Below are 72,089 nucleotides of genomic sequence, written 5' to 3'. Positions count from 1 at the left end.
GTTTACGCATTTATTTAAACTGGGTTTTATTATTGAGCAAAACACTATACGTGAAGCTCCTTCACTACCGCTTACGCTAAATCTAAAAGATTTAACAAATTCACCAGTTTTTTTTTTTTACTCTCTCTCTCTCTCTCTCTCTCTCACCCGCATTATCTCTTTTATTCTCTCTCATCTTAATCTTTCATTGTTACTTGTAAAACTATTGAGTTTAATTTGTTGGATTGAGATGGTATGCAACTGCACCGTACAATTATTCATCTCTTTTCTCACAAAATTCATTTATCACACTTTATTTTTAATTTTAACTCTATTAATTAATTTCTACTAATTTTATTCCATGATTGAGATTGTGGGTTGGATTTTCCCACTTTTAATCTCTATCATTCATTGCTATTTCACCTGATTTCAATCTTAATTTGTTACACTTTGTAGTAGTGTTACATATACTACTAGTCTTATCAATCGACATATCACAACTTAGAAAGAGAATTCACAACTTAGAAAGAGAATTCAAAATTCAACTTATGAGATGATCGAAACCTATTAATTACATTAATTAATGAACAAAGTTTCTCTTCAAATTAGTTTGGAGAGAAACTCTTCAAACTTCTCATATATCTCATTTTTTTTTGTTTGAATTTTAAAAATCTAATAATTGAATTTCATGTTCCTTATATTCTTAACATACATATAAAACTTATTTCACATTGAATATTATTTACTATCTGATGAATAAGCTTATTTTTTATATACAATTTTAGATCACAAAAATTTGAAACTTTAACATTTGTTTGATGAGATAGCAATTGATTTTTGATTTTTTTGAAATTTTATATGCATGAAGAATATAATAAGAATATGCAATTTAACTGTTAGATTTTCAAAATTCATACTTAGGATCTGTTTGGATAGAACTTATTTTGCTGAAACTGAAAACTGAAAATACTGTTGCAAAATAATTTTTAAATGTGTGAATAGTGCTGTGGGATCCATTTTTAATGAAAAAGTTGATAAAAAGTGGAGTTTGTGGGTCCGTGAACAGTGCACAAGTGCATTGTTCACAGTTGAAAAGTCAACAAAACCGACTTTGAAAAAAAAAAAAAAATCTGAAAACGCGCAAAGTTGAAAACGTGAACGTGGACGTGCTATCCAAACTGCACCTTAATATAGAAATATATGAGAAGTTTATAGAGTTTCTTTCCAAATTAGTTTGGAAGAAACTTTGTTCTTAATTAATTACTATATCAGATTGTACGTAAACCAAATGATCAGTTTGACTGATTATTAAAAAAAAAATGATCATTTTGATTGGAATTAGACATGGCAATATGGGTCAGAATTTTTTGACCCGACCCAAAAATACCTGATTTGAACCCGATTTTTTTGACCCGAAACAAAAACGGGTCGACGCGTAACCCGACCTGATCTAAATAACCCGTAACCCGACCTGTTAAAAAAAATTCACTAAAAAATAAAGCACAAAATATCAAAATTAATAATCAATATATCATTGCTGTCAAGTGTCAAGAGAGACAGACTCACAACTCAAAACAACCATTAAAAAAAAAAAAAAAAAAAATCTCATTCGATAGTATAATAGGCCTAGCTGTAGTCCATTGTCCAAAGGGACAAAAGCCAAAGGCACGTAACACAATGCACAAATGAATGACAAACCTGAAGGCTGAAAGTTGAAACGTGACCAAACCACCCCAAAGTCCAAGCTTCCTCAGTTCAATTCATTACATCTCTATCTCTGTCTGTCCCCTTTTATTTTATTTTATTTGGTTCCCCTTCTCAGTTCAGTTCATTTCCTCTACGTTGTGTAGTGTGTACTAAAATTATTTACTTGAGAATGTAAAAGTTATGTTGTATACTAAAAAGTTGGGTAGTCTTTTACTTGAGAATATAAAAGTTATGTTGTATACTAAAAGTTGGTTATATGAATTTGAAAGTAATTTAATTTTTTATAGTTATAGTTATACAATTTTAATTTTTTATTGATTTGCTTTCATGGTACATTAAATTATATTAAAATATTGTATTGTAAATGAAGATGCTGACGAAATTGGCCAACTTGAATTACAATTTGCAAGTATGAATATTTGCAGTGCTGATCTACTATTAACATTGAGTAGATTGAGATTGAGGTGTAATTCTTATAAAATATTTACTTATTCTTCTTTACTTAATATGTTATATTTATTTTTAAATCTTTTTTTGTTTAGTTTATCTTTTTAAATAATCTACCTTTACTATTATTTTAAATACAACAGGAACATGTGCACTTAAGAAGACCGACAACTTGTTACTTTGCTTACTTACTTGTTTTGTTTGTTTTAAGATCTATCACTTTCTGAAGATGTAAACTTTTAATTATATGCATTTTGACAGTGAACTATTAACATTGAAGATTTTTTCCATCATAAATTTATGACTATAAATAATTTTTGTCATGCTTAAAACTATCAGAATTTGAAAGATATTAACAAGTGGCATTAAGTGCAATTCACTTGCTTAATTGATTTTATTCATTCTCTCTAAATAGGTTGTCATTGATTTATTTTTGTAATTAAAAAAAAAAAAAAACTTGTTTTAAAAATACTGGCCAACCCGACCCGACTGACCCGTTTAAAAATGACCCCTTTTGACCTATGACTTGTTTGACCCACAAACCCGATTGACCTGACCGGATCCGCCTGTTTTGCCACGTCTAATTGGAATGTAATTAAGCTAATTATGACACATGGAGACTTTTAGTGTGTGGGTGGACTATTAGGTAATGGTTATGTGGTCCTTCGAATAAATTTTCCCATCTTGGTGTTGTATTTGTGTCCTTGTAAAAGCTTATCAATTAGCACGAGTTTTGTCTTTGTATGATGTGACGCACTTGTTTGGGCTGCTTGATGCTCACAAAGGATTGTAATAAGGAAAAGTACAAATGATACATTGCTAGCTGAAGGGAAGTTGCGTAAGACACTTTAATTCCTAAGGGATATAAGAACTTCGAAATGAGAACCTCTGCAAGCGTAAGAACTTTGGAATGAGAACCTCTGCAAGCAGTTTATTGAGTAGAGTGAATTGGTTTCTTAATTAAAAAAAAAAAATTTGACTTTTGTTTTATAGCAATTCACAAGGAGTAAAGCGCGAAATAAAAGCTCGGAAAATTAATTCTCTTTTTAAATTTTTTTAATAAATTATAATATACATTGTGTTAAAGTATAAGGGACTGTTTGCGCTGGTTGAAGCTCACAAAGGATTGTAACAAGGAAAAGTACAAATGATGCATTGCCAGTTGAAGGGAAATTGCGTAAGACACTTTAATTCCTAAGGGACATAAGAACTTCGAAATGAAAACCTTTGCAAGTGTAAGAGCAATTACATAAGCTGGTGGATAGTTTTGCAAAATAAAAAAATTTAGTCTTTTTACACATTTTGGCCCAAAAAATACTCACATTAGTGGGTGTAAAATTGTACATTTATGCACAATTGCTACAGTAACCATGCATATATGCACTGTTACTGTAGCGCTTCCATTTATTTTTTTATTAGTTTTTTCTCTCTCCTCTCTGTGTCTCTGGTTGCTCTCGCTCTCACTCTTACCTCAGTCTCACTGCCCTCGATCAACAGAGAACGCCACACATTCATCAACAGAGAACACCACATCAAAAAATTTATTCCAAAATCAAGTATTACAAGAAATTAGCATTACACAGGATTTGTTTGGCTGCCAAGAAAAACACAGAGAAAACAAGAAATAAAGAAAATTAACCAAACACAGAGAAAATCAACAGATCTTTGGTTGCTGATCGTCTTTCCTTCTATTTCTACTCTTTTCCACCACTTTCTCATCAACCAAACAAGAAACAAAGAAAATTAACAACAAAAAAGGCTGGGTCTGGGTCAACGAACCAAACAAGAAGATCGATCCAAGAAGCGAGCCATTTCGATCATCGGACTGTTGGAACCGAACGCCGACAACAACAATGGAGTTTGCATGCCAACGAAAACTGCTACTTTTCTTTGTGTGTTGGGTTTGGGTCTGTGAGAGAATGTTGCCGATCGTCTTTCCTTCTATTTCTACTATTTTCCACCACTTTCTTACCAACCAAAAAAGAAATAAAGAAAATTAACAACAAAAAAGACCGGGTCTGGGTCGATGAACCAAACAAGAAGACCGATCTTTGCGTGTTGGGTCTAGGTTTGTGAGAGAGTGTTAGGTTTGGGTCTGTGAGGGAGTGTTGGTTTGTGAGAGAGAGGGGCAGTGAGGGAGAGTAATAAAAAATTGTAAAAAAATGAATATTTTATTGAATAAATGTGTAGAATAGATAAACTGATGTGGGTGTTTTGTAAAAATGAGTGTGTAAAAATAGAAAAAGTAGGTTTTAAGTGTAAAATAGACGGAATATTATGCACAAGTTGATGTTATTGCTCTAAGAACTTTGAAATGAGAACTTCTGCAAGCAGTTTATTGAATAGAGTGAATTGGTTTCTTAGTAAAAAAAATTTTTTTTTGACTTTTGTTTTATAGCAATTCACAAGGAGTAAAGCGCGAAATAAAAGCTTCGAAAATTAATTCTCTTTTAAAAAAATTTGAATAAATTATTATACGGCACCGAGATCCCAAGACCCATATGGGCCTTGGGCCCAGGCCCAATGTAACGGCCCCATTGCTCTAAGCCCTTCTTGAAACTGCCTTCATGTAAAAACAAGTTTTGGGTCTCGAATCCTGAGAAGTGTTCGGCACAAACTTTCCCGAACAAACGTATGAACCCTGTCCGGGAAAATCATGAAATGCTCGGGGAACAGCATTACCGAGCACAATCGATTGAGCTGGAACCAAGTTCCAAGGCCATAGTTGCTGCATCCCACTCTTACCTAAACACCCACTTAAAACAGATAATATTGGACCTTCAATAGCACTAGCGGTGGCTGTAATCATAATCTCCCCACTAACCTTAGCTATAAATAGCAGAAGTTTGGGAAGAGGAGGGGGTTCAGAAAAAAGGAGAAAAAATAGTCGTTGAGGAAGAGAGGAGGAATATTACTTTGAGTCTCTGTGCCGAGAACGACTCAAAGTAGGAAATCTCGAAGCCCACTCTACAAATAAATTCTGAGCCCAAGTGAGTTCAAGCCCAACAGTCTCAATTCTGGTTCCCACAATTGGCGCCCACCGTGGGGCTCTCCTACGAAGCTGTGGTTCGACTGATACTCAAATAAGGGAAATGTCCGAGGTGCGTTCGGGAGGGCGTGCACTGAGTGGTTCCATAGGATCTTCTCGGGGATCGACGTGGAGGGAGAGAAGGCAGAAACGGCGTGAGGATAGGGAGCACCCCAGAGGAGAGGAAAGGTTTGGATTGGGAGAGGGGTCGGACCAGACCCACCGAACGGTTTCGGGTGTCTCGGCGCATAGGCAGTATGATGATAGAGACCGAGAACTGGAGCGGTTACGCAGACTGGTAATGGATCTAGAACTAGAAGCAAGGGGTCGACGCCAAGAAAGGGATCGCAACCTCCGGCAAAGGAGAAATTGGGGCGAGGAGGGCTCCAGCCAATCTGGTATGCAACGATTCCAAAACCGATCACACTCTCAAGAATCACGCCGGCACTCCCGAGAGACACGTCATCACCGGGACCGTTCACGGTCACATGGATACAATGACCGAGGGTTGGAATTGCCAGAAGAACGGCAGCCCCACAATGCTGCCATGGACGCCATGAGCCGAGCCCTACGAATGGCTGCCCGGTCACCGTTCTCCGACGAGATTGAACGGGCCCCTATGCCGAGTAGATTTACACGACCGCCATTCAATTCCTACGATGGGAAGACAGACCCTGTGGAGCATGTCAGTCATTACATCCACATGATGTCCTTGCATGCACACAATGATGCGTTGATGTATAAGGTATTCCCCTCCAGTTTCGGCTCAACGGCCCTGAGATGGTTCAATGGGTTACGAAAAGGCTCCATCTGTAGCTTCACCGAGCTGATTCAATAGTTCAGCAGTAGATTCGTGACATGCAACCGAGTGCCATAGCCGGTGGACGCGTTACTTTCCATAAAGATGAGGGTCGGAGAAACCCTTCGGAGTTATGCTAGCCGGTACTGGGAACTCTACAACGAGATTGGTGGTGGAAATGAGAAGATTGCGATAAGCACCTTCAGGATGCGGCTCCCCGAAGACTCTGAATTACGGGAGTCATTGACAAAAAGACCTCCCGAGGATATGAGGCAACTTATGAGACGCATAGAGGAGTACAATCACCTAGAGGATGATCGGTTGCAGAACAGGGGGAAAGCTCCGTTAGTCGGGAGATCTCGGCAAGGCGTTGTGTCGGCAAGACCAAAAAAAGACTTCAGGATGCAGGAACCAGATGTGCAAATTGAAGGAGTTAATGTGGCGTTCAAAGAGCCCGTGCACAAAATTTTAGATCGGATCAAGAACGAATCATTCTTCCGGTGGCCAAACAAGATGGGGGGTGACCCATCTCGGAGGAACCAAAACCTGTACTGCACATACCATAGAGACAAAGGGCACACCACCGAGCAGTGTCGGGTACTAAAAGATCATCTCGGGCAGCTAGTAAAGGCAGGGTACCTGAAAGAGTTTGTAGTAGGCTCCACTGATCGAGAAGCCGGCCAGGGTGTTCAACAGAAAAAGAACCCCGTCCCGCCACCACTGGGGGTGATCGAAGTCATCCACGCGGCACCAAGAGGTACGGCAGCAGCTAAAAGGGTATTGACAGTGGCTTGCATGGAAAGAGATTCAGCTAAGAAGAAAAAGAAAGTTGAACGGCTGACCATCTCATTCGGAGAAGAAGATTTGGAAGGGACGGTCCAGCCTCATGATAATGCGTTGGTAGTAACAGCTCGGATAAGAGGGTTCCTGGTGAAGAGGGTGATGATAGACCAAGGAAGCGGGGCTGACGTCATGTACCCAGACCTGTTCAAAGGGCTTGGATTGAAGAGTCAGGATTTGGCGAAATATGACACGTCGCTGGTCTCATTTGACGGGAGAGTCGTAATTCCAGAGGGACAAATCTCTCTCTCGGTAGACATGGAAGGCAAGGGAGTTATAGTGACCTTCATAGTAGTCCGATCATTCTCACCGTATACTGCAATCCTAGGGAGGCTGTGGATCCACGTAATGAAGGCTGTTCCGTCCACCCTCCACGTGAAAGTAAAATTTCCCACTGAGTATGGAGTCGTCGAGGTGAGAGGGAACTAACAAGTGGCGAGGCAGTGTCTTGTCGCCGCGGTCAGATGGAAAAGTGAACAGCTCAGACAAACGGAGCAGACTGAGAGAGAAACTTTATAGCAATTACAGAAGCCCTAAGGGGAAACGGGGGCAGACGTTGCTGAGGAGGTATTGAAGAACGTAGACGTCTTTGCCTGGAGCCCATATGAAGTGCCCGGCGTAGATCCCGAGTTCATTGTCCACAAACTTAACGTGGACCCATCATTTCCCCCGAAAAAGCAAAAACCGAGAAGAGCATCAAAGGAACATGTTGACGCAGTAAACTTGGAGGTCCAGCGGCTGAAGGAAGTCGGAGTGATAAGAGAAATATTCTTCCCAAGATGGCTAGCGAATACAGTGGTAGTGAAGAAAAAGAACGGTAAATGGAGAGTTTGTGTGAACTTCACAGACTTGAACAGGGCGTGTCCCAAGGATCCGTTCCCAATGCCCAAGATTGACCAACTAGTAGACGCCACGTACGGGCACCCGAGGATGAGCTTCTTGGATGCTTTCCAGGGTTACTACCAGATTGCCTTGGCGCCCGAGGATCGAGAGAAGACAGCATTTATCTCCCCGAGTGCAAACTATCACTACGAGGTCATGCCGTTTGGATTGAAGAACGCTGCAGCCACGTACCAGCAGATGATGATGAGAATGTTCCGAGAAAAAATTGGATGCACGGTTGAGGTATACATTGACGACATGGTGGTAAAAAACAGAAAAGAGTCACAACATACGGAAGACCTCCGGGGAGTATTTGAGATACTCTGGCAGCATAAATTGCGCCTGAACGCCGAGAAGTGCACTTTCGGTGTGGGGGCTAGCAAGTTCCTAGGTTATTTGATCTCTACTTGGGGGATAGAGGTTAACCCCGACCAAATAGAGGCCGTGAACCATCTCAGACCACTAAGCAATCCCAAAGAAGTGCAAGTGCTTACTGGGATGTTAGTCGCCCTGAACCGATTCATCTCCAAGTTCGCCGATCGCTGCCGGCCATTTTATCAACTTCTGAAGAAGTGGAAGGGGTTTCATTGGGACAAGGGATGTAATGAGGTTTTTCGAGAGCTGAATGAATACTTGGAAAAGGCGCCCAGGTTGATAGCCCCGGAGCTCGGGGAGGATTTGTTCATGTACCTCTCAGTCACCGACCATGCCGTAAGTGCTGTGTTACTAAGGGACCAAGGAGTACAGATGCTAGTGTATTACATAAGCAAAACCTTGGTAGATGCCGAGACGAGGTACCTGCCCTTGGAGAAGTTGGTTTTAGCCCTGGTACACGCCACTAGGAAGTTGCCACATTACTTCCAGGCTTATACGGTGTTCGTCCTCACCGAGTATCCATTGCAGTCGTTGTTAAAGAGATCAGACTTCACGGGCCGAATTGCCAAATGGGGGACTCGGTTGGGATCGTTTGACATAAGGTATCGACCGAGAAGCTCGGTAAAGGGACAGGTTCTTGCAGATTTCATCGCAAAATTCACACCTAAGAATGACGGGAAGGTAATTTGTAATGCAGAAATTCGTCCGTGGAAGGTATTTGTAGACAGTACTTCTAATGCTATGGGGGCCGGGGCTGGTATTGTCATAATCACCCTGGAGGGCATACGATTGGAACACTCCTTCAGATTGGGATTTAAATCCTCAAATAGCGAAGCCGAGTATGAGGCCCTACTGGCCGGTTTGAGGGCCGTATTGCATCTAGGCGCAAAAGATGTTGAGATTTATTCAGACTCTCGGCTGGTTGTTTATCAAATCATAGGAAGCTTTGAAGCTCGGGACTCTCGAATGAAAGCCTATCTAAGTGCAGCCAAGCAGATTATCGGTCAATTCGGAACGGTAAAGGTGTCCCAGGTAGGTCGGTCATAAAACAAACACGCCGACTCACTAGCCACGTTAGCTTCATTGACTACCGAGGATACGCCACGGCTAGTCAAAATAGAGCTTATAAGGGAGCCAAGCATTAGTGTGAAGAGTATTCACGACCAAGCCAGAGTGGAGGTTGCCAAGGTAGCGGTGGCCAATCCGTGCTGGATGAACCCGATCATAGATTTCCTTGCCGAGGATAAAGTTCCGGATGATGAAGACGAGGCCAAAAAGATTCGTCGAGTAGCTCCCCGGTACTGGCTGTCTTCGGATCACAAACTGTACCAAAGGTCTTTCGCAGGCCCTTACCTTTTATGCTTACATCCCAAGAAAGTAAGCGAGCTTCTGACTGAGCTACATGAGGGAGTGTGTGGCGGCCATGTTGGGGGACGATCTTTAGCTCATAGAGCGATGACCCAGGGGTTTTGGTGGCCACAGATGCAGAAGGATGCCGCCGAATATGTCCGGAGGTGCGAACAATGTCAAAAGCACGCCCCTTTGATCCATCAGCTAGCAGGTCGTTTGAACCCCGTCAGCAGCCCGTGGCCGTTCGCGCAATGGGGACTTGACATCCTCGGCCCATTCCCCCGAGCAACAGGTAACCGTCGTTTTGTATTGGTGGCTGTAGATTACTTCACAAAATGGGCGGAAGCCGAGGCCTTAGCAAACATCCGGGATACTGACGTGAAAAAGTTTGTATGAAAAAACATAGTCACAAGGTTTGGGGTACCAAATTCACTAGTAACAGACAATGGGCTACAGTTCGATAGCAAAGCTTTTTGGGCCTTCTGCAGTGATCTCGGCATTAGGAACAAGTATTCAACCCCGGCTTATCCACAAAGCAATGACCAAGCTGAGGCAGTGAACAAGACGATTTTGAACAGGCTCAAGAGGAGGCTGGACGGGGCAAAAGGGAGATGGGCTGAAGAGCTACCTAATGTATTATGGGCTTACCGTACGACCCCCAGAAGATCCACGGGCGAGACCCCTTTCTCTTTGACATACGGGGCGGAGGCTGTGATACCAACCGAGGTGAGCTTATGTAGTGCACGGGTCACGGGGTTTGACCCCCCCCCCCCCCCCCCCCCCCAGAACACCGACCTGATGACGGAGCGTTTGGACTGGCTAGAAGAATGCAGGGAGGCCGTAATCATACGGCTCGCCGAGTATCAGCAGAAACTAGCCCAAAGATACAACCGAGATGTAAAAGGGAGGGAATTCAGTGCCGGAGAATTGGTGCTAAGAAAGGTCGTGGGAAACATGTGAGACGTAGCTGCAGGGAAGCTTGCTCAAACCTGGGAAGGGCCGTACAGAGTTACCGCCATCGCCGGCGTAGGGGCCTACTACTTGGAAGACCTTGATGAGAGGCCACTTCCCCGGCCATGGAATGCCAACAACTTAAAGAAGTTTTACGCGTGACCATCCGTGTAAGCCAAAACTTGTATTTTGCTAAAATCAAGATTATGATGGAGTTGCTTGTATATGCTGTTTTTGATTCCATAATTGCGCACCAAGAGAATTGCAAATAAAAAAAATTCTAAGGACAAAAACCTGGCCCTCGGCTCGATTAAAATCACCGAGCAGGTGGAAACCTTATCAATAAAAACTCTAAGGACAGAAACCTGGCCCTCAACTCGATTAAAATCGCCGAGCAGGTGGAAACCTTATCACTAAAAACTCTAAGGACAGAAACCTGGCCCTCGGCTCGATTAAAATCGTCGAGCAGGTGGAAACCTTATCGTCACAAAGGAATAAAAGGATAAAGGACAAAAACATCATCCTCGGCAGAATCAAAATCGCCGAACATGTGGGAACCCTAACCCTTTGCAAACATTAAATCCATTGTCACTCTCGGATTATCCAAAGCACCGCGCAATAGGTTTTGGGGTATCATTCCATTTACGGCCAAAACACTGGCATAGTCCAAGCGAAACACACAAATAGATAGAAATTCATTCAACGAATTAAAACCAAAGTTAAAAAAAAAAAAAAAAAGCTGTTTACCGATCAATCCCACGAAATAGAGGAAATTGTTCGTTCACCACATCTCGGTGACATAGGCAAATAAACCATTAAGAAAATAAGTTGAAAATGCGATAAAAATAAGTGAAAGCATAAAAAAAGAGGCTGCAGTTAATCAGCTGGAAGGCCGGTTCGGATCTGTCACTTCTTGCTGGTCGGTCAGGGGGTAACCTGAGGATTCACCGAGAAGGTCCTGTACAGTTGGGATGCTGGTGGCTTCCATGTCATCTGACTCGGCATGAGCGTCAATCTGTTTAACCAGCTCCTTCATGCTTGCCGTTTCTTCCTCCTCAGCAGCAACCGGGGGATTTTGCACGGCAGTAACGGGGCTCGGGAAGGGAATTTGGCCGGGGTCTCTCAGGTGGGAATCCTCGGGAACTCCTAGTGCTTGAAGAGCGGCGAACCACCCGGCCTTAAAACCCAGCTTCCGAGCCTGGGCCACCACCGGTTCTGCAGATTGCTCGGCATCAGCAAACCCTTCGTTGTACCACTTCTGCTTACAGGCTTCCAGGGCTGCCCTAAGGTCGGCTAGCTCCTCGGCTTGAGAGGTGTTTAGGCTGACGGCTTCACCTAGCTTCACTTCCGTTTCGTTCTGTTTAGCCAAAAGCTTTGCACACCTCTTTTCCGCCAGCGCCCTATTTTTCTCCGCGGCAGCAGCCTTCTTCTCGGCGGACTCAGCTGCCTTTAGTTTTTCCTTTGCTGTTTTGTCCACTGACTCCCGCGCCCCCTTTTTACGCTCGACTTCCTCGGCAAGTTCCCGTGCCCGGCCAGCCATTATGTGAGCCAGTTGAGCAGCCTGACAATCACAAAAGTTAGTAAGGAAGTAGAAGTGAATGTATGGAAAGAAACAGATAACTAAAGAATTACCGCGATGGCGTGCCACTCTAACCGGCACCCCACAGACTCCTCAGATCCATCCTCAAAGGCATGCACGTCATCGGGAAGGAGAAGACCCTCGACCAGGGACTGGGCAATACGGCCACCCTCGCCTTTCTCCCACATCCGCATGCAGGCAGTTGAAGGCAAAGGCTTGTTGTCCAGCAAAAACTTTGGTTTCCACGCAGGAGCAGTTTGGGAGGAGGACGCAACCCCCGGACCGACTTGGGTCTGTTGATCGCGGATTACAATACCCCCTGTTGGCCGGGGAGGAGTCTGAACGGCGGCATCTCCCGGACCTGAAGGTGGTTGATCGGCGACCCTTTGCTTCTTACGAGCTCGCTCAGCTTGAGAAGAGGGTGGAGGGTGAGGCACCTGGCTCCGACCCTGAGAAGGTGGGGGCTGCGTGGGTTGCCGTGCGTCGGGCACAAAGCGGTCAATGGTCATAACCCTCCGTGACACCATGCTTTCGCCGGGTTGGTTATCCTCTGCTTCAGTTGCTGGTTTCTCGGGCTCAGCGGGCAGATTCTCGGGCTGCGCCTGCTCTTGAACGGGGTCCTCTTGTTGGATAGCCTCGTGGGCTAACTCTCTAAGGCGTTGAGACACGCGTTCCGCGGACTCGTCTCGCAAAGGGGCTAGCTTGTCCGAGCAGGTGAAGCGCCGTCCAAACTCCCTCGCCTCCCCGGTTGTAAGTTTCGACGGCAAGAAACTTGCGTACCAAACATCGATGTATAACAGCAGAGGGCTATCAACTAGAAGCGCCTGCTTAAAGTTCTGCCAAGTGGAGTAAACTGGCTCTACTCCGAGGATCAGGTGCGAGGCTCGGAGCTGTCTGTCCCAATGCACGAATATCTCGAAATGAAGGATGAAGTTCAAATCTTTGACGTGGACGGTTCTGATGTCCGGAACAAATACTTTGCCATCTGCAAAAGAACAAGTGACATATCAGTACCTGATAATAAAGATTTACTTCAATAAAAAGAAAAGGAAAAGGGGTGGAAAACAATTAGATCAAAGGATTGGTACAAACCCACTTCATGCCGTGAAAGAGGGCAAGGGACGTCCCCGGCAAACCAATTGCCGCGAACCCGAACGAACTCCCCGGCGGAGTTCCTGTTCGAATTAGGTAGGCATGATATCAGCCATACCCGATTATCTCTTGTCTTTAGGTAATAGTTGGTAGCTTTGTTCCCACAGAAGCTATACATATGGTTAATGTCATGATAATTTAACTGTAAATCAAAGGTATGGTTCAACCTACTGACGCAGCTAACTACCCGGTAAAAGTTGGGGAGAAGCTGGTCGGGACACAGTCCGTAGTACCTAAGTGTATCTGTCAAAAGGGGATCCACAGGGAACCTAACCCCACCTTCTAAGATTGACATCAGAGGAAAGAATGCTGTGCCTTGTCCTCGGTGGAGAGCAATATCACTCTCATGGCAGTAAGCCACTTCCACGTCATCGGGAATACTACACTTGCTCCTAAAGGTGGCCAAGGCAGCCGGGGACTCTAGAAGATAAGAGTAACCCATCTATGACGCTTAATGCTATGAAAGGGAACTTCAAGAAATAAGCTGAAGGAATAGGAAGGGGAAGAAAACTTACTTTGGGTTCTAAGGAGGAAAGGAACTCTGGGCAGGTGAGTAAGTGCACAGAGAGTTGGTCGGCAGAGAGTAAGCTCGTAAAATCAGAGGTGGAGAAAAAATGAAAGAATGTTATGAGGGAAACTATTTATAGGGTCAAAAAGGGGGCAAAGAGACGTTAAATCAAGCAATAAATGGGCACGATTTACGAACGGCCCTGCGAATACCAAAGGTAACCGATACGCGCGCCACTTCAGTTCACGAACCGTCAGGCAATAATGACAACTGTATCTGATGCCGCGAAACGGCGCGTCTTTTGAGATGAGTATTAATGAGAAACCATACCACGAGTCCCAGGCCATAAGACCTTTGAGATCAAAAGGCTCGGCCAGCTCCTTGATTCTTCCTGGCAACTGGGTATGAATCAAAGGGGGGCTAATATACGGTACCGAGATCCCAAGACCCATATGGGCCCTGGGCCCAGGCCCAATGTAACGGCCCCATTGCCCTAAACCCTTCTTGAAACTGCCTTCATGTAAAAACAAGTTTTGGGTCTCGAATCCTGAGAAGTGTTCGGCACAAACTTTCCCGAACAAACGTATGAACCCTGTCTGGAAAAATCATGAAATGCTCGGGGAACAGCATTACCGAGCACAATCGATTGAGCTGGAACCAAGTTCCAAGGCCATAGTTGCTGCATCCCACTCTCACCTAAACACCCACTTAAAACAGATAATATTGAACCTTCAATAGCACTAGCGGTGGCTGTAATCATAATCTCCCCACTAACCTTAGCTATAAATAGCAGAAGTTTGGGAAGAGGAGGGGGTTCAGAAAAAAGGAGAAAAAACAGTCGTTGAGGAAGAGAGGAGGAATATTACTTTGAGTCTCTGTGCCGAGAACGACCCAAAGTAGGAAATCTCGAAGCCCACTCTACAAATAAATTGTGAGCCCAAGTGAGTTCAAGCCCAACAGTCTCAATTCTGGTTCCCACAATTATAATATACATTGTGTTAAAGTATAAGGGATTGTTTGGGTTGGTTGATGCTCACAAAGGATTGTAACAAGGAAAAGTACAAATGATGCATTGCTAGTTGAAGGGAAGTTGCGTAAGACACTTTAATTCCTAAGGGATATAAGAACTTCGAAATGAGAACCTCTGCAAGTGTAAGAACTTTGAAATGAGAACCTCTGCAAGCAGTTTATTGAATAGAGTGAATTGGTTTCTTAATAATTTTTAAATTTTTTTTAATAAATTATAATATACATCTATATCTATATATATCTAAAAGCTGAAGCGTAGCATTTATTGTTGTTACACTCTAGTTAAGCCACATCAGCACCATATCATCATTTATTTTCCTATTTTATTTTTTATTTTTAGATTTACCAATTGACATTTATTGAGCATCTCCTTAAATTCAGGTATTACTTTATCTCCAATTCTATCATGTGTCTCTCCGTTAATTCAAACCCTTCAAATATTGTTATTATATGGAATTCTAACAGTCAACAATACATTACAACCTCCTCTATCTGTTGTAACTTCTTCCATTTAGTAGGTATGATATGACAAATAATGCCATGTGGCAAACAATTATGGATATTGGATACATGTCAATCTTTTAAGCTGCCAATATTTTTCTTTGCCGTTTTCATTCAACATTTATTCATACTTCCTATTGCGTTGCCATGATAAACTCCATTTATATTATGGTCTGATGTTATACAACCTTTCATATGTTGATATATGATTGTTACCAAAAAAATTAATAGATCTTCTACATCCTGTCGGGGGCGGAAACGTTTTCCTTCCGACAAATGAGATTTATGTTGGATTGGGGGTCTAAACTAAAACTCGACGATGGGCTTGAAGCACAGCCCAAAGGCTATTAGTGAAGTTTTTGAAGAGTTTGCCTTTTTTTATACCTTGGGCTTAGGATGGGATTGACAAGGGTTATGAGATGGTCCAAAAACACTTCCTATAGCAGACACATCGGCACAATAAAAAGCATACTGCAATAAAAATAGCCCAACAGTAAAATATTATAGCAATAAAGTATTCCAGCAGTAAAATGAAGCAAAGCAGAATAAATTCCAGCTGTTAGCTGTTTTCACAAATTAAGGAAAATATTTGCATCTTCAAAGTCATCATCCGTTGATTATGAGGGAGGGTCCTCTAATACAATAACATGAGGAAAGAATTCTATAGTAATAATTACATCATAACCTTCAATAGTAAATGAGTAAACAAATACCATGGGTTCCATTATAACAAATAACTAATCATAGACCCACGCGTTGCGCGTGATACTTTTTTAGATAAAATACTATTTTAGTCTCTAGACTTTATAAAGAGTTTAAAAAAAAAAAAAAAAAAGTTTTATCATATTTTTTATAATCTTGTCTATAACATTTTTTTCCATTATCATGTGTATTTATTGGTTGATGATTTGCATAACATAGACATTAAATAAGAGGTAAAACTATTCATTAAATTTTTTTTAAGTCATGGTGTATGAAGATTATGATTATATATATATATATATATATATAATTTCCTTAGTTAGAGTTTGATTAGTTTTAAGTTTTAATTTTTTTATCATTATATTTAATTGTTGAATTTATTGCACTATAAAGTTTTCAATGTCCTTTGTATTGCCATTTCTATTTTATTTCTTACTCCTCTTGACCACCATTTTATTTTCCACATAATGGTTATTAATAGACGTTTGATTTCATTTATTTTTTTCTTCCTTCATTTATTCTTTATTACTTTGTATGTTCCCTTGCTAGTTGTAAATTTTATGGTTATAAATAAGAAATAGATATCATGGATGACCTCAATAGTTATAGATGTAGTTATGTTAGTGGTATGTCAAAGGATTTTTTTTTCCTTCTAAATTTTCAAGGAAATATGAAAGGCATTTCTCTAGTTTGGTCTCAATCAATTAAGATATCTATAATATATTAACGGAAGTAATAATGAGCCTTAAATTTTTTTAATGTATGAAGTGGTTTGATTAGTGAATCATTATTTCATTGTTTACTTAGAAATATCTAAATTAAAGTTTTTTTTTTTTTTTGGAAAAAAAAATCTAAATTAAAATAGATGAATATGTAAAGGTAAAATTATATGAAAAGTTAAAACTACCCAAGATGAATGTTTAACCACTTGTAGATGTGTGTTTTTGGAAGACTAAAAGTATACACAATTGCTTTAGTTGGAACTATATAACTATGCAAATATTGTTGAAAGTGGTTCCATCATTTGCAAATTATCAAGTTTGGTGGTCTTACAAAACATATATTTCATTTTGCAAAAAAACTTTACATGAACTCCTCTTTTGTGACAACCTTTTTTTTTTTTTTTTTTTTTTTTGCCGAAACAACTTAAGAATATTAAGACTTAAGTTAACACATGTGGTAATTGTAAAACACATTAGTGATATGAAAAATAAAAAGATTTAAATATTTAAAAAACATTTTTAGTAGGTTGTAATATAAAACATTTTTTTCTCAATATTTTATGTTACTTTTCCCATAAGATCAATATTGTTGGCATCCTTTAAAGATGATACATAATATTTTTGAGAAGAAGAAGAAGAAACAGAGAGGATGCTAACACATAATATAAAATTATTAAGTTTGCGTGATTTAAATTTGTGGAAAAAAAATATTAATGTATCTATGATAAAAGTTTTTATCTAAATGATATATAGTAGTTCATATTTTTTTAAACTTGATTCAAAAAGTTCATTCTCAATAGCCTTTTAAGTTTATAAATTTCTCAATCTATGTGCCTAGACACATTCAAAGTGTGCTATCTAAATTATAAATTATATAACCCTTTATCACACAAATATATTGATTCCCCCAATGTATGGTAAAGGAAGGCAAGTTTGTGTCTAGCCATTTTCTTGATTTGTGTTGCATAATTTAATAGTATGGAGGATGTGTCTGGATTTAAATGTTGAATAAAATAAGATGAGAGGAAAAAAGAGTAAAAATGAAATATATAGCAATAAACATCAAATTATCTAAGTCGTTCTATGTAATATAATAACACTATATTACTATATACTATATATATACTGCAGTAGGATAATATTTAATCAAAGAGAATATAAAAGATAACAACTTAAAACACAAAACTAAATTACATCAATCCAAAGTAGAATTCTAATTAACACAAAAATTCATCAACCTAAAGAATTGATGCAATAAAAATAAAAAAATCAAACAAAAAATGAAAAACAAATTGAGAGAGAGAGAGAGAAGTAACCTTTTTTGTGTGAGAAAACTATGCATAGAATGAAAAGAAAATATCAAATTTATAGTAAGATATTGAGAATAAGAAGAGTCAAAATAAAGGAAGATAAAAAGGTAGAGAAAGAATGATATTAAGATAGAAAGTAGTGGGGGGATGAAGAGGTAAAAAAGAGGGAGAGTTTTGGAAAATTAATAATAAAAATAATGGATAAAAGATATTTTAATATTTAAATAATAGATAAGTCACCTTAAATGAGAAAATGTTTAAAAGTATATATAAGAAAAATTGGAAATAAAAAATGATGACGTGGCTGCTAATATGCCTTAACGTGAGCGTAGTAACATTAAATGCTACGCTTTAGCTTTTAGTAATATATAGATGAAGAAACTTAGTGTGAGATCAAGGGAGAGAGAGAGAGATTCCAGCTAACGCAGCAAGATCATTATGATGCCAGGGCATGCTCGTGTATATAGTATATGTAGTGAGTAGTGAGGGTCATTTTTGGGTAGTATGAGTAGTGAGAAAGAATGTTTAGTAAAGTTGCTAGAGCTTTCTGTTGGGAATAGATGAGTGTTTATAAGTAGAGGTATAAGGGGTATTTGTGAGCTGGGAGCTGGAGAACTTAGTTTCTAAGCTTGAAGCTAAGAGCTCAGTGACCCAGAACTTTGTTAGAGCTTAAATAAGGCTAAACAGAGAAGTTAAAGAAGAGTTCTTCTCTATTAGTGCATCTCTTAGTGTATGTGGGTCTATCTTGATCTCCATTGGCCTGTCTTGAAGTATTAGTAGAGAGTTCCATTTATAGTTGAGTTTGAGGGGGTAATTAGCATATAATTTCTGCTAAATCTTCCTCAATCTTTAGAAAATTCTTGGAGAATCGTTCCTAGGATTTGGTCAAGAGTGGTAAGTTCAGCTTTAGAGTATTCTTTGTTGTTTTGGGTAATGGTAGTTGGACTTCTGACTTAGCATTAAATGCTAATTGTCCTCAATTGATGGGATTAGAGCATGTATTAGGCTAATAATCTTGGTTTTGCTGCTAATAGAATCAGAGCTCCTTAGGGCAGATTGTGTCACCCAAGCCAGGTGTCAATCTTGGAGCCCTTGTTGGGAACTTTGCTGGAGATCCCTTTGGTGCCCTCCAAACCACATTTCCCTAAGTTTCCCCATTTGGGTTCATGTGCTTGGTTCATGAACCAGAAAGTACACGTTTTTGGCATGATAATGAGCTGTTTTCCAGTTATTCCAAAAGCTTTCATGGTCTAGTTATGGCTGCCCTTAGTCTTTGACCGAATGGGTTGGAGAAGAAAGGGAAGACAGCTGGCTTCCCAGCTTTATGTCATGTCATCCCAGCTTTATGTAACATGAAAAATGATGAAAATGAACTTGGCAAGGAAGGGTTTAACCCCTGTTGGACACATGTCCTCCTCTGATCTGGTTTGACAAATTGGAACTGATGGTAGTGGGTCCCAGTTGTTAGGTTGTGCTGAACTTTGACTTGACATCTCACGTGAGCTTTAGCTGCTGAGATTTGAATGTGAGCTGAGCTTGCTTAGCTGGGCCTTGTAATTGAGCTTCTTTGGGCTTGGCCATCCCCACAAGATGAATAGTTTTGCCATGGATGATATACATGGGCTTTTGTAGTTAGTTGATTATGGAAAAAATAAACATAATTCCTATAAATTTTGTAAAAGAAATATTTTTGAGAGATGAGTAATTTTTATTTCCCATGAGTTAGGGACTTTAATATATGCAAATATGTTTTTGTCAAGAAATAGTTTTGGGCTTTTGAGCATAATGTAATTGTTTTTACCAAAATAATATTTGGGCTTTTATAAATAGGTGCCAAAGTATTATTGGGCTTTATGAGTAGTTGCCAAAATAGTATTGGGCTTTGTAAAATAGGTGCCCAAATAGTATTTGGGCTTTATAAAATAGGTGCCAAAATAGTATTTGGGTTTTGTAAAAATATTGCCTTGTAGCAACGGACTTAGTAAGAATGCTGGGTAGCAACAGGCTTTAGAGATGCTGTGTAGCCAAAATAGTATTTGGGCTTTGTAGGATTTTGTAAAAATATTGCCCTGCAGCAACGGACTTAGTAAGAATGCCGGGTAGCAACGGGCTTTAGAGGTGCCGTGTAACAATGGGTTTTAAGAGGTGTTGTGTAGCAATGGGCTTTTTAGAGGTGTCGTGTAGCGACGGGCCTTTTAGAGGTGCAGTGTAGCAATGGGCTTTATACGATAGTTTTGTTGGGGCTTTTTTTTTTTTTTTTTTGGTTTGTGGAGATAGTATAATTTTGTGGCCTAATATGGTAATAGTATGATAAGTATTTTTGTGAAAACCCAAATTGGATAATATGTGGGATATAATGGGTAATATTTGTGAGAGGACCCAAGATAATTTATGGGGCTTATGTGGAAAATATTTGTGGGAGCCCAAGTTGGGTAATAATATGGAGGGTATTTGGGTAATATGTAGTAAGTATGTAGGAAATATTTGTGTGGGCCCAAAATAGTTATGGGCTTGTGTGGGTATTTTTTAGTGAATGGGCTAATGAAGTTAGGGCCCGAAAATTTGTATCTTTACACATCCTTTTCTCAACTTCAACTCTATATATTTCTTATGTTTGTGTGTGTTTTATGTGCATGGTGCTTGGATGGGTTTACTTTAGATTAATGTTTGTATAACTTTGAGCATAAAATAGTTTTATAGGAATCAATTTGTTTGTACAATTTTACTTGTATCTTTAGTATAAAACTTATATTTGTTTGGAATTCTTCTTTGTATGACATATAGACATGTAGTATTGTTTCAGGTCTTTGTTTCTATGATGCTGCACTGATCAAAACATGTAAAATTTGGATGAGAAGCAAAGTTCTCTAAATACCTCTACTTCTGATGCACATAAAACACACACACATACTTTCTTTTAGTTATATATCAATTTGACCATGCATTAATATTTTATAACGATTTGCATATTATTAACTCAATTTCCTATTTTTAAATTTCATTAGATCTTATTATCGATAGCTTTCCCGTGCATCACACGAATTGGTAACTAGTTGTGTTAAAGTCTGAAAGACTGTATATTAAACTGTATAATAAAGTAAAAGGGACTGTCTTATATAAGTAAGGTGTGAGTACAAGTCACCTAGAATTATATGCTAAGCCCATTGAACTTATATTCTATTCGTATTCTAACAGTCCCCTAAACTCATGTTAGGTGATGTGATGTCAACATAAGTTTAGAAGTTAAAACATGAAAGTGTTTTAGTGGGAGAGACTTAGTGAATATGTCAACAAGCTGATCTTGAGAAGCTCTGATACCATTTTAAAGTTTGAAAAATTGTATATTAAGCAGTGTGTAATTAAGTAAAATGGCCCGCCTTATATAGGTAGACAAGACCTGATATACAAGAGACCTATAATTATGGACCTATGCCCATTGGACTTATACTCTCACAATATTCTAACAATACATAAGGCTCTCATTTGACAAGAAAACCTTATAAAATAAGTAAATATAACCCTAAATTACAGTTCCAAAAATCACCTTAAAAAAAAAACTTCTAACTATGACAATATCTCATCCTTCATCAGCTAAGAATTGGAATTCAAAAGCAAGTTTTCTTCTTGTACCTTACAAATATAGTAAACTTTTGTCTCCACTCGGTGCAGGATTACTAGAAAATGAACACTTGATGATTGTCCATTTCTTATCCATTTGAAATTCATGATGTCAAATGGTCAGAGTTTGAGACTGAAAAACTACCATAAATATTGAAGATAACATACATTCATGCAGTAAACTGAAACCAGAAAATGGCTTTCCTATCATTACTGTCACAGCAATGGTGGCAAGAGCTTCATGGAGTGACAAAGTTGACTCTTTTTCTTTATACTCTTCTCTTACCTTTCTTATTTCTAAGACTCCGAAAATTAGGTGAAAAAGGCAAACTTAACTTGCCTCCATCACCTCCAAAGTTGCCAATAATAGGCAACCTCCACCAGCTTGGTACACTACCTCACCGCTCTCTTCGAATGCTATCAAGTAAGTATGGCCCTCTAATGCTCTTGCACTTGGGCCATGTTCCAACTCTTGTGGTTTCATCTGCAGAGATGGCTAGAGAAATGATGAAAACCCATGATATTGCTTTCTCAAATAGACCAAAAACCACAGCTGCCAATATCTTTTTTTATGGATGTATAGATGTGGGATTTGCACCCTATGGTGATTACTGGAGACATACGAAAAAAATTGTTATTCTTGAGCTTCTAAGCCTGAAAAAAGTGCAATCGTTTCAGTTTGTAAGGGAAGAAGAAGTAACACTACTTGTCAATCAGATACATGCATGTCTCAGTAAAGGTCCAGTTAATCTGAGTGACATGTTGCTTGCTATTTCCAACAATATTGCTTCAAGATGTGTTCTGGGAAGTAAGTTTGGGGAAAAAGATGGTAAGAGTACATTTGGAGAGTTATCAAAAAAGATGATGATGCAGTTTACGGCTTTTAGTTTTGGAGATTTCTTTCCTTCTTTGGGATGGATGGATAATTTAACAGGCTTGGTTGCAAGTTTGAAAGCATCTTTAAGAGCGATGGATGCATTATTTGATCAACTGATTGAAGAGTATAAGATGCTGAACGTGGATGAAGATAAGAAAGACTTTATGCATATTCTCCTCAAACTTCAAAAGGAGGGTATGCTTGAAATTGAGCTTACCAAGGAGAATCTCAAAGCAGTCATACTGGTATATATCTCTCTCTCTTATTGCACACAAGAGTATCATATCACACTTAGCCTTCTAAAGCTATAATGTTTGAATAAGTCCAGCGATACTACTAGTTCCACAACTATTTTAATATGGTAGTTTGTGAGCGGTAAAAAATAAAAGTGATGTTAATATTAGCTTTCATGTAAAAGTAACTATTCACTACTCACAACTTATCATCTTAATAAATTATTAAAAGAAAATTGTGTCCATAATGATTCTCAAAAAAAAAAAAAAAAAAACAAAAATTGTGTCTGTATCAAATTAAGTTGATAATTTTTTTTTTTTTTTTTTTTTTTTTTTTTTTTTTTTTTTTTTTTTTTTTTTTTTTTTTTTTTTTTAATTTGCAGGACATGTTTGTGGCGGGAACTGAAACTACTGCAACAACACTAGAATGGGCAATGGCAGAACTCATAAAAAATCCGAGTATGATGAAGAAAGCCCAAGAAGAGGTAAGGAGAGTAGTGGGGAAGAAATCAAAACTAGATGAGACTGATATCACCCATTTGCAGTACTTGAAATGTATCATTAAAGAAACTTTGAGACTACATGTACCGCTTCCACTTTTAGTTCCTCGTGAAACTTCAACCAATGTAAAATTGGGGGGTTATGACATTCCTTCGAAAGTGACAGTTTACGTAAATGCATGGGCAATACAAAGGGACCCAAAACTATGGGACCAGCCAGAAGAGTTTCTACCAGAGAGGTTCAACAAAAACCCAGTTGATTTCAAAGGTCATGACTTCCATTTCATCCCATTTGGTAGTGGCAGAAGGGGTTGCCCAGGAATAGCATTTGGGAGTGCAGCAGCTGAATATGTGATTGCTAATCTTTTATACCATTTCAATTGGAAGTTGCCTGGTGATGAAGTTATGAAGGACCTAGATATGAGCGAGGAATATGGAATGACTGTTCATAGGAGATTTCCTCTTCTCCTAGTACCAGCTTTGTACTCTCCAAATTAAGAACTAAGAAGTCAAAGTTGTCGTTTTGTTATTTCTCTCTTTCTTGTTTTATTTTAGTAGACATCAATGTTGTTAATGCTTGAATAATTCAGAACAAAATAAAACTTCACGATGTACAAGGTTATTAGAAACATATGAAGGATGGAAATGATTTGAGTTCTTTATACTTGATATTATTGGTGAGAATGTCATGGTGTGTGGCAAAAAAATGTGGTTGCAAAAGAATTGATGTAATATTCCCTAAACAGACTAAATGCAATTGGAGCTTTTTCAAGTTGTTTCCATAGATTTGATTGACCTAGTACACACTTAATGTTTGATATCCAAATTGTCTAGTAGAATCAACGTAGTGTTTTTAAGATATGATTTCGATATACCATGAATAATATTAGTTTTTTTGCCTTAGAGATATCCAAATTTTTAGTTTGATATCTAAACTGATATGTAGAACTAAAATCGTGTATATATCTACATAATATGAACAAGATTATATTTTTGCTATAATGGTGGATGTTTGATATTCAAATTCTCTAAATCAAATTTGAGTATAAATTTATCTACTAGTGGTAGATTAATGAGTTCTTTCAATATTTTTGTGCGAGAGATTAAATGAGTTCCACACTTTAAAATTGAGGAAAAACAAAGAGTCATTGCCGCTTTCAATGAAAATATTTTTCTTTAACAAGTTTTTCTTTGATTAAAAAAGATTATTTTTTATTTATTGGTGAATATTTGAGGCTTAATCAATGCATTCATTAGTACACGGATATCTCTATTAGTAAAAATTTAGAAGATTTTTTTCATTGGGAACCTTAGGTAGTTGCCTATTTGCCTCACCCATTGAGCAAGCACTGTTCATCAGTCAATGTCATGGCAGATGAGTTGAATTCTTCTAATAATTTTACAGGACATGGATGGAGTTATCCTATTATCTTTGGAGTGTCGGTTGCATCTTGGGTGGACGTGGAACTATGCAGGGTATATTTGCAAATCTTTAGTAGTAACGTTAATATATTTATGCTTACATTTGAAGTATGATATAGGGTGAGGCATTGTTTCAAACTCATGAGAATTTGGAGCACCTAGCCATGATGAAGTGGGTGCTTGGCCCATGGCCCCAGCACATGTTGAAGAGAGTAAGTGATAGTTTGATGATACCAATTCTTAAGTTTAAGCTTTTGAGAGAATTGATAATTTATCATGGTATCAAGACTTACTCTATTTCTCATTTAAAATGTTAAAAATCTCATGTGTTGAGTCTCACTTATTAAGGGAGAGTTTAAGCCCACACATGAGAGAGAATGTTAGAACAATAGTTAAATGATTAAATTCACAATTTATTAAAAGTCTTAATTTTTTGGAAAATTAGTAATTTAACAAGGGGATTATCCATCAGAAGCATTGAGATTTTGCTATTTAGGCTTGGGGTTACATAGTGAATGGTCTTTCTGTGTGCCATTGCTGACAATTTTCTATCTTTACCTAACTGAAGGATGCTGCAGAAGAATCTGAGAGTTGTATATATATACTGGACAAAATTAATCTAATGTTAAGATTTCTCTTTATGAGGCTCTTGAGTGAATGAAGTGATGTTTCATTCTATACTCACATGCTTGCAAAGTATAATTTAATTAGATTTCTCGTCTCTCCCATGTGTGTATTTGATTTTTAATGCTATTTTTCCAGAGAAAAAGTGAATTTGTTACCCATCTTGGCTTTCCTGAGGGGGAAAAAGTGAATTCGTACAAAAGACTTGGACAAACTTTGATATTTTCTTGGTGTGTGTCCATATATATATATTGATGTTGCTAGGTCTCGAGCATGAATTGCGTTGGATAAGACTTGTTGAAATGGTACATTGGGTATGTCCACAAAAATCTTCAATACAACAAGAGTTGTGGACCATCAATATAATATGGCCACATCTCCCCAATCAAGTGACCATACAAGACCATTGGGCAGGTGCTCATATTACATGACAACAAACTCAACATCACTGAAGTTTTTTTTATAAAAAAAAATTCACAATATTCTTTATTTGCAAGACATTGAAGGCAAGAGAGGCAATTTTATACTACGGGCACTTTTATATTAGTCAAAACACATTAGCTTAAATAGCTTGTTTTTAATTATTTTAAACACCCAAATATTTTGTCTTAATTTGTATGATCTGACACACTTCTTTGGGGTGGCTCATACATGAATAAATAAAGAACATCTAAAAGCAATATATTAAAGTTTTAACATTATTTTTTTGAGAAATATAAAAATTGAAAAAAAATTCATTATTTTTTTTTTCAAATAAAATGTTTTTAAAACTACTTCATAAATGAGTGATCTTAGAGCATCTGTTAACATTTTTCTTTATCAAATAATAAATTGAAAATTTTAGTTTTTTAGAGTTATTATGATTCCAAATCTATATATAATAACTAATAGTCAAAACGTTTGACTTTTTGTTGACCTCTCCTTATCGTGCCATGTGACTACATAAATTTGTGCCACCTCTATACTTAAAAACACAAAAAAATGTGTCTGTACATTTGGCTGCTAAGCAAACTGTTTGAGTACTATTTTTACTACTGTTAGTGTTCAATTGCACCATTCCACTGGGTAGTTACCAATTTTACACCGTTCTGTATAAATTATTTATGATATATCTGTATAAGTTATTTATTCATTCTTCATCCTCTTTTTCTTCTACCTTCTCTCCCTCTCTATATGCCTTATTTCCTATTTCCTACAACAACCTTGAAACAAATCCCACTACAAGTTTAGATTGTTTAGTAATATTTGCAATAAGAATTATTTAGGAACTAATTCCTTCTCTTTACGGATTTGCAGGATTTTTTTTTCAAAATAACACTGAATCTCAAATAATTTCATTAGTTAGCACATTTTCAAAACAATTTAGCAAGCTAACATCTCAAGTGCAAGGGATTCGATTTTTTTGTGCTAAATCGAGTGTGACGAACTTGAGTTCCACGAAACTCAAGTCTTCAAGACTCAATTTCCCTGAGATATCATTGAACTAAAGACCCAAACTCAACGAAACATCATCAAAACCCAAAGGCCCAAAGAAGAAAATGAAGGAATTCGAGGAAAACCTTCGCCTAGAGCTTTTTTGCCATTGCCGCCTTATCCTGGAACCTTCGCAATCGTTGCCTGGGTTCAGTCTAAGCCAAGCGGTTTGGGTTCAGGAGATCTGGGTTTGTGGGTTTGTTCCTTCTTTGTTTGGTTTGGGTTTCTTTGTGTTTGTTCCTTCTTCATTTGATCTGGGTTTCTTCGTGTTTGTTCTTTCTTCGTTTGAAGGCCTGCCCAATTGTCACCACCAATATATATGGGTACCTTCTTTTCTCATTCTTACTCTGATTGGAAGACCAACAATTTAGTTTTTTATTTTTCGTTGGATTTTCAGTTTTGACAGATATATATCATTTTCTCAATCCAAAAAAAAAAATTCTTACTCAAATGGAAATTCCTCCTATATGGATGAATGGAAGGTACACCTAGCATTCAAAACTAATTGACTATTGCAAGTTATGCTATGGCTACATTTGACCTTAGGCAAAACTTTTTCAACATTGGATCCCAGGGTAGGGATGTGATGCCCATGTTATCGATGGAACATAGCGAAAAGAAAAAGTTTTTGAAGTGGATGCTAAAGACATAAATTGAGAGGTTGCTATTGCTTCCAAGGCAACTAATGAAGGATCATGACCAAAGATGACTACTTATGTAACCATTCCTTATTATACTTCTTATTTGTCAGTTTTAATTTGATGTAGAAAGAAAACATTATTTTCTACAAATTTTAGGATTGATTTTATTTTTTATTTCTAATAAATATCCAAGAAGGACAAATGGTGTTTTTGCATTTTGCTAATTTGATTGAACAACTAATGATGAACTTGCTGCACTTGAGACTTGGGACGTTAAATGTGATACTTTGTTGGTATATTCATTGATATAGTTCATCTGTTGCTTTATAAATTTTGAGTGTTCCCTACACTCTATCTATTTTTGTGAGATTTCTATATAAGAACTTTTAGGGTGGGTGGATAAGGTCCATGGTCTCACCATATATATATTCTTTATTAGTAAGCAGATAATTCAAGTATTTGCAAGCATAAGATTGAAAGAAACAACAAGTTCACTTTGTGTTAGGATACTTTTTTTTTTACACCTAATTTTATTTGGGTACCACCTATTTATTTTCAAACACCACTAACAAATTATTGGGTTTTCCCAAATATTTTTTGCTCTATTATTATATTAATCACAAATGTTTCATGTCTCATTATCTAAATTGGGCTATGATATAAACTATCACAAAAAGAGCCCCAAAACTCATATTTTATCCAATTTTATTATCATATTCTATTTAAAACCCAAGAATACTTATGCTTGGCAATATTTAAGAAGCTCATAATTCAAGTCCACGGCAAAAAAATTTTATCAATGGAATTCAAATCCATGATCAAAGCCCATGATTTAAACATATGGCAATTTATTTATCCAAAGCCCAATTTTCATTGGCAACATCAAAACCTAATTCTCATTGGCAATATCAAAACCCCAACTTACGTTGGCACTATTTAAAGCCCAATTTTTATTGGCAATATCAAAGCCCAATTCTCATTGGCAATATCAAAAGCCCAACTTGCGTTAGCACTATTAAAAGCCCAAACTAACTACTTGGCATTATTCTATCAAAAGCCCAAGGTTATTAAATACTCGACAAAATACTATATCATAATTATTTTTAAACATATTATTACAATATTACAAGTTCATGGAATTTATGAATTATCTACTCTCAAAACCCATGGCAATCATCTTGTAAAAGCCCATGGAAAGTTATGATTGTTAGACCCATGACATATATTTATTGTTATAAACCCATGAAATACATGGACATCATTTGCATCGCGACATCCATAATATACGCCTTAGACACTCACGGTAAACCTTCAAACCCACAAGCTCATCATTTAAGTTATGATGTGATTATTAGAAACCATGAACATTATTGCAACATGGAATTCATCAAAGTAAATAGTATTTACAAAAGTATTTTGAAACTTGTCCTATTGTTTCAAACGTTACAACTAATTGCTCAAAGGCCCATTGCAAGTATTTATGAAAAACCCAAAAATATTTACTAATAAAATCCATGAGAAATGAAAGCCCATGACAACATGTGCACACAACCCAGCCCATGTGAGCAAGCCTAAGCAAAAAACACAAGCAGCTAACCAAAAGGCAACTAGAGACTCATACAAGGGAACCAAACCTTTGAGAATGGACTAAGGGCTGTCCCATCAATTTTTTGCCACCCTCTGCCTGACGTGAATAGTGCCCAAGGGCTCTTATATCAGTTGAAGTCAAAAGGATGAAGAGACTCCATGATCTTCCTCAAAACTGCACCTCCAGCGGAAGGGGAGCTGAAACCAAATTATTCAAACTTCAACAAATTGATGCTATAAATATTAAAAACGATCAAGACATGATTCATGTACCAAGCCCATGAATCCTTAAGGGGAAAATTTGGGAACATGTGGTTTGGAGGGCATAAAGGGATCTCTAGTGGAATCCCCTAAAGTAAACTAGAACTTGACACCTGGCTTGGGGTGTTGAAATCTTACTTCTTGGGGAACCAAATCTCAGTTTGTAGCATTAGGATTCATTCTTGATACACAATAGTTAAGCTCAGCCCCGAAAATCTTGGCACTTGATGCAAAAAGCTCTAAAATCCCATCATTACCCAAAGAAGCAAGACAACCTCTCAAAGTGGATTTTCCTACTTCTGATCAAAATCTTAGGAAAGTTAAACCTTGATTTCATCACCCTTAATGAGTCATGCGTTTTTGGATTCTTGTCAATCAATGCTTCTCTAAAACTCCATTATAAAAACATACACACCTCAGCTCACTGGAGGAGGAAGCCTCTCTAAAAATTTTCTGTCATTGACTAAACTCTGTAGAAATTCAATCCCTATTTGCTTTCTTTAAGCTTTCCCAAGCTCTCTTGAGCTCACTCACAACCTTTCTCAGCCTATAGTCACCATAACACCAACATTCACCACCTTGCTTACACCTTCCTACTCCATAAACGTCCCATAACTGACCAAGACAGCCACTCCCTCTGAAACCCTTGGTTTGTTTACTACTTTGCTCGTGGTTTAGCTTTCCTCAAGTTCACCACTCACCATCTTTAGCCCACACTCATCCAATCTCAGACATTCTTTTCCCCTTTCACACAATCACAGCCCATAAATGTCTCTCAACTAGTCACAAACAGACCACTACTCACAAAAATCCTTAACCTCAGAGTTAACCTCATCCCACTAACTCAAAACAGCCCATATTGTCTCATTCATGTCTTATGAACACACACTCACCAAAATCTTAGTCTAATGCTTGCTGCACTGAGCTGGGTATCTTTCTTTCCCTTCATTCCATCCTATTTTTCCTCTTTTATTCGTAACTATGGAACCTTTAATCATTGTTTATTATTATTATGATAAATGATATAATATATTTATAACAGTTGAATTTTCCCTCATATTGATGTAATGATGGTTGAAAGTACTATAATTTCCCCTGACCAAGACACACAAGGACCCCTAGGAGTGAATACTTTCCTAAATTTATTTGATCATTGACTGCTGAACTCTAATTATAATTTTACCCCTACCGCTAGAGATAATACCGTACCGCTAGAGGATTGATTTGAACTATGACGCAGTAAAAAGAATAATAATATAACAAACTAACAACACTAACGTGTTTATCATGCTTTATTGTTGTCTTCTTGTTAGGGTGCAGCCTCTATCTCTTGTTTGGGCGGACTTACACCACACCGATAGCCTTTGGGCTTTATTTCAAGGGTCCATCATTGAGTTTCAGCTTGGCTACCCTATATTTTATTTGGGAACATCAGAAATTTTCCCTTCAACACTTTGTTAGTAGTAGTAATCTCTTAAGTATATTTTCTTTTTCTTTTTTCCAAGGGATCATAACTTTAAGCAAAGTGAAATTTTAAATAGTTTTTATCAAACTTCCTTGTGCATTGCACGGGTTAGGGATTAGTGTGTATGTATGTATGTGTGTGTATATATATATATATATATATATAACTTTAATTTGGTTAGACATCCTTAAAAATAAGTAAATAGAATGCTAAATTACTGTTCCAAATATTACCAAAAAAAAACTTCTAGCCAAGTTTTCTTCTAGACCTCCTGTAAAAATACAGTAAACTTTTGTCTCCACTAGGAAGATTATTAAAGCGTATAAGCACTACTTAATAGTCCATGTCTAATCTAAATGAAAATCATGAATCACGTTGTCAAAATGTCGATGTTTGTGACTGTATAGGGCCGCTATAAGATTGAAGATAACTTGCAACTTTCATGTGGTGAACTGAAACTAGAAATGGCTTTCTTATCACTACTACCACAGCAATTTTGGCAAGAGCTACATGGAGTGACACAGTTTGGTGGACTGCCTCACCGCTCTCTTAGAGTGCTATCAAGTATGGCCCTCTAATGCTCTTGCACTTGGGCCATGTTCCAACTCTTGTGGTTTCATCCGCAGAGATGGCTCGAGAAATAATGAAAACCCATGATATTGTATTCTCAAATAGACCCAAAACCACAGCTGCCAATATCTTTACTTATGGATGTGTAAATGTGGGATTTGCACCCTATGGTGATTACTGGAAACATGTGAAAAAAGTTACTCTACTTCAACTTCTAAGCCTGAAAAGAGTGCAATCGTTTCAGTTTGTGAGGGAAGAAGAAGTCACACTACTTGTGAATCAGATACAACATGCATGTCTCAGTAAAAGTCCAGTTAATCTAACTGACATGTTGCTTGCTGTTTCAAGCAATATTTCTTCTAGATGTGTTTTTGGAAAAAAGACTGAGGTAAAAGATGGTAAGAGCACATTCGGAGAGTTATCAAGAAGGATGGCGATGCAAGTTACTGCTTTTAGTTTTGGACATTTCTTTCCTTCTTTGGGATGGATGGATAATTTAACAGGTTTGATTGCTAGTTTGAAAGCAACTTCAAGAGCGGTGGATGCATTACTTGATCAATTGATTGAAGAGCATAAGATCCTGAATGTGGATGAGGATGATGATAAAAAAGACTTTTTGCACATTCTCCTCTAGCTTCAAAAGGAGGGCATGCTTGAAATTGAGCTTACCCAAGACAATCTCAAAGCAGTCATACTGGTATATTTCTATCTCTCATTTATAGCCGAGTATCCAATCGCACACACCTGGCTAAAGCTATATGTTTGAATAAAATGTAGAGGGTACACAATTTATTCCACAACTATTTTAACAACTTATCATGAAGTGACAGGTTGTCAGTGGTGAAAAATAAAAGTGATATAGGTGTGGTTTCTGGTAAAATTGATTTTTCACTACTTACAATTACCATCTCAACAAGTTATAAAAAAATTGTGTACATGGCAATGTTGATAATGCTTTTATAATTTGCAGGACATGTTTACTGGAGGAACTGAAACTACTGCAACAACAATAGAATGGACAATGGCAGAGCTAGTGAGAAATCCGAGTATAATGAAGAAAGCTCAAGATGAGGTAAGAAGAGTGATTGGAAATAAATCAAAACTAGATGATACTGATATTGCCCATTTGCAGTACCTGAAATGTATCATTAAAGAAACTTTGAGACTTCATGCACCAGTTCCACTTTTAGTTCCTCGTAAAACTTCAACCAATGTTAAATTGGGGGGTTATGATATTCCCTCAAAAATGACAGTTTATGTAAATGCATGGGCAATACAAACAGACCCTAAATTATGGGACCAACCAGAAGAGTTTCTCCCAGAGAGGTTCCTGAAGAGTTCAGATGATTTCAAGGGTCAAGACTTTCATTTCATCCCATTTGGTGGTGGGAGACGGAGTTGCCCAGGAATGACATTTGGGATTGCTTCAGCTGAATATGTGACAGCTAATCTTTTATACCATTTCAACTGGGAGTTGCCTGGTGGTGAAGTTATGAAGGACCTAGATATGACCAAGGCATATGGAATTACTATTCATAGGAAATTTCCACTTCTCCTAGTACCAACTTTGTACTCTCCAAATATAATCTATTAAGAAGAAGTCATGGTTATTGTTTTGTTATTTCTCTTTTTCTTGTTTTATTTTTGCAGATATCAATCAATGTTGTTAAAGCTTTGAATATTTCAGAATAAAATAAGACTTGGGGATGTATGAGGCTATAAAAACAAATAGAGGATGGCAAAAATCTGAGTTCTTTATACTTATGGATATTATAGGTGAGAATGTCATGATGTGTGTCAAAGTATGTGGTTGTAGAAGAATAGATGTAATATTTCCAAAATAGAGACTAAATGCTATTGGAGTTTTTTCGAGTTGCTTCTATAGATAATTAGGATCGACTTAGTACACACATAATGTATAGGACTTACTTAAGCACATGTACCCTCATGTAGCAAACCCTCCCAATTAAGGCCATACGGTTCACAGAATAATTTTGGTATATAAAACTAAATATGTCTGAATTTTTTATTTGTTTAAATATGTAATTCGAAGAATTTAGGTGATGTGGTAGTCTAAAATTTTTTACATTTTCAAATGCATGAGCAAAACATTCCAAGATTCCATGTGATCTTTATACATATTTTTACAACTCATCTCTTAAAGATTAAAGACTTGAAATATATATATAACTAAAGAGCTGCATTAAAAAAAAAAAAAAAAAATTAACTATCAAAAGCCAACATGCAGAAGCAACTCTTCAAAATGTGTTTGTTGGAGGATCACAATTTGACTGCCTACAACCACTCTAAAAATAGGTCTGCATGGTGTGATGTCGAAGGCCATAAAAGATTTGAGTATATCTTCCTCATCATCAATTAGTTTTGAGGTAGAATGACACAGCTCATGGTTCAACAAATAGTATTAGAGCCAAGATCATGGGTTCAAGTCATTGTCAGGGAGGAATTGTTGGGGGACCACAATTTGACTCCTTACAATCACTCTAAAAATAGGTCTGTATGGTGTGATGTTGAAGGCCATAAAAGATTTGAGTATGTCTTTCTCATCACCAATTGATTTTGACGTGGAATGACATAGCTCACGGTCCGACAGTGTTAAAATTGCATCGAGAATTATCAAAAAGCCAAAATGAAATTTCTAATTCCTTATCACCAATTGATTTTGAGGTGGAATGACACAGCTCACGGTCCAACAATATTGAAATTGCATTGAGAATTATCAAAAAGCAAAAAAGAAATTTCTAAATTCTTGTTATTTGAAAGAAAAATTCAATCTAATCTTGTTTTGTTAAGTCAATTATTGGAATCTCTTTCTCAATTGTGTTTGATGAAGTAAAAGAAATTTGAGGTATATGGAGTTTTAACCGTTTTTAAGAAATTTTCACTTCTCAAAGTACCAATTACTTTCCAAATATAATTGTAAGGACTCAGTTTGTAACGATCTCAAACTGGTATTGGGTTCGTACGTTAAAAGTACGTTAAAGGCCCAAACAATAAAATTTGTAGAGAGTAGGCTGAAAGGCTAGGCCTTGGTTACCGGACAGTGGTTAGTTATGGTGTTCATGGTGGGCGCACAGAGGTGAACTAAGTTTGTCCATGGACCTTGTCCATTGAGCTTAACGTTCTTATTATTCGTTTCACTTTTTGGGTACCATTGTTTCAGCCCCCTCTTTTTGGCGCATAAATCCTTACATTATATAGCCATTCTCAGTTGATCCTGACCTTCCATCTGTCGATCAGGCAGGTAACTACTCGAGTGTTTGTCCCATCAGCCGCCTCCCCCCACTTTCTGTTAGTTACAATAACCGAAGCCACACTATTCAGGGGTCTTTTCCCATCAATGTGGCTAGGACGTTTGTTGGCGCATTCAATGCGGAGGTGACGTCTTTTCCTTGAACCACTCCTACACTGTACCCCTGTGCGAGTCCCATTCTACTCGCCTTTTCTTCTGGGAGCGCTTTGAAGGCTGCCTTTGATGATGTGTCATTCTTCCCTTTTAGGCCTTGGGATGCTGAGGACAAGGTCATCCTCGGCTGCACCTTTAGGCCATTTGGACTTTCGCTGCTTGTTCTCGGCAACTACTCTCCTCGGCGCGGGCCTTAGGCCCTAATGGAAAGTGGGCCGGGACCACAAATTCTCTGGCCCCACAATAATCAATTAGAAGTTATGGTTGTTGTTTGTTATTTCTCTTTTTCTTGTGTTACCTTAGAAGATATTTTAATGCTTGAATAATTTCAGGATAAAAATAAATTTCCGGATGGTCTAAGTTATATATTGAAATTGCATGAAGGATAAGAGAAATTTTAGTTATGAAGTGCGTGAGAATGTCACGGTCAGCAGCCAGGTAAAGAATTAGATGCTTCTGTACTATTTCCCAAAAAAAAAAGAAAAAAAAGAAAGAAAGAAGATCAATTGTATTGGAACTTATTGTTGCTACTTGTAAAATCTAGAATTACCTGATTCTCAGAAGAAAAAAAAAAAAAAAATCTAGAATTACCTAGAACACACCCAATGTAGGCCTTAAGAAGATGGACTCTTATGATTGCAAGCAATGATAGGAACACAAAAAACTTAAACAATTTTTCCACAACTCTCATGTAACGAGTTTTGGCAAAAGTTCTATACCATATTTTCTCATCTCACGTATGCCTTAACAATTCCAGTCTTACAATTCACATGATGTTTAATTATGTTAATCAAAGATGGTGATTGACAAGCTTAAAGAATCAAGACTTGGCGCACTTGCTTGTGTCGTGGAATCTTGAGCAGTAAAATCCCAGCATTTGATGCTAATTAAATCAGTCACGTCCATGTGCCTCCAATTCTATAAATGTGTCTCCAAAGTCTAAAGAGCTACAGATTCACGGAAGAAAAAAAAAAGATGTAACAATACAGAAAACAACATTTGTGGCCAAAACCTACTTAATTATAAAGATAAGATAAGAGGGGATCCATAAAACAAGCTGGGGATATTAATGATAAGATGTTCATAATTTGGTATGTAGGTTTAAACTTCTACAAGCCTACACATGTTTCGCATTCATAACCTTGCATTTGATTATTTTTCTGTTAAATATATTAGCAACGTAATGTGTTATACCATGTTGTATATGTTAGAGTGGATGCAAAAGAGGAAGCATAGAGTAGGAACACTGAGAACACGAGGGTTATGTGGTTCACCCTTGTCGGCCTATGTCCACGGAGGAATTTCTTAAAGGCAACATCTTTATTATTGTGTAAGAGTGTAGTACAATACTCTGTGTTACAATGAACCCTAACATGAGTATATATAGGTAACTAATTAAACCCTAGATTACTAGTACAAGTAGGAGTGGGTTTGGACCTATTATATTGGGCTAATATGTCTAATATATCTCTAACACCTTCCCTCAAACTCAAAGCAGAAGCTCGATAAAGGCTTAAGGTTGGATAAGCATGAGAAGATCCATTGAAGATGCCTTGAAGAATGCCTTTGAAGAAACCATGGTGAAGAATGTGCCAATTGATCAATTTTGGAGCTTCAAATGAAAAAACGGAGTCCAAAATTTGAATCTATGCAGCAAAAAACTGAGTAAGATAGGCCTTTTTTGAAATTTGACTTTTGGTCAATGGTTAACGCAAGAAATCAAAGTCAACTTAAGGTCAACACTAAGCAAAGGTCAACGAGTAGTCAAAGTCAACGGCCAGCAAAAGTGAAGGTCCACGGGTTAGATCCGGAAGTCTGGGTTGGATCGATCCAGGTTAGCAGAGTTAAAGTCAAAGATGACATGGAGACTTACTGACGTGGCTAGGGCTGACATCATCTAATGATGTCATAATAAGGCTAATGTAGTTTTTGGTGTGTGGCCAGAGCGTTATGGTGATGGCGTGTGGTAAAAACTTCGAGGGCGTGTGTAGGTGTGTCCGAGTGAGATAGATGCTTGGACTTCGCTAGTTTGGCAGATTGGCGGGCTACGAGGTTGTCAGGGCGGTGCATGTTACTAAAGGAGGATCTACTCCTGAGGAATCTGAGGCAGCGCGTGGAGAAGTCCACTGAAATAGGGGTAGTGCATGAGGGCACTTGCGGCATTCAATGGAGGCCAAACCTCTGGGTTTTTCTCACCGTATGCCGTGGAGCATGTTTATATGATTGGATTCGTCAGGCGAAGGCTTGCTTTGCACAGATCTAATAGGGGAGGCACGACATGCATGAGAGATCAAAGACATGGTGACAAGATAGCAATGGTGGTTCTATGGGAGCTATGTGAAGCCGTGGAGTCTAGATCTGTGGGCAAGCAGTGACATTGTGGTGGATTTGTGTTGTGCACGTGGGAAATTTCTTTGTTGTGTAGAGATGTTTTTTTGATGCCAAAAATGAAGTTTGGCTCTGATACCATGTTAAATATATTAGCAACGTGATGTGTTATACCATGTTATATATGCTAAAGTGGATGCGGAATGGGAAGTATAGAATAGGAACACCGAGAACACAAGAGTTACGTGGTTTAGCCTTGTTGGCCTACGTCCACAGAGGAATCCCTTAAGAACTACATCTTTATTATTGTTTAAGAATATAGTACAATAGTTTGTGTTACAATGAACCCTAACATGAGTATATATAGACGACTAAATCCTAGATTACTAGTACAAGTAGGAGTGGGTTTAGGCCTATTACATTGGGCTAATATGTCTAATATATCTCTAACATTTTCAAATCTTTCCATGTGTTTGTTGCTTTACTCATTTTTTGGATTTATGAATTGTAATACATTCCCAAATTTGAGCGGATTGCTACAAGTGTATACTTGTTGATTGTCCATGTCTAATCCATTTGAAATTCATGAATCATGTTGTCAAAATGTCGAAGTTTGTGACTGTTAGGGCTGCTATAAGATTGAAGATAACTTTGTTACTTTCATGTGGTGAACTGAAACTAGGAATGGCTTTCCTATCACCACAGTTACAGCAATGGTGGCAAAAGCCACATGGGTTGACACAGTTTGCTATTTTTCTTCTCTCTTTTGCTACCTTTCATATTGCTTAAACTCCAGCAGTCAAATGGCAATGGCAAACTCAACTTGCCTCCATCCCCTCCATAGTGGCCAGTAATCGGCAACCTCCACCAGTTCGGTACACTGCCCCACCACTCTCTTGAAGAGCTTTCGAGTAAGTATGGCCCTCTAATGCTCTTGCACTTAGGCCATGTTCCAACTCTCGTGGTTTCATCTGCAGAGATGGCTAGAGAAATGATGAAGATCAATGATGTTGTTTTCTCAAATCGACCCAAAACCACGGCTGCCAATATCTTTACTTATGGATATGCAGATATGTCATTTGCCCCCTATGGCAATTACTGGAGACATGCAAGAAAAGTTACTATTCTGGAACTTCTAAGCTTGAAAAGAGTGCAATCGTTTCACTTTATAAGGGAAGAAGAAGTCAAACTACTTGTCAATCAGATACATCATGCATGTGTCAGTAAGAGTCCAATTAATCTAACTGACATGTTGCTTTCTGTTTCAAACAATATTACTTCCACATGTGTTTTTGGAAGAAGGTCAGAGGTAAAAAATGGTAAGAGCACATTTGGAGACTTATCAAGAAGGATGTTGATGCAATTTACAGTTTTTAGTTTTGGAGATTTCTTTCCTTACTTGGGATGGATAGATTATTTAACAGGCATAATTGCAAGTTTGAAAGCAACTTTGAGAGCATTAGATGCATTACTTGATCGAGTGATTGAGGAGCATAAGATCCTGTATGTGAATGATGATAAGGAAGATTTTGTGCATATTCTTCTCAAACTTCAAAAGAAGGGTATCCTTGAAATTGAGCTTACTCAAGACAACCTCAAAGGAGTCTTATTGGTATCTCTTTTCTCTCGTAGTTAAATAATTAAGTTTACATTTTTTTTTACTAGCTTAAGCTTTTGTGATGATAATTTGTCATGGCATCAGAACAGAGGTCTTTAATTTGAATCTTGTTTTTACTCTAACAGTCTAACTCCAATTTTAAATTAAAATTGCATATGTTAGACCCCACTTATTAAGCGAGAGTTTCAATCCAAATTAGGAAAAATGTTAGAATAATAGATAAATATTTCAATTTAATACCACCGCATACCTTTGGTGTAATGGTCACTCCACAAGTATAAGTGCTTATGGGGTGTGGAGAGAAAGAGTTGGGATTCAAGTTTCTAAGAGAGAGTTTCATACACATATATAATTAGATTAAACTAGAGTAAAATCGATCTTGTATTAAAAAAATATTTCAATTTAATATTTCCCATTAATAATTTTGGACAATTAGGTAATTTACCACTCTCCGATTGCACACACAACTTACTAAAGCTGTATTATTGTTTTATAATTTAGGACATGTTTGTGGGAGGAACTGATACCACTGCAACAATACTAGAATGGGCAATGGCAGAGCTCGTGAAAAATCCAAGTATAATGAAGAAAGCACAAGAAGAGGTAAGAAGAGTGGTGGGAAATAAATCAAAAGTAGATGAGACTGATATCACTCAAATGCAGTACCTGAAATGTATCATTAAAGAAACTTTGAGACTACATACACCAATTCCACTTTTGGGTCCTCGCCAAACTTCAGCTAGTGTTAAATTGGAAGGTTATGATATTCCTCCGAAAACGACTGTTTATGTAAATATATGGGCAATACAAACAGACCCTAAACTACGGGACCAACCAAAAGAGTTTCTTCCGGAGAGGTTCATGAAGAACCCAATTGATTTCAAAGGCCAAGACTTCCAATTCATCCCATTTGGCGGCGGAAGACGGGGTTGCCCTGGAATGACATTTGGGATTGCAGCAGTTGAATGTGTGATTGCTAATCTTTTATACCATTTCAATTGGGAGTTGCCTTGTGGTAGAAGTAGGATTGATCTAGATATGAGTGAGGTACATGGATTTACTGTTCATAAGAAATTTCCACTTCTCCAAGTACCAACTGTGTAGTCTACATTATAATCTATTAAGAAGTCTTGGTTGGTGTTGGTCAATTGTTATTAATATTAAATAAGTTAAGAGCAAAATAAAATTTCAGGATGTACTAGCTTACTGCAAACACATGATTACACTTAGCCATCACACAGAGAACTTGCTAAAGGTTTAGTGCATGAGGAGATCAGATAACAAACCAGAGGGACTTGTATAAATTTTTTGTTCCAAGATAATTCGGATGTTTGAGAAAGAAAGAAGTTGAGGGGGTGAGTGTGTATTCGGGTGAGAAAGGGAAAAAGGAGGGTGAGTAGATAAGAGTATGAATGGCGGGGGTAGACACCCCATTTTAATTACCCTATATGACTATAGACTTTGTTCCCTGATGATACCATTAACGAGCCATCACTAAGAGACCCTGGTTAAGCGAGACTCGAAAATTCAAAATCTTTTTAAAACGCTACATATGTGTATGCAAGGTTGATCCTTGCTTACTCAGGTAGGAGTTTGTGTAGTTATTTATGGAAAATTTCTCTTGAAAATCCGATTCAAAACTGATTGCATACCATTGGAAGAAGAGTTTGCACTAGGATTATTAACTACAAAAGCCTCATTCATTCCCTTTTCGAGGCATAAGCAAACATCCTCGAAAATACTCATCGGAAATGCTATCAAAGTGATTCCAGGATAAAAACAAGGATTTTATAATTCTTTTGAGTTCTTTTTTAGCCAAAGGCTAAGCATGCAAAGTCTTCTTCCAATGGAAGGCGAAAACATATATCTTCATTGCTACATGATTAAAGTAGGCTCCTCAGAGGGGTCTTCATAATAATGTGGCTTCAAAATACATGGGTGGAAGCTGGCCCATTTGATTAGGTGTCTATTACATTCCCAATCCATTTGATTAGTGGCGTACTCTTGGGTCCATGTCTAGGATAGGCCCAACCTATATCATTACTGTTTTTAAAAATGAGGGCACTCATTTTTAAATAATTTCTCCACTATTAAAAAAAAAAAAAAAAAAAAAAAAAAAAAAGTTAACATAGGCATTGGTTGGACTCGAGGGTCATGGTGTGAAGTCTCCAAACTCTTAATCATAATCTCTATGTAATCCCAATCCACCATGTTAATGACCATTCCTTTTCTCTCAACATAAAATACATTTTGAGTAGAATTTGCTACTATGACCTAAATAATAGGCGTAGTCCCACTGACATTGACAAATTTGGGTAAGTAAAACTGGGATTATGATACCAATCAAATCTTACTCTGTCAAATTTTCTGATCTTTGGCCATATATAGTCATGTCTAGGAAAATAAAAGTATCCAAATTTTGCCAAAAACTCTTTATCATTTTTTAAATTCCTTACCATCTTTCTGATCCCATGATATCAATCTCTCTCACACTCGCTGGCCTTCATGCACATTACTAGCTAGGGCGCCCTTCCATTAAAGGGACCTTTTTTTTTTTTTTTTTTTTTTTTTTTTGAGGATCATCATTAAAGGGAAAATCTAAATGCATAAAATTCTACATGAGATTCATTAACAGGGATTAGTTGATAGAGGTATCAAAGAAAATAAATCATCTATTCTCTGATTTCTTATGCCACGCCAAACAAAGAAAACACAAAAAAGGTTAGAGGAAGGGCCTGTTTGGTAATGGTACTCAAAGTATTGTTGTTCAAAATGATATGAAAATTGCAGTTTAAAAAGTGTTATAAAAACATGTGTTTAAAGTACTTATAATGCAAATGTGTGGTACTATATTTCAAATGACATATTTTAAAATATAAAAAAAATATAATTGTGTATTTGGTATATGTATTGTAAGCACACGATTCGCGTGGAACCGCAGTTGGGTTGGGTTCGCACGTAAATGGGCCCATACAATATCATTTGTAGAGAGTGGGATCGAAAGGCTAGGTCATGTTTTCCTGGCTGAGGTTTTGTTAAGATGTTTATGCCGGGTTCCAATATCTTCGCCTCTGAAGCCTTTTTCTTCCTTCAGTGGGACTGGAGGAGCCCCCCCTTTAGGTTACATATTTTTTCTTTTATACTCGCACGCGTTCAATTTCCTTCGTCCACGTGTAGGGTCGACCCTTTTAAGACTGATACTTGTCCCATCAGTCTCAGACCTAAGTCGTCGAGAGTTGTTGATAAAGTTCATGGATAAGGTTCTGTTAGGCGCAGAGATATGCATGGGAAAGGTGGCCAAGGAAGCCTCTCTTAGATATTTTAGATTTCCCCTTCGGGCACTCCCCTTTACCTTTCTGCCCTCTTTCTTGGGTCAGCCGAGGACTGCACTGTCCTCGGCCGCTTCTCCGGGCCAGTTGGGCCACCTTATTCTTGAATTTTGACCATGGCCCTTTTAGGCTTGGGCCTTTGGACCCTTCATCAGCAAATAGGCCTGGTCCGTCTATTACTGGACCCCACAATAGCCCCTCAAAACACTGCTGTCCGGCCTCTTGGTCGGAGAGGGGGGTTTTGGTAACCCCGAGCCTTCATTACTGCTCATTTAATTCGGCCCTTGATCAACGTTGGCGACTCTTCACCTCCCCGAGGAATGCGCCGGTCTACGAGATATTTCCCTTGGTTTACGCATGATGCGCTTATACCGTTAGGTTATCCGTAGCACGCCTTTAATTTTTTTTCTTTTACGAGACCTCCCAAATCTTACGGTTACCGATAACGTGGGGGAACGAAACGGATGCGCATTTATTCACGGATTTCCTTGGGGATCAGAACGTGTTACATGCCCTCGCCTTACTCCCTTATATAAGAGAGAAAACCAGAGGTGATACTTTCATATCGGAATCCCTTAGGCCCTTCTTATAGCTCATTTCTTCCGCCTGGTTACTCCTTATCCAATAATACATTCACCATAGTAGTCGGCCATGAATGAATCCCTCTTTTTCCAGAAACGCCATGCCCTAATAAAACTTGAGAGAGCTCGGTCGGGGCAAGGATGGCAAAGACTCAAGATGTGCCTCCCCCCTCTTTTAGTCAAAATCCGAAGCAGGGACTCGTCACACTCCACTTTCGGTGTGACTGAGTCAAAAACCTCCCTTGTCATCTCCATTCGCTCTTTCATGAGCATACCTAATATGGCTCCCCTTTTCCCTCTTTTCCCTCTTTTGCTCCTTTTACTTTCTTTTCATTGCTTCCCTCTTCTTCTCCTCCTTCCTACTCATGTCCTCCATCTTCTTTTTCCCTTGCTTTCTTCAGCAACAAGAGCTTGCTGAAGTGCTTCCATGTCTTCCAATTCTTCTTCCTTCTCCTTCATTATTTTTGTATAAGGATCTTCTCCTGATATGAGCAGCACTGAGGCAGAGATCGAAAAAGCTTTGAAGGCGAGTTTAAAGGGCAGCTGATTATTTACTTATCTGTACTGCGGATGCTAATGTTATTTTGACAGTTCACTTTTGTATAGGCTTGTTTAAGCCCTTCTTTGTACGTTGTAACAATTTTCCATATTAATAAAAGTTACTATTCATTTATTTTACATGTTCTATTTTCATGTTTTACAAGTTTATTCACGCTGCTCGGCACAATAATATGGCATTTGAATTAATGGTAACTAAGGCTGAAATATTTGTCAATAAAAAGACGCCACCACAACTTTAATAGAATTACTATTATTTGATATAACAACCCGACCAGTGAGAAATTAGGCTTACCTTAAATTGGCCGAGATGGGGGCCAAGTGCTAGATAAGAGGTAAAAAGTAACTGTCCGAGGACACGTTACCTACCGGATGAATGGCCTCCTTAAGTTGCCGATCATTAGGTTATTCCATCATCTCCATGATACGCGAGCCTTATCCCTTTCCAGTGTTTAAGCCAAGAGATTTCTTCATTCGGGAAGTTGACTTCCCAAGCAGCCTGAGTCCGAGGACTTTGCAAAACCTGGGTTTTGTTCAGAACGTATGCGTTTTATCTTATGTACTTGATTTTTCCCCAGAGGCTTGAGTCCGAGGACCATGCAAGGTCTTGGTTCGGTCTATTACTTGTAAGATTTCTTTTTTGTACTTGGTTTCCCCATAGGCTTGGGTCCGAGGACCATGCAAGGCCTTGGTTCTGTCCATTACTTGTAAGATTTCTTTTTTTGTACTTGGTTTCCCCACAGGCTTGGGTCCGAGGACCATGCAAGGCCTTGGTTCTATCCATTACTTGTAAGATTTCTTTTTTGTACTTGGTTTCCCCACAGGCTTGGGTCCGAGGACCATGCAAGGCCTTGGTTCTGTCCATTACTTGTAAGATTTCTTTTTTGTACTTGGTTTCCCTACAGGCTTGGGTCCGAGGACCATGCAAGGCCTTGGTTCTGTCCATTACTTGTAAGATTTCTTTTTTGTACTTGGTTTCCCCACAGGCTTGGGTCCGAGGACCATGCAAGGCCTTGGTTCTGTCCATTACTTGTAAGATTTCTTTTTTAAGTAGTTGGTTTCCCCAGAGGCTTGGGTCCGAGGACCATGCAAGGCCTTGGTTCTGTCCAAAACTTGTGTGACTCTTTTTAAGTAGTTGGTTTCCCCAGAGGCTTGGGTCCGAGGACCATGCAAGGCCTTGGTTCTGTCCAAAACTTGTCTGATTCTTTTTAAGTAGTTGGTTTCCCCAGAGGCTTGGGTTCGAGGACCATGCAAGGCCTTGGTTCTGTCCAAAACTTGTATGCTTCTTTACTTGCTTATTCTTCCGAAGGTTTTGCTCCTCGAATAAGGTGGAGGAGGTCGGCCTGATGTTTGAAGCCCCTAGGCTTGCCCATGTCGTTGACACCGTGGAACATAGCCCCTAGTGGGAGTCTATGTTGGAATAGCAACAACGTGTCGCTGGTGATACAGGCGTCCTCATAGTCCCTTGTTCGACAGAAACTCAACCTCGTCACCGCTCGAGCTAACACGCAAGCCTCCCCACAGACGGCGCCAAATTGTAGGGACACAAAATCTTCAACGGCCCAGCGACGATGTTGGGCTTGCACGCGGAAGATCCCTCACAATAGTATTTGTAGAGAGTGGGCTTGAAAGGCCAGCGTTGGGTCACAGGGGGACGTTTCGAGCCGGACTTTAGGTGAGCCGATATGAGAAAAAGCTTTGGGCTGGATATTCAGGCCCATCAATCTTGTATCTAGGAGGGGATCATGTCCGAGGAGCGATGGTGTTGTCCTCGGTTACCCGTCGGTAGATTCTTAGGTGTTGTCCGGCGTATATTCTCCAGGCATTCTCTTTCATCAAGTCTTTTTTAGAAGCTGGATGGGAGATCCCCCTCTTTATTAGTTTACCTTTCCTTTTATACTAGCCTACGTTTGTTGTCCCTCGTCCACGTGTAGGGTCGATCTTTCCGGGACAGATATCTGTCCCATCAATCTAATCCCAAAATTACTGTAGATGACCCATAAAGCCTAAGATCCCGGCTCTGTTAGGGGCAGTGTCATGTCAGGGAAGGGTATTAAAGACAACTTCCCCAGGATATTTTCTGATCTTTCTAGCTTACTCATGTTCCATTCCTATCCTTGAGATTTTGGGCCTGCCGAGGACGAAGCCGTCCTCGGCTATGCCTTCGGGCTATTTTTATGTTTCCTAGTTTCGAGCTCGGGCCCCGGCCTCCTTCAGTTTAAGACCGGTGGGCTTCCCATAAGCATGTGGGCCGGACCCGTAAATTATTGGACCCCACATGTATATATATATTTTTTTGTTTTAAAGTAATTAAAAGAATACTATTTTATTTAAGGAGAGAGAAAAAAGAAAAAAAGAAAGAAAGAGAGAGACAAAATGGTGGGCCTGTGGGAGAAAAAAAAAAGAGTTTAGTCTTGCAATGATTCAACTTATTTACCAAAAAACCATTCAGAAATGTTACTTGAAAACTAAAAATTGGTATGGATGAGTTTTTAAAATACATGTTTTTAACATTGTAAATTGAGAATTTTAACTCAAACACTCTTGATAAAAAACTTCTACGAAACACAATTTTCTTTTTGGGGCTTACAATTTTCAATGTTCAAATACTGAAAACTATTGTTTTGACAAGATTTTCATACCTCTCTAACAATATGTAATTTTTTTTCAAGAATTTTGCAATTTAACTAATAATACTTAGTGTTTTCAACAGAGATATTCAAGGTAAAATATATATATAAATATAAATATATATATATTTATATTTATTTATTTATTTTGAAAGACTAACTTTAAAAAAAAAAAAAATTGAAATTATCAAAAAGAAAAGAAAGTTAAACCGATCAATATAACTTTAATGGAAACTAGCTTTTTAAGGGAAAAATAATGTATTGTATTGTCACCGACAGTTTTCTACACTTCAACATGCTCATGTAAAGTGTGCCAAGTTTCCCCCCACATATTATAAAATTATGAAAGACACATCATTCAACTACTTGTAATGCGGTGGATTGCAATTATATTTGAAAAAAATAAAACTATCTTTACTCCATTAATCAAACATGTATAAAGTTGAATTCAATTGATGAATTTAAAGCACAACACCTCAGAAATTCGTATAACTGAACTTTTGGAAATCTATTATATATACTTGAAGAGCTCATGCTAAACACTAAAAGGAAATGGCTCTACTATCATTGCTGCCAGAGCTACACAAAATAGTATTCCAACTAAATCCCCTCCTCTCCCTTCTTATCCTCTTCACTTCTCTTTATGTTTTCAAGTGCGTTACAAGTGCCAAACCCAATTTACCTCCATCCCCACCAAAGCTACCATTAATTGGAAACCTTCACCAGTTAGGCACATTCCCATATCGTTCTCTTCAAGCACTCTCAAGGAAGTATGGCCCTATAATGCACTTAGATTTGGGGCATACTCCAACCCTGGTGGTGTCATCTGTAGCTATGGCCAGAGAAATAATGAAGACACAAGATATCATTTTCTCAAATCGGGCAAAAACCACAGCTGCCGATATCTTCCTCTATGGATGCACAGACGTAGCATTCTCATCCTATGGTGAGTATTGGAGACAAGCTAAGAAAATTTGTGTCCTTGAACTTTTGAGTCTCAAAAGAGTGCTATCTTTCCAATTTGTAAGAGATGAAGAAGTTGCATTATTAATCAATAACATACGTGAGTTGTGCATCCAAAAGGCTTCTCTTAATCTAAGTGACATGTTGATTGCAACTTCAAATAACATAGTGTCTCGATGTGTACTTGGACGGAAGTTTGAAGATGGTAAGAGCAGGTTGGGGCACCTATCAAGAAGGATAACAGAGCAATTAACAGCATTCTGTTTGGGAGATTTTTTCCCTTCTATGAAATGGATTGATGTTCTTACAGGCTTAATACCAAGTATGAAAACCACTTTTCGAGAACTTGATGCCTTTTTTGATGAGGTTATTGAAGAACACATGACAATGAAAAGTGGTTATGAAAATCCTAATTATAAGAAGGATTTCATGGATATTCTCCTCCAACTTCAACAGAATCCTATGCTCGAGTTTGAGCTAACTGATGACAACATCAAAGCGATCCTACTGGTATCTCTCTCTCTCTCTCAACTAAAAGTTTTCTTTTTCTATAGAGTGATGATATAGGGTTACTATAAATTTTACTCTATAAACCTTATAAATTGATCTATCAGCAATTACTAAAATGTAATTAGTAATGTGAGGGATAATATAAATTTTACTACATAGACTTTATAAACGGATGTATCAATTTTTAACACAAGAAAAAAGTAATTACAAATTATTTATTACATTGGATGTGGCATTGATCACATTCATTATCAAGTTAGTTTATAAGATTTTTGCAGTAAATTTAGTGGCAACTATTGTAGGTTTAGTATTTTCCAAAAGTAATTCATGCATTTATTATGTTATTAAAGCAACACTAACATTTTATAAGGTTTTCAGCAGGAAAAAAAAAAAAAAAAAAAGAACATTTTATATTTCCAAAAGTAATTCATGCATTCATTGTGTAAACCTTTTATAGTAGAATTAGTAGCGCCTTTAACATTTTCCTTTTTATAATTTAAGGACATGTTTGTGGGAGGAACTGATACTACTTCAGCAACTTTGGAATGGTTAATGGCGGAGCTTTTAAAAACTCCAAGTACTATGAAGAGAGCTCGAGAAGAGGTGAGAAGACTGGTGGGAAAGAAGTCAAGGATAGATCTGAATGATATCAATCAAATGAATTACTTGAAATGTGTCATCAAAGAAACGTTGAGACTACACCCACCAGTTCCTCTCATGGTGCCTCGAGAAACAACAAATAGTGTGAAATTGGGAGGTTATGATATTCCGCCAAAAACAAGAGTATATGTCAATGCATGGGCAGTCCATAGGGATCCTGAGGTATGGGATAGGCCAGAAGAATTTCTCCCAGAGAGATTCATCGACAATCCAATTGATTTCATAGGCCAAGACTTTGAATTGTTCCCATTTGGAGGTGGGAGAAGGGCATGTCCAGGTTCGACATTCAGTGTTTCTTCTATTGAATATGTGATTGCCAATCTCTTATATTGGTTTGACTGGAGGTTGCCCAATGCAAATGTTAAGGGAGAAGACTTGGACATGAGCGAAGCTAAGTCTTTCGTTGTGTCTAAGAAAATTCCTCTTCATCTTGTACCATCATTGCACTCTCCTTGATCTATGATTAATAGATTTATGGTTGTTCTCATAATAATGTAATTTTTTTCTGTTCTCTTATCGAAATTTAGTGTATTGGGAACTTCAACCTTAAATGGTGCACTGCATTCTCTTTCCCTACTTGCTACCAAACTTAACTCTTGAAATTGTAGACAGCATTAGTTAGAATAATGTGATAAATAATTAAATTCATAATTCCTTATTAGTTTATTTCTTTGGAAAAAAATGGTTGTTTATGTCATGAGTTCCACACTTCCACTGTCTTCACCCTATGTTCTATTTAAAAAGTTAGAAAAACATATGTATTGAAATACATTTATTAAAGGGGAATATGATCAACTGGTTAAGGGAGTCTTAGAATATAAAAAAATAATACTCATAAATTGTTGTAACTAACTTTTAATAAGTTATGATTGAGTTAAAAATTGAATTCATTGTGAAAATGGCATACAACATCTCTAGATCTATCCAGGTTTGAAAGAGTACAAAGAGACGTTTAAATAACCAAGTTATTAAGCAATTTGGGTAGAAACTTTGGAATCTAAATTTGCCATGGAAAAATTAAAATTTTCATGTAGAGAATGTAGAAGTACCCTTAAAGTTCACCATAAAGTAATTGTTAATAAGTACCCTTAAAGTAATTGTTAATAAGTTATTTTAGAAAAGTTTTGACATAATTTTTATAGAAAATATAAAAAGTCGTAAACAAATTAATTATTATTATTATTTTTTTATAAAGGCATACACTAATCATCAATTTTAATAATCTTTTTATGAGAGAAAAAAATGAATTTTTTCATAAATATTTTTTTAAAATAGTTTCTTAATGCATGTTTTTAAGGCATATGTTGATAAAACTCATATTATATTACCAGTCATTGTCAATGTCATTGATAAAAGACCACTAAGCTCGAAACCTCTTTTTGAAGTAGTCCTTGAGCAATTATAATTTATTGGTACTATATTTTTATTTATTTTTATTGGAAGTGCAACAATTGAATAAATAAGTAAATAAACTAATGCCAGTTTTTTTAATTTTTTTTTTCAAGAGTAAGGAAAAAAAACATGTTTGAAAGCAACAACAGGAAAGATATATAGGAGCGTTCGGCTCCAAACCTCTTTGGAAATATTGTTGGTACCCTTTTTTTTTTTTTTTTTTTTTTCAGGTAAATACGAATTTTGCATTGTTCTGGTTCAACAATTATTAAATGAATAAACTGATACCGGATTTTTTTTACTTGAGTAGGAAGAGGACATACAAATTAACCCAAGAAATAGAGAGTAAAAGATAGGAACACAGACTAATAGATAAAAATAATAAAGTAAGAAACTTATCTTCTTCTCAAAAAAGATTAAAAAAAAAAAAAAACTATACAAAGTAAGAAACTTGCAACCTATTATAATCTACCGAATGATAAGAGTTTATAAGGAAGAAATCATTCTTTTAATTTATAAGCAATAGCACTCAATATTCCACCTGATTTTCATCAATATTCCATCTGACATACACATTCATATAGATGAATAAACTCACTACCTAAACAAATTAACCCAAGAAATAGAGAGTAAAAGATAGGAACACAGAGTATAATAGATAAAAATAATAAAGCAAGAAACTTATCTTCTTCTCAAAATTAAAAAAAAAAATATATATATATATATATATACAAAGTAAGAAATTTGCAACCTATTATAATCTACCGAATGATAAGAGTTTATAAGGAAGAAATCATTCTTTTTATTTATAAGCAATAGCACTCAATATTCCATCTGATTTTCATCCGTACATGAGCTAGGACTTATACAGGACCAATCTCTAAGTATGAGTATTGAAAACTAGTGCCTTCAAGGTATTTGTTAACAAACTGTTTTAAGAAAGTTTTGTTAAAGTTTCCATGAAAAATATAAAAATTTGACATAAAAATCAATTTCTTTTTTCTTTTCCTATAAATTTTTTCAAAAAATATTTTTTAAACCAATACTTTTAGAGCATTTATTAACTCTTTCATTAATAATAATAATAATAATAATAATAATAAAACTTTATCAAATATTCAAAACACAAGTAATTTATATTTATATAATATCTAAAAACTAAAGCATATGACACCACCACTATTTATTCATTAATATAGTGAAAATAATATTATCTTCTTCAGCCATTACAATCAAGTATGATTTTATACTTTCTCAAAAAAAAAAAAAAAAAAAGTATGATTTTATAAATTATCGTTTTTTTAAAGAATCTATAAATTATCTATCCAATAAACAAAGTGACAAACAGTTAGTTTTATTTATTTATTTTTTTTATTTTTTATTTTTATTTTTTATCCAATAAACAAAGTGACAAACAGTTAGTTGAATGATGCGTGTTTTATCATTTTATAAAATGACGTGGGAATCCTAGCATGTTTTGCTTGTGCAAGTTTTTTTATTTAATTTTTTTGGGATTGATTGTAGTGTAGAAAATTGTCGGTAGCTGACTAATGGATTGGTTAGGATTGAGATCCAATTGCACCATACAATTAATACATATATAATATATATATATATATATATATATAAAATTGAATAAATGTTTACATCTCACATGATGTGGCAACTGCAATGCACTGAACCCGAATCCAATATGTTATATTTTCATTAAAACTAATTTTCATTTTGTCATTTTATATGATTGGACTTTGAATTATCCGATATAATAATATAAAAGAGAATGTGAGAGAGTCCAGTTTAGCTTTTCTACCTAGTTATCTATACATAATTAAAAGACTAGCTTTTCTAAAAAAAAAAAAAAAAAAAATTAAAAGACTAACTAAGAGCTTTATAGTTCAATTAACATATCCTGGTGTTTCAAACAAAAACATATATAATTCAAATTCCCTTCAAGTCAACTATCAATGTATCAAATAATAATAATTTAAAAAACTAAATTACTAATGGCACTCTACATCGATAAGTTTAATGTCATATTGTCCTAATTTCTGTCCAACTGAAATTTATATTTATATTGCTAAGGGAGGTATGAAAATGCTATAATTTTTTACTGTTAAAAATTTGGATCATCTTTGATTTTTTTCATTCATTGGAAAAACGCTAGTTTCTGTTATATATAATATTTCTATTATATTACATAAGGCAAATCAAAAGTGATTGAGCTTGGCTCCCCACTCTACTAAGGAAAATTTTTGGCTGTCACTTCTTCTTTATTTGGGGTATGTAAGTAAGCCAGCACAGGAAACTCACCATTGCCTTCTATATCTTGTGCTTCATCAAATTCGAACGGCTGCCTCCTCCATGTGCTTAATGGGTCACAGTACCAGTCATTTCATTGATAATAGAGCACTAAGCTCGAAACCTCTTTGGATTTAGTCCGTGAACATTTATTGGCTCTCAATCATGAAAAAAATAAAATTGGTACGATCAGAATTTTTTCATCCAGAGCAAGAAATAAACACGCGTGTTTTTTTTTTTTTTTTTAATTTTTTTTAATTTTTATATATATAAAAATATCCTAACTTTATTAAGAAGATAAAAATGATATATTATGAGTCAAAGCAAACTCAATTATAAATAGATTTTCCTCTATTCAAGTTACAAAAAAATTAAGGTTTTTGGCATATACTAAGCCAAAACATGAGCCGGTCAATTGCCCTACATTTTTATGTGAGATAGTTGAACACTTCTAAAATCTTACAGCTTTTGTCGAGTCCTCTCAATGATATTGGCAATAACAACTAGTGGATCACTAGAGCCCATCAAAGCATCAATGACAATCATCGAATCACTCCCCACGTCTCAAATTCCCACGTCCCAAGGGAAGAGCACTCTCTCCTCCATGGCCTTAACTTCGGTTTCTAGCATTCCCAGAGGCGCAGCAAAGTGTTTGCTTAAGGTGGCCTCCACTCTGTCGACATGGTCACGTATGATAGCCCCAAAACCCACTGTTTGAGAGTGAGCAAAAGTTGCCCCATCAACATCACATATATTTAAGAAAGCAAAGACAGGAGCATTATGCTCCAATCCTCTTCGCAAATAGCCCATGAGCAGTTATATTCGTACTAGTCACAAACTCACACATTGCGTGAAAAAATTTAATGATATACTTTTTTTCCTAAGTGAAAAATGAATCAAGCTAATAAGATTTATAAGAGTTAGTCCCAAACCCTTCTTAAAATGGTGTGATTATTTTCTAACAAAGTATGGTTAATAGAATATATTAGATTTTTAAAATTAAACTGTCTATATTTGTTATTTGAAAGTGTTTTAAATTAGGTAAGTTTTTTTTAAAGGAAACATAATTCATTTTACATTTAATTATTACATAAAGTGAGATATTTTGTAAATAATTTAATGTGTGGTGGTTGGAATATGTTTCTAGTTCTCCTTACAAATGGTTTATTATCTGTACGTCTTGAATGACTTAAAAAGGAAGCAAATATAAGTAAATTAATTAATCACTTATATTAGGACAAAAAATTTCAAGACTTTAATAATATAAGAAAATTGTAATTTTATCAAGAACTTACCAATATTACATTGAGAATGTGACATAGTAATTGTCAATTAAGCAATTGTTCTTTTTTTAGTTTCTCAAAAAAAAAAAAAAAAAAAATCAGTTGTTCTTTTTTTTTTTTTTCCAAAAAACTCTACTCCCAAAGCATCATTGAAGTAGATCAAATGAACTAAAGTGGACCAAATGGACCGAAATGGACTGAACTGGACTGGAATACAATTTTTGCATTGTTTGGATAGGCAACTATTGATTTTTTTTTTTTTTTTTTTTTGGTTTTTGAGTTAGACAAAGTGTGCGTTTGGCTCCAAGTTAGAAAGCCAGCTTATTTTATTATTTAGTTTATTTTTTCTACTATTCATGAGCCTCACTGCACTTTTTGGTACTATTCATAGGTCTTATTATATTATTTCAGCTAACTTTTACCTTTATCTACAGTACTTTTAGCAAAAAATTTTCAGTTTTAACAAAATAAGCGGATTTCAAACAGATCCAAAGATAGCAAAGAAGGAGATCAAAGATAGCACATACTTCAATCAATCACTGCAACCTTACCAAGGTTTGAACTTCAGTCATGAATCATCACTCACCTCTCCAAGCGCTTAATTTTTATTTATTTTACTGAATAAGTCCACTTGCTTAATTGGCTTAGGCCCAGTCATTGATAAACTAGCACTAAGCTCCAATCCTGTTTGGAAATAGATAGTCCGTGAGCAATTATTGGTACCATTCAAATAGCTAGTCCGTGAGCAAGTATTGGTACCATACATGTTCTGTATATTTTTTTTTTTTCGACAATTATTGAATGAATGAATTGACACATTTTTTTTCCTAGAGTGAGAAGTGGACACAAATACGTATTCATAAAGATAGATAAACTCACTACCTAAACAAATTCACCCAATACATACAGAATAAAATAAGAACGCAGACTTTCAGATACAAAGTAATAAGAATTTTCAACTTATCATAATCTACCGAATGATAAGAGTTTAAAAGGTACAATTCATTCTATTTATAAGCCAAATGCTGAAAAATAACAGTCAATATTCCATACATGATGTAGGACTTACTTATATAGGATCAATCTCCAAGTACGAGTAATGAAAACTTGAATTTCAATAAAAGCATTTAATAAAAAACTCTTTAATTGCGGCACTTTATATGTTTCAGCGAGTTTGTATGCTTGCAGGAATATAATTACTCTTACGTTACTTGGAGAGGCCGAATTTGACAAATTGAGAGGCGTGCCGCAATCAGTATAGGGTGGCAACTTTTGTAAGGTGCAGCTAGCGGCTTGGTGTTTTGTAGCTGCTTTTGGTGTTTTGATCTCTTTGACAATTTGCATTTAGGGGTTTGTTTATTATTCTCTCTTGTGTGGATGTCACAGTTTTGGATTTGACTCGGTTTGTTGGTTTAATTTTGTTAGAGAAAAATGTTGTATATATAGTTATATCTTATATACAAAGTATGTTGTAATATATAATATTTAAAAGTTAAGCGAATTTTAAATTAAAACGTTTATAAAAAAAAATTAAAATTAAAATTAAAGATCATGTGTTAATCCTTAAGACTTAGGAGAGTCATAGAGGAAAGGTCTCGAATCGGTAAAATCCTAAGTGGATCGATTCCTAACCTTTATGTTTTCTCGATTCTTGCGTCGATGGTAGGCTGATTGGTCAATGCGTGATCTTGACCAAATGGTTTTTACAGAATTTTCAGATAACGGGTTTGAAGTGTTTCAAATGGCAAGTAAGGTTTTGTGAATATGTTTTAGTGTTTAAAACCAACCAAGATGTCTCTTTAAATTGCCTATTGAAGGCCACCTCATTGTCTATAAATAGTAATTCATATTTATTTTAAGAGTGAATTTTTCACCACTTTTGCCAAAATTAAAAAAAAAAAAAAAAAAAAATTCTCCAAGATTGGTAATTATAGAATTCTTGGCTTAGTTGCATCTTAGTGACAAGTTTGCAATAAACTCTAAGCAAGTTGTGAATGGTGCAAATATTGTCTAAGGGCAGCAATCATCCGTCCCTCTATGCCTTGTTCTTCATTCATTTTCTTGCTCATTTCATTAATGTACATGAGAAAATTTCCCAACAATAAATCTCTTTTAGGGTTCTATGTAGGGTAGAGAAAATTTCTTTGTTTTAGGTAAAGTCTAGGTCTAATCTTTGTAATTGTCAAAGTGAGCTATTTTGTGTAATTGAGATTTGGGTTTTGTAGAAGCACCTCTACACCAAATTTAGCGAATCATGTAAATTCTAGGTTTTTTTTTTTTTTTTTTTTTTGTCTGTTTTTATTTTGAGTTAATTTTCTAGGTTACTCTTATTTTGGATATCTTTTTCAAGCTTATAATAATTTTCACAATCAATTTCAGTATTTGAGCATTTAGCTTTTACAATTTATATATATATATATATATATATAGATACTAGTATTATGCCCGTGCAATGCACGGCTTAATAAAAAATCTTTTGATAATATATTTAAATTTAATAACAAATAAAATGAAAAAGGAATTAATTCAAAATTTAAGATTAAAAAATAAATTGTACTTGTACACTTAAAAGAAATTTAATTTTTTATTTCTTATTTTGATATTTAAATAATTTGCTTTAGTGTTGATTTCATTCAAATTGTTATAAGTTATTCAACCCTAAACTAAATTAACAATAAATAAAAATATAATACTCTAACTTAATGTAACATTCTAACTTACTAATAAATAAATTTCACTCCCCAACTTAAAGTAATGTTTGTAATTGTATTGTGTTTAGCCTTTAAGAACACATATATTATTTTTTTATCATAAAAAAAAACATATATTAATATTACATATGAAAAAATAACAAATTCAATAATTGAAATGGTTGAAAACAAAATTAAGCCAAAACCTCAATTCATTAATGAAAAAATATCCAAATTTTTGAACTTAGAAAAAACCGGAGTTAAGTATAGATAGACTTACATAGAAATTTGGACAGATGGATTCTCTCATATCCAATTTCATGTTTGACGGCAAATTTTGCTTTTAATTAAAGAATATAGATTACATGGAACAAAGTACCAAACAAAAGCCATAACAAATTAAATCCATAATAAAATATTGATGTCAACAACAAATAATCATGTAATAAGAAATTAAAAAATACAAAAATATTGCTTGCAATATTGACTTCTAAAAAAAACTCTAAAAGGTGTGATCAATCATAGAATTTCAACCTATCTATAAAACTTGTTGATAAAAATCATATTATATATAATAAAAAGGAAACAAATACACAAAATCCATTCAATTTGATGAAAGAAAAAAAAAAATTACATGCAAAGTTGTAGGTAGGGCAGAGAGCAGAAAGGAAGAATATAGCGAATAATTATAAAATACGTAGTAGAAATAATAAAACTCCAAAAAACAAAGGTGAGCGGTGGTAGCTTTGCTCTTTAAATTAGATTAGTTTGTTCGTTTTTTTGATCTTAAAGAAATAATAAATGCTTATATTTTAGTTTTTTTTAAACGTGACTCTTCTTTTTTAATAAAAAAAATACGCACACTGCAGTTTTTTTTTTTTTAATAAACGTGACTCTTTTTTAATAAAAATGACTCTTTTAATAAACGTGACTCTTTTATATTTTCATTTTTTATTCTTTTGGTATATATCCTTCTTCTCTTTTTGCTTTCATGCTGTCAATGATGATAAAGAAAGAAAGAAAAAAAAAATGGAGCCGTTCGCACAGTAAAACCTAAATCACAAAAGAAAAAGGGAAACAAAAAAAAAAAAAAAAAAAAAAAAAAAAAACGCAAAGGATAATGCTACCAAAATTTAAAGTTTATTGTTGCATACCTTCATGGCTTCATGTTCAGCAGTGTTGATTGTGCAGCATTGTCAGAAAATGTCTCTAGCAAAAAATCCCATGACTTCTGTGTTTTATTACCCAAAAAAAAAATTCAGTGGATGAGATGAACACTTTGTCAATTTCAAAGAAACTGCTACCAAAATTAAAGTTTTTTTTTTTTTAATTTAATTTTTTTTTCAGTACAGTATTTCAAAAGAGAATGCTACCAAAATTTAAATTTTACATACCTTTCTAGGTCAATATTTGATTGTACCGGATTTGTCACAAAATGGTTCTCGCTGGTTGGTTTTGCAATTTGGGTGAATGTGAATTTGGTGTGTGGAGTGAGAAAAGTGAGAGACGTGAGGTGAAGAAATTCGGTACTGATAGGAGAATGGCTGAGTTTGTTCACATTTTTTTGGAGGAGTGGAGCTAGAAACTTGTTTTTTGAAATTTGATACTTGACGTTTTTTACCCTACTGCTAAAAGAACTTACTATTTATTGATGATGATATTTTCGAATCACATAAAAGTCCAGTAAATTTTATGGAGAATCTTGTAACATTATTGACTCTATTCCCAAAACATTTGTTGGAGAAGTCATAGATTATTGGATGAGGTATTTTTGACTTTTAGAAAACCTAGATCAAAGAGGGAATCCTAATAGATAATATAGAATAGATAAAGCATAATATAACTTTTTTTAATACATTTTAAAGCAATCATGGAAAAAATTGTCAAATGCCCTTTTCAGGCAAAAATAGCAACTCTTTGCCCCCTTTCCCAAACTAATTAGGGAAATGCCCTTCTTTTGAAACTCGATTTGTGATAAATCGAGTTAGGCTTTATAGCGGCGTTTTTAAGGAGGTCGAGTTACAAGACACCACTATAAGTCCTTAAAACATTACTATAGGTCTTGAAAAACGCCGCTATAAGGCGCTATAAATTTTTTTTTTTAACTCGATTTATCTCAAATCGAGTTACAAAAGAGGGGCATTTCCATAATTAGTTTGGAAAATAGGGCAAAACGCTGCTTAGTTTGGGAGAAAAGGGCATTTGCCCATTTTCTCCAAGCAATCATTAATCAAAATAGAATTTGGAATTCTTTTATATCCCAAAAATAATCTATGGTTAATTTCATACTAACTGAAAATCATTGTATATTCATTTACAAAATAACCTTCATTTTGGTTGCAAAGCCTAGTTTTAACAATATTAATAACTAAATAATTTTGTATTATAGTTGAAGTAGAAACAATAAGAATAACTACACTTGTAACTACTCCAAAACATTTTCATAGTTTGTTGATCTTTTAATCCTTATAAACTAGTACTTGACACAATTCTATAAGATGAATAAAAAACATATGTACATGTGTGCTACGATCCTCATCAAAATAATGAAAAGAAAATAAAACTAACATAAAATATAGTGAAAAAAAAGGTAGAAAGCGACACACAAACACACATAAAAGCAAGAAACTACCTTGGAATTGTAATCAAAGATTAATCTTGTTTGAAGGCCTTTAGCTTACAAGTGTAACAATTCTATAAACAAGTTTGTATTTTGTTGATCTTCTAATCCTTATGAATCACTTGTCACAATTGAGAAAGAAATTATGAGGAATTAAATTAAAAAAAAAAAAATATTTGTGCTTTGGATCTACTACTATTGCAATCAAAATTTTGAAGAAGAAAAAAAAAAAAAACATAAAATATAGTGAAAGAAATAGAAAGCGACACACACACATGCAAGAAACTGCCTTAGAATAGAAATAAAAGATTAATCTTGCTTGAAATTTTTTAGCATCTTATTTCTCAGCTTGCCCATAATTTGTAGTTGATTAGGAATTTTTTTCCCTAATGGACTTAGATACATAAAATACCAAAAACATAGAAATATTTTTTCTTAAAAAAAAAAAAAAAAAAAAACGTTTATGTTAACACAAATATTTAGAGGAGCCCCTACAAGCTATGGGCTAGTCTACCATATCTATTTTTAAAAACATATTTAGAGTGTGTTTGTATAAACTATTACAAAATGATGTTTTGGAAATGAGCATTTGTAAAAAAATAAAAAATAATAAAAAATAATAAAAAATAAAAAAATAAAAAAACTATGAAGAATTGCTGTTGTAAAACGGTGTTTTGGGTGTAAAAACGCACTTTCAGGCTCCAAATTGCCTAACCAAACATATTCTAGACTACTGAATTCTTAGGAAGACAACTGAAATATTTATATGCATATTTATTATAAAATAAAATTTGGAAAGAAAACAAAAGGAGGGAAGGCCTGAGAATAATACTATATACATAATGGTTTTACTAAGTAATTTACACAACAATTTACATAATTGTTTAGTTGGTAGGTAGTTATTAATTTTCATATGAGTTCAACACTGATACTATTTTTATTATTCACTATTAACAACTTTCCACCTCATGTTGTAAGATTTGGTGTGACTTTAGACTTATTTGGAGGCCCCAAGCAGTTCCCTTAGCCTTGATGTGGGTTCATCTCTGACTCAGTCTCCTTCGCCTCCCTCGACCTAACAGCCAATAATCTGCTGGTGTCCCCACTGACTTGCGAATCTATGGTTAATCGTTCCCTGTACAACATGTTTCATGGTGTATCAACTCTTTCAATAATTGGGCAAGGGCTAATAATTAATGGAAGATAATGGAATACAATCATTCACTATGCAAGCTTAGGGAGCAGGTCTAATACGATAATTAAATGCCATAAAATTCAGCATAAACTTTGAGGAAGAAACACCGACATGACAAAAAGTTCTGCAAGTCAAGTTTTGCACTCAACATCTAATTAAATGGCTCCCATGAAGGAACCTTTTTACTTAAAAAAACCTCCCCACCTTCCCAAATCATAATGGTGTCCGTTCCGTTGAATTATCTAGTATTTTAATCAATTAAAAATATGAAAAAGTCTATCCCACTACTTCTAATCTTGCAAGAAATTAATGAAAGTCTAGCAAGATTTTTGTATATAAGATTGAGTGTAGTCTCCCACTAGATAAACATGATAAAATTGAGTGAATGATATAATATAATTTGACCTACAATCATTGAATTATTCTTAAATTATCCTTATATATTGTATTAACTCCACAATTAACCTCTCCCAAGGTTTCCATATATATAAAGGGACTATAGTTGTGGCATTATGTTTTAATAAAAATGAATTTGTACCTAGGGCCATAAAACATTTATATCATCATTCTCATCAGGTCCTTTAAAATTGACCGAAATGCAAAATAGATAATGGATCCATAAAAAAGTGTGTTATATATTTTTAAATGATGATTGTAGCTTATATATATATGGTAAGCAGATTTGCAAGGCGTAAAACAAGTGGCTAGGCTTGTGTGATATTCTTAGTACTTCATTTTGTGACATATTAGCTACAAAATTAGTTGTAGTCTAAAATAACAACTTTACTCAATAAAATTAACATTACTACATATTTTGGAAATCTAACTGTTGAATTGCTTGTTCTTTATGATCTCAATACACATGTCAAATTTTGTGTCAATTGGAAATCTTTAACTATATGATCTATAAATTTATATTTTATGCATAATTTTAATCTACAAAAACTTACAATTTAAAAAATTTATTGATGATATAGCTATTGATATTTAATTTTTTAGAAATTTTGCAAATATGGAGAATATAAAAAGAAGATATGATCCAATGGTGAATTTGTCATAACTATAATTATTATTAAGCATAGAGAACCAGAATTATTGTTAATTCTGTGAACCCCTTAAATCGGGGTTGGACCGCACAATTCATGCAGAACCGGTGGCATGAACCGCACAGTCCAACCCCGGTTCATTTTTTTTTTTTTTTTTAAATAACTTAACACAATTCTATTCTACTTAATTAAATTATCCATCTCTTACAAGGAATTAAAAAAAAAATTAAAATTAAAATCCTTCAAAGATATTCAACTTTACTTCAAAAATTAATCATAAATTTTAATGTTTTCATGGTTATTATTTTATTTTATTAACTTTCTTATTTAATTATTAAATATATGCTTGAAAATCATTAAATTTCCCTCACATATATAGATATATTAGTCAATTTTGCTAGTTTTATAAATTTAATATCTATATTTAGGCTTTAATTAATTATTAAATTAATTATGATGTCATCACAGTTCGACCTCGGTTCGACTTCAAAAACCTTGAACTCTCCCTTTTACGGTTCAATGAATGATTCGGGTTTCAAAACCATGATGCTATGCACATCTTATGTTCTTGTCGGACCGTATATTATGTTTGCATATATCAATCACCTATATGTGAAAGAAGTATTACATATATTTGTTACATTAGATATATATCATATCTGACATGTGATACAACCATTGTGTATAGAAAGTTGTCTAGCATTCAAACTTTTTGAGGATAATTGTACTAAGGAAAAAGTTTGTGTCAATCGGATATTATTTACTATATGATCTATAAGCTTATATTTTATGCATAGTTTTAAACTACAAAAACTTGCAAATTAAACAATTTATTGATGACATAGTTATTGATCTTCAATTTTCTAGAATTTTTGCAAGCATGGAGTATATAAGAAGAAAATGTAATCCAATGGTGGATTTATCAAAATTCACCTCTAATAAAAAATATTGAATAAGGTTATAGCCTAAAACTACAACTAATTTTGTAGCTAAAATTTATCATTGTACTAATTTAACCATTCAATTAGTGGTATTTATTTATTGTATCAACATTGGATTATTTGTATCATTTTCAAAACACATGAATCTTTCCTCTTAATAAGTATCACTTGTTTAGTCGTTGCATCAAAATTTTGAAACAAATTGTGTAATGGTAAATCTATCTGACTATCTCTATGAATATCGCATGAAAAACTCTCTGAAGTACTCATTTTGTACGCGTTCACTAAATAAATTAGCAATGTAGAAAGGAAAATTATTAATGTTGACAGTTATGTTGTACAAATTATGTTTTCATTTAAAATTTTTAAGTAATAGGTTGTATACAATCAAAAGTATCACAGAAGTGTAGCACACTCAGTCTTTTTATGGTTCATCTTTTTCTATTAAAAACAATATTTTTTTAAATTTTAAATTTATGAATTCCCGAGGTATTTAACATAGATATCGAGGATTCAAATCTCTCCTCCCTCATTAATTTGACACCAAAAAAAAAAAAAAAAAAAGAGTGCATTAAGTAAGACACTTGACACAAAATCGAAGTACATTTAAAATATAAAGACACTTAATATCAAATTACAGTGCAATTGGAACAACAGTTGATGCAAAATTAAAAATTAGAATTTAATTAGGGTTCTTGATTTTTGTTTTTTTAAAGAACCAATTTGGGTTCTTGATTGAGTTTTTTTTTTTAGTAATGTTACGACATAAACTATTTTACAATATTCTTACAAACTGCTGATATGGTTTTAGTATTTTTCAAATAGTTATTGTAAGTAAAAATATGATGTTAATGATAGGCCCATATTAGAACTAGTAAGAATTTGCCACATCAGTAGTTTGTAAATAATTTGTTTCTGTAGCATTATTTTTTTTTTAATAAAAAAACGTTACGTAAGTTATTAATTTGACTTTTATTGGATTCTTATGGATAGTTTTCTCGTCTCCTATTGCGTCTCTCATCAATATATTCTTGGTAATTTGACCGTCAATATCGATACACGTATTAAAATTACATGCTTTTAGAAATAGTTGGCCACCGGCCACTTTAACTTTTCAAGATTATAAAATATTTTCAGATGTGCACCAAGAATTTCCCTTAATTTAATACTATAAGTCTTTGATAAAAGCCAAATTAGTTGTTTAATTGTTACTTTCTTTACATTTTTGGGATTGAATCATTGAAATTTAAAAACATACATATTATTCTAAATTTCTTTTTCAGAGAACACACCACATGTGCTAGAAATTCTGACCGCACACATACATAGGCACACTTTTATTTCATTTAAAATGATAGGCAAAGTTATTATATAACTTTGACATAATGATTACTCTACAGATATAAGTTCTGAACGTTCAATTAGTGTATAAAACACCTTGAACGTTTAGATCCCCAATTTACAAATTACCAATTCAAGCTTAATATCAAACAATTAATGCGCGGAATATGAACATAAGCTTAATACAGAATTGATAAACAATCTAAACCAAATAAAATCACATCTACAGCAGAAATTAAATAGCAAAGATTAAGGGAAGAAAGATGCAAACACAAAGACAACACAACGATGTGTTATTGAAGAGGAAATCGAAGCCCTCGGCGTAAAACCTCTCTGCCACCCTCCAAGCGGTAAATAATCCACTAAAGAATGTAGTTGGGATACATGAACAGCAGAAGACCCTTCAAACCTAATCTACCCAATGTACCTAAACCCTCCAAACTCCTACTCCAACGAGGTTACGCCGAAGCTATTTCTTCTTTAGCTTACCGGATTCCACTATTGACCATAGCATCAACCAATATAAAATTGGTCACTTCTTAACTGCTTCCCAAAGCACCAAATAGCCTTCTCACAGATATGGATATGGTGAGAAAAGGTTTTGGTAATGTAGCTCTCAAGGATGTAAAAATGGAGAGGGTGAGAGTAGAGGAATTTGAAGTCTCTATGTGAAGATTGGGGATGAGTCAATCTTGTTTTTCTCTAGGGTTTCTCTCTCAAAATTCTCTCTGGAAGCTCTCTTATGATTGATCACCTTTTTCTATAATTTTTTTTAAAAAATTATTTTTTAATTTTAAATTTAAGGATTTTACATGTAAGTATACTTAATTCTAAATTACAGTGCAATTGACATAAGTTTTATAGTTCAACTGACACTTCCCGATGTATTTAACATAAACATTGAGGATTTAAATCCCTCCCCACTCATTAATTTGACACATAAAACAAAACAAAAAAATAGAGTGCATTAGGAAGGACATTTGACACAAAATCGAAGTACATTTAAAATATAAAGATACTTTATATCAAATTACAATGCAATTGGAACAATAGTTGATACAAAATTAGAGTTCAATTAGAATTTAATTTGGGTTCTTGATTTTTTTCTTAAAGAACCAATTTGGGTTCTAGATTGAGTATTTTTTTAATTAGAAAAATTACGTAAGTTATTAATTTGACTTTTATTGGATTCTTATGGATAGTTTCCTCATCTCTAGTTGCGTCTAAGCAATAGCTAATTATTGAGTACTCCTGGAGTATTATAAATACGTATTCCCCCCTTTCACATAACTGTGTGTCCTACTAATTAAATTTATGATGGGATCACAATTCATGTGAGAGAGGGGAGTACACATTTATAGTACTCTTGAAGTATTTAATAATTTTCTCTGACCAACATCGTCTTGGTCATTTGACCATCAATTTCGATACACATAATAGGATTACATGCTTTTAAAAATAGTAGGGCCACCGGCCACTTTAACTTTTTAAGATTATGAAATGTTTTCAAGATTGTGAAATATTTTAGATGTACACCAAGAATTTCCCTTAATTTAATACTATGAGTCTATGATATACGTCAAATTAGTTGGTCAATTGTTACTTTCCATACATTTTTGGAATTGAATCATTGAAATCTAAAAACATATTTTAGTATTCTAAATTCCTTTTTCAAAGAACACACCACATGGTGGCAGAAATTCCGTCCGCAGGCTTACGTAGGCACACTTTTGATTCATTTAAAATGATTGGCAAAATTATTGCATACCCTTAGCGTAATAGTTACTTTAAAAGTATAAGTTCTAGGATTGGAGGGAGAGGGCAAGGGTTGGGGTTCAAGTCTCTAGAAGGAAACTTCACACACATACATACCTAAATAAATAAAATAAAATGATTGTAAAGAAATCCTTTTAGATAAGAATAGTTTTCTGGGAGCTCAATCCAAAACTAAGAGTGTCCAATGGATATGAAACATCTTTTTTCATTTCTACCATCTTTTCAGCAAGTTGTCCAAGTTGTAGACTTGTAGTATGTTTTTGTCTAGTCCATCAAGTTTTTGTGTTCAGATTACTATTCAGTGAATCATTGTAGAGTTTTTTTTTTTTTTAGTCATTACTAAGTGGGATCCATTGATTTTATATATAGAATTGTACTAGGAGTAGAAGTCTACTACTAGTAGGAAAGCTACAAAGGTAACGTGAATTCACAATTGAGAGATATATATATATATATATATATATAATTTTTTTTTTTGTCTTTTATGTCAGGGGGAGGGGGAGGGGGGGGGGGGGGGGGGGGAGAGGGCAAATAAGGTACTTCAGGTCATTATTAGTCAAAAAATTTGAAAGTTCAGGGGCACCTCCGCCCCTCCCCCCCCCCCCCCCCCCCCCCCAGCCCCTGATTGTACCAATAGCTTTTTTCTTTTTTTTTTATTTTATTTTATTTTATTTTTATTTTTTAATGTTTTATGAGAATCAATAGCTGTTTTGATTTGGTTAGAGAAATGAAATGTTTTAGTATTGGTTGATATTAGTGTACCATTTTAAGATTGCTGCTATATATATGTGTGTGTGTGTGTGTGTGCGCACGTGTGTCAAAGTGTTTAAAATAATAAATTTATATATATCTCACCAATCTAATATAATAAAAATAACAATAATAGGTATACAATTTTAAAAACTAAATACTACACTATTGTACTAATGTAAAATAAAAAAAAAAAATTAAATTACAATATTGTTTCAATAAATAAAAATTACACTATACTATTGTACTAATGTACAATTTTAAAAAATAAATATAAACTACACTATCGTTTCAATCAAAAAAACAAAAGCGCAGTTGTACTAAAATACTATACTAATTGTCTATTGTACTTTTTTTTGAGTAAATATCAGAATTGTAGCAATATTGTAATTAATAGTTAGAAAATAAAAATAAAAATTAAATTACAACATAAACAACTTCATAGTTTGTTGATTTTTTAATCCTTATGAACTACTTGGCACAATTTAGAAAGAAATGATGATGAATAAAAAACTTATGTGTGCTTCAGATCTACTATGATTTGCATCAAAATATTGTATTGGGGGACCACAAAATTTGACTTCCTACAACCACTCTAAAAATAGATCCGCGTGGTGTGATGTCGAAACTCATAAAAGATTTGAGTGTGACTTCATTATCACCAATTGGTTTTGAGATGGAATGACATAGCTCACAGTCCAACAAATGGTATCAGAGCCAAGGTCATGGGTTTGAGTCACGGGGGTGTCATTGTGAGGGAGGGATTGTTGAGGGGACCACAATTTGACTCCCTAAAACCACTCTAAAAACAGGCCTGTGTGATGTGATATTGAAGCTCATAAAGATTTGAGTGTGTCTTCCTCATTACCAATTGGTTTTGAGGTGGAATGACATAGCTCACGGTCCAACATATTGAAAGGAAAAAAAAACTAACACAAAATATAGTGAAAAAAAGTAGAAAGCGACACACAAACTACCTTAGAATATTCCAAGGTAGTTTCTTGCTTTTATAATAAAAGATTAATCTCGCTTGAAGGACTTTAGCTTACAATTGTAACAACTCTATAAACAAGTTCGTACTTTCTGGATCTTTTAACCCTTATGAATCACTTGGCACAATTGAGAAAGAAATAATGAGGAATAAATAAATAAAAAACATAGTTGTGCTTTGGATCTACTACTATTGCTCACAAAATTTTTAAGAAGAAAGAAAAAAACTAACATAAAATATAGTTTAAAAAAATAGAAAACACACTCACTGATAAAAGCAAGAAACTACCTTAGAATAGAAAACACAATTTTGCTTGAAAGCCTTTAGCCTTTTATGTCTCAGTTTGCCCATATTTTTTAGCTGATTAGGGTTTTTTCCCCTAAAGGATTTAGATACATAAAATACCAAAATCATAGAAATAACTTTTATTTATTTATTTAAAACACGTTTTCTGTTTTAAAAATAAAATAATTAGAGGAGCCCCCACTAGCTATGGACTAGTCTACCATATCTTTTCTATAATATCTATATGTATATTTATTATTTGAGTCCAACTGTGGGCTAGTCTACCATATCTTATGTATAATATCTATAGGAAGACAAAATTCAAATATCTATATTTATATTTATTATATGAGTCCAGTTATTGTATGCTTTTAGGGCATATATTAATCATCTATTTTTCGAAACATTTTATGGAGAATTGAAAAAAACTGTAAAAAAAAGTTAGTAATTTTTTCAATTTTTCATAAACAGTTTCCTAAAATGATTTACTAATGTATGCTTTCTTAGGGCACACGTTAGTAAATCCCTTATTATATAAATAAATTTGGGAGAGAAAACAAAGGAAGAGGCCCTAAGAATTATACTACATGCACAATAGTTTTACACAATAGTTTTCACAATAAATTTCATAATTGCTTAGTTGGTAAGTTATTATTAATTCTCATCTGAGTTCAATACTGACACTACATTTATCATCAATTATTAACAACTTTTCACCTCATGTTGTAAAATTTGTTGTGAGTGTGACTTTGGACTTATCGAGAGGCCCTAAGAAGCTCACTTAAAGTCAATGTGGGTCTATCCCTGACTCAGTCGCCATGGCATCCCTCGATGCGATAGCCATTCTCCACCTTCATGGTGTCCCTACTGCCTTTTGAGTCAATAATTAAATGAAGATAATAACAATATTCCTATGCAAGCTTTGTACTCAACATCTAATCAAAAGCTCTCAAAAATGACCTTTTTTTGCTGAAAAACCACCTCACATTCCCAAATCATAATACTTTCCTGTGTGTTGAATTATAATCAAGTACTTTAATCAATGAAAAATATGAAAAACCATGTACCCACAACTTCTAATCTTAATTGCTAGAAATTAATGAAAGAGGTTTACTCAAAATGGAGGCTAATTAAAGACTGAACTGTTAAATTTAACCAAAGGTAGAGCTCACTAACTGGTTAATTAATGTTATTTTACATAAATTTAGACTTTTGAGGCAGTTTCATTTTATAAAATTATTGTAATATTCACGTATGAGTAATGCATTTAATTAATTAAGTATGAAGTCTCCCACTATATAAAAAAGACAAGATTGAGTGATTAATAAAATTTTTTTTTTTTAGACATAATTTCAATCTTTGGCATCTGTTCCTAATGATTGCTTTTTATCATCAAACCAAGATACCAATTAGTTTTCGTTGTAGGTAGGGATCAAATCCCTAATTCTTATCTGATAACAATAAACTTTATTAGTTGAGCTAACTTGAACTCACAAGTTATATCAATTCCTTAATTAACTTCTCCCCTGGGTATTACCTCCCCCCCCACCCCCCCCCCCCAACAAAAAAAAGACTTTACTATAGGTTTCTATATATATCTTGTGATTGGAGTTGTTAATTGCATTGTGGTAAACACTAAAAAAGAGGAAATGGTTATTCTACCATTACTCCAACAATCATGGCAAAAGCTATACAAAATAACCTTCATTCACCTCCTCCCTCTTCTTTTCCTTTTCTCTTTTCTTTTTATTTTCAAATGCATTAGAAGTAGTGGAAAACCCAATTTACCTCCATCCCCACCAAAGCTGCCAATCATTGGCAACCTTCACCAGCTTGGCTCACTTCCACACCGTTCTCTTCAAGCCCTCTCTAAGAAGTATGGCCCTGTAATGTTCTTCTACTTTGGCTATGCACCAACACTTGTGGTGTCATCTGCAAATATGGCAAGAGAAATGATGAAAACACATGACATCCTTTTCTCAAATAGGCCAAAAACCACGGCTACCAATTCCTTACTCTATGGATGCACAGACCTAGCATTCTCATCCTATGGTGAATATTGGAGGCAAGTGAGGAAAATTTGTGTCCTAGAACTTTTGAGCCTCAAAAGAGTGCAATCTTTTCAATATACAAGGGAAGAAGAAGTTTCTATATTGATCAATAAGTTATATGACTTGTGCCTCAAAGGGGTTTCTATTAATCTAAGTGAGTTATTGATTGAAAACTCCAACAACATTGTTACAAGATGTGTGTTTGGTAAAAAGTTTGGAGAAGTGGATGGTAAAGGCAAGTCTTCAGAACTACCAAGAAAGGTAATGGTGCTACTAGCAGCTTTTTCTTGGGAGGATTATTTCCCCTTTTTGGGTTGGATTGATATTCTAATGGGATTTAAACCAAGTCTAAAATCCACTTGTGGAGAACTAGATGCTTTTCTTGATCAAGTGGTTGAAGAACACAAGACAATGAAACGTGATGATGATGAAAATCCCAATAAGAAAGATTTTGCAGATATTCTCCTCCAACTTTAAAAGAACAGCATGCTTGACTTTGAGCTTAGCCATGACAACCTCAAAGCAATCCTACTAGTATCTCTCTCTCTATCTCTCTCAAACACTCTATTCTTATAATTTTATGTTTTTGAAACTGATAATATATAAAGTGCTACCTACTATGTCATTTAAAATTTTAAATGATGTAGCACGGGATATATCTTCAGATTTGTAATATTTGATCTAACCATAAAATAGATTCATTTTAGATGGAGGTAATCTAGCTACTACCATTGGAAACGTACCTAAAGTTTTATTTTATCATAATTTCAGGATATGTTTGTTGGAGGAAGTGATACAACTTCAACAACTTTGGAATGGGTAATGGTAGAGCTCATAAGAAATCCAAGTATTATGAAAAGAGCACAAGAAGAGGTAAGAAGAGTGGTGGGAAATAAGTCAAAGATAGACGTCAATGATATCAATCAAATGGATTACTTGAAATGTATCCTCAAAGAAAGTCTAAGGCTGCATCCACCAGTTCCGCTTTCTGTACCTCGAGAAACATTAGAAAGTTTAAAATTTGGAGGTTATGATATTCCGCAGAAAACAAGAGTATTTGTCAATGTATGGGCAATCCAAAGGGACCCTAAACTATGGGATAGGCCAGAAGAATTCATCCCAGAGTGATTCACAAAAAACCCAGTTGATTTCATAGGTCAAAACTTTGAATTCATCACATTTGGAGGTGGGAGAAGGGGGTGCCCAGGATTGACATTTGGCATTGCTATAGTGGAATACGTGCTTGCCAACCTCATATGCTGGTTTGATTGGAGGTTGCCTACTGTTAATGCACAGGGAGAAGACTTGGACATGACTGAAGTTAACGCTCTCACAGCATTTCGGAAAAATCCTCTCTATCTAGTACCAATATTGTACTCTTCTTGATCTATCCTCCTTTAATAGGTCATCCTTGTGCATATCCAATCTCTACTTAATCTTTCCTCGTTATCTTGTTGTGTTTAAGAATTTGTTGTCGTCTGTTACTTATCGAAATAAATGTAAAGGGACTTCAACAGTAATAAAAATAGTTGTGACACGATTGTAGCTGATGTATCTCTCTCTCTCTCTCTCTCTCTCTCTCTCTCTCTCTCTCTCTATGTGTGTGTGTGTGTGCGCGTGTGTGTGTATGTGTTGTCTGTTAAAAAAAAAATATCATTCTTATATAATGTATTGTAAAATGAAGAATGAAATATAATGTGTGTTGTAAAAGTGGTTATGTAAAATAGATAAAAAGACATTTTTTATGAGCTAAAATACATTTTATTCACATAATCGGATGAGAATACACCTAAATCATTTTCTTGTATTTACTTTAACTAAGCGTTTGTTCTTGATCTATTAATGAAAGAGTTAGGCTTATAAATAGCACACCTGTAAAAACTCTTCTCAACAATCAGGAGAAAGGTTTTTCCTTACCTTCCTTCCATCTCCATCTCCTCTCTCTTACATCTATATATATATATATATATATATAAAAAACTTATTGAGAGGCAGGATTTTTTAAGAAAGTGATCTAGTTTACACCAATATTTGCCACCCATGTCGTTGTGACTATTTAACAAGAAGTTACTAATTTTTTTTTCTTTTGAGTTTCAATCTATAGCATCCGCTTCTAATAATAGTTCTATCATTAGTCAAAAGTTACTAATTTTTTTACTCCATTATTTGAGATATAACTTTTTATATTCTCCAACAATAATTGATGTCATGCTTAATATGCTAGCACACTGTAGATTCATTCTAAAATAATTGCTTGAAAGTTGTCTATATGACCCATTCTTAACACTTCATTTTGTGATATATGATTTTATTAAGATTTGGGGAATTAGCTCTTTCATATTACATGTCATGAAGCACTTTTAATTGGTGTTGAAATAAGACTAAATTAAAGGGAAACTTGACATGAAATTAGAGTAAATTTCAAATATAACTTGAGAAAGTTGACATAAAATCAGAATAAATTGGTTTAATCATTTGTTGAACTTCCGTATCAATTATATGAAGTTGTAATCCATGCGTATGCATGGAAATATTTAATAGTAATAATAATAATAAGGTGGTCTTACTTAGGTGATTAAGGTGATCACCTCTGTTTTCATGCAAGTATTATGAATAAGCCACTTTACACCAAAATTAAGAAAATTAGTGAGTTCCAGTTAGCTCAACTGATAAAGTCTCTAATGGTTGAATAAGAGATCTGGGGTTCAATCCCCGCCTACACTAAAAACAAATTGGTGTCTTGGTCTAATGATAAAGAGTTATCATCAGGAGCGGACGCCATAGGTTGAAATTCTCTCAAAAAAAAAAAAAAATTGGACTTGTAATGCAAAATTAGATAATAATTAGAAATTAATTTGAATTATGATTATATATACTTTGACTTTAATATGTAACGGATGCTCTAAGAGCATTTGTTAGTGAACCTTTTTAGGAAAGTTTTTATGGAAAAAGAAAAAAAATAATTAATGTTTTGACAGTTTTTCTATTTCCAATAAAAGTTGTATCAAATTTTTTTTTAAATTGTTTATTAACAATTTTCCTAAGAGCACCCATTAATATGACCCAAATAATATATATTAAATTGTAACCCATGCTTACATACGAAAACATTCAAAAATAGTACTAACACTATAACAAAATGTATTTTTAGCGACGAATTTGAGTGAGGAAAAGTTTTTCGTCATTGAAAACTTACATTTAGCGACAAAATTTATAATTCGTCGCAAAAAATGAAAAAAATAATAACCTTTAGAGACGAACTTAGAATTTCGTCACTAAAAATGAAAAAATGAGATGATTTTACTTAGATGAATGAAAAAATGAAAATTTTAATTTCTATTATATTACATAAGGCAAATCAAAAGTGATTGAGCTTGCCTCCCCACCCTACCAAGGCAAATTTTTGGTTGTCACTTCTTCTTTATGTGGGGTATGTAAGTAAGCCAGCACAGGAAACTCACCATTGCCTTCTATATCTTGTACTTCATCAAATTCGAACGCCTGCCCCCTCATGTACTTAATGAGTCACAGTACCAGTCATTTCATTGATAATAGAGCATTAAGCTTGAAACCTCTTTGGATTTAGTCCGTGAACATTTATTGGCCCTCAATCATGAAAAAAAATAAAATTGGTACAATCAGAATTTTTTCATCTAGAGCAAGAAATAAACACGTGTTATAAAAACGATATATCATG

General features: G+C 35.2%; 3 protein-coding genes and 3 pseudogenes across 7 annotated transcripts in view; all 6 read left to right on the top strand.

Moving 5' to 3' along the window:
• LOC126703580 (serine/threonine-protein kinase AFC2) overlaps positions 1 to 13 on the top strand; it is a 4,155-nt gene extending 4,142 nt beyond the window's left edge. For all 5 annotated transcript variants that reach the window (XM_050402540.1, XM_050402541.1, XM_050402543.1 and 2 more), the window contains one exon: positions 1 to 13. This exon is cut by the window's left edge and continues 505 nt beyond it. The gene's annotated coding sequence lies outside the window, so the exon portion shown is untranslated.
• Positions 14 to 21,674: 21,661 nt separating this feature from the next.
• Positions 21,675 to 23,587, top strand: LOC126702941 (cytochrome P450 71A1-like). The gene is made up of 2 exons (XM_050401808.1): positions 21,675 to 22,601; positions 22,973 to 23,587. Exons 1-2 carry the CDS (start codon positions 21,675 to 21,677, stop codon positions 23,585 to 23,587), a joined length of 1,542 nt encoding a protein of 513 aa, XP_050257765.1.
• A 7,439-nt stretch (positions 23,588 to 31,026) lies between these two features.
• Positions 31,027 to 32,771, top strand: LOC126704289 (cytochrome P450 71A1-like; annotated as a pseudogene).
• A 4,716-nt stretch (positions 32,772 to 37,487) lies between these two features.
• LOC126704288 (cytochrome P450 71A1-like) lies at positions 37,488 to 39,606 on the top strand (annotated as a pseudogene).
• Positions 39,607 to 46,063: 6,457 nt separating this feature from the next.
• LOC126703131 (phenylacetaldehyde oxime monooxygenase CYP71AN24-like) lies at positions 46,064 to 48,284 on the top strand. Its single transcript, XM_050402049.1, has 2 exons — positions 46,064 to 47,073; positions 47,575 to 48,284. Exons 1-2 carry the CDS (start codon positions 46,153 to 46,155, stop codon positions 48,187 to 48,189), a joined length of 1,536 nt encoding a protein of 511 aa, XP_050258006.1. The 5' UTR covers positions 46,064 to 46,152; the 3' UTR covers positions 48,190 to 48,284.
• A 19,691-nt stretch (positions 48,285 to 67,975) lies between these two features.
• On the top strand, positions 67,976 to 69,942 carry LOC126703330 (cytochrome P450 71A1-like; annotated as a pseudogene).
• The last annotated feature ends 2,147 nt before the right edge of the window (positions 69,943 to 72,089 follow it).

The sequence above is a fragment of the Quercus robur genome, chromosome 10 (genome assembly GCF_932294415.1).
Source record: "Quercus robur chromosome 10, dhQueRobu3.1, whole genome shotgun sequence".
In the NCBI taxonomy this organism is placed as follows: Eukaryota; Viridiplantae; Streptophyta; class Magnoliopsida; order Fagales; family Fagaceae; genus Quercus; species Quercus robur.
This window is presented reverse-complemented; position numbering and strand designations above follow the sequence as displayed.

Coding starts and splice junctions, on each gene's coding strand:
- LOC126702941 (XM_050401808.1), top strand. CDS start 21,675: ATGGCTTTCCTATCATTACTGTCACAGCAATGGTGGCAAGAGCTTCAT. Junction 22,602..22,972: donor ATCTCAAAGCAGTCATACTG/GTATATATCTCT, acceptor TTTAATTTGCAG/GACATGTTTGTGGCGGGAAC.
- LOC126703131 (XM_050402049.1), top strand. CDS start 46,153: ATGGCTCTACTATCATTGCTGCCAGAGCTACACAAAATAGTATTCCAA. Junction 47,074..47,574: donor ACATCAAAGCGATCCTACTG/GTATCTCTCTCT, acceptor TTATAATTTAAG/GACATGTTTGTGGGAGGAAC.